Source organism: Helianthus annuus, chromosome 16 (genome assembly GCF_002127325.2).
Source record: "Helianthus annuus cultivar XRQ/B chromosome 16, HanXRQr2.0-SUNRISE, whole genome shotgun sequence".
In the NCBI taxonomy this organism is placed as follows: Eukaryota; Viridiplantae; Streptophyta; class Magnoliopsida; order Asterales; family Asteraceae; genus Helianthus; species Helianthus annuus.
This window is the reverse complement of record NC_035448.2, coordinates 175,841,997-175,901,723: the sequence shown is the minus strand read 5'-3', so window position 1 is coordinate 175,901,723 and position 59,727 is coordinate 175,841,997. Positions and strand designations below refer to the sequence as shown.

Below are 59,727 nucleotides of genomic sequence, written 5' to 3'. Positions count from 1 at the left end.
GAAGTTGTTGTGAGGGTTTGGTGGTGGGTTGGTTAGTGGTTACTCATGGTGGTGGTGGGTAAAGGTTGGGTGGGTAGTGATTTTGTGCAGGAATAGCAAGGGGTGGTGGCGTAAGCAGTGGTAGTGGACGTCTGGTGGCGGTGGAAGTCTTGTGGGGTGGTGGCAGTGAAGGTGGGTGTTGTGGTGGTGTTAAGGATGAGGACATGAGGTGTTTTAGAGAGAGATAAAAAGATGAGAGTAAATTGACAAAATTATCCTCATGTGCAAGTCATATAACTAGATTTAACAAAAAATATAACTGGGATAGGGGAAAAAGACAAAGCGTGCAACAAAAATCCCTATAAAAGACAACCTGTTAAAATTCGTTGAAAATGACACCGCCTGAAAAAAGGTATCAATACAAAGGACAAAACTTGTAATTTTTCATATTTTTTATTTCGGATGTCACAAATAGTTAATCGGAAATTATTTATTTATTACTAAAAAAGTCTTAAAACAAAATAACAAAAAAAAAAAAAAAAAAAAAACAAACAAACAAACAGAGTATAAATGATATGAAAAAAACTCGAAAGCTCCATTATATAAACAAACAATGGATCACATTTCTAACACCAAAAATTGACCCCCCTTCATTTGGAGTCAACGCACATATCTTGATTCAAACTCAATCATCTTGAAGAAGAATTCATTGCTGTTCCCAGGTAATGTATTCGATTCTGTGAGTTCTTCATATGAAAAACCAGTTGAATTCAAATGATTTACAAATAATGTAACTGGGTTTTCAAGAATTCAAACAAAATCATTATGTTCTTCAATAAAACTTACTCAAGAACTTATTCTTTGAATTTTAAACAACACAATTCGTTTACAAAAGTTTTCATTGAAATCCAGACGTACCATATTCATGCATGCATGCATGATAAAATTTTAGGGTTTCTAAAATCAATCTTTATCGTTCTTGATTAAGAATAATCCAGTATTTCTAATTAATCATTCATTTATTAAACAACTTTGCTTCTTGTAGGTTGTGATCTTGACAACAACAAGCACTGAACATGGCGGACATGATATTTTTGAAACTTGAAAATGGAAAGATCATAAAAATCGAAGGTGACAACGCAATACCTTGGTTCGTGACACAAGAATTACGGAAACATGAAGGTTCACAAACTGTTAGAAATGTATACAACAGGATCGGTTTGGTTGAACCAAATCCTCGTGTTAGGGACATGATTATGGCTCGACTGTTTTTTACCCCTAACTGCGTACGATTTTTCACGGGGGTCGAGTTAATGCCTGACCAGATGTTTGCATCGTTTGTTAGATTCCTGAAGGATCATCTCGCTTACTTGTTATTTCCCATGGCACCAGTATTCGATCGTAATGGAGAATCTTCATTCGGATTAGGGTTTGGTGGTGCATTGCTGAGAGCACTGTATCATGTACCAAAGGGACAGTCCACATATTGGAGTAAAGATTTGGGTGATTTTGTTTGATCAAGTATTTTGGGGAAAATATATGTTTTGGAAGTTTGGATCTAAGCATCTAGATATTTCATTCAGGATAAATAGTGAATATAGATAGTTGGAGTGTAAAGTTTTGTTAGATTGTACTGGCTTAATAATAGCATGTTGGAACATCATAACGATGTTAGTTAGATGGATCTAGAGATAATACTTTGGGGAAATATATGTTTTTGGGAAATTAGATGGATCCATTTCAGGTTTAGTAGTTGGAAATACTTTGTTGAAGTGTAAAGTTTTGTTAATAATAATGATTGTATTGAAGAAATGGTCTCATAATATAGTATGTGACTTGGTACATAAAGATGCTTAGGACTCGGTATATTCGGTTATTGTGAACCATAAAGTTATGGGTTAATGAATTCTCACCGGTCAGTTTCGGCCAGTCAGTGGGTCGGTTATCGGTTATAGGTATTAGGTCAGTAACTCCTGGGTTAAACTTAAAAACCATCTCTGCCCAGTACAAAAAAAAAGCCATGTTTTAATCCAATAAATGCAGTTACAACATGAAGAAATTAAGGCCCAATAGTTTGAACTATTGAATAGTCCAAAAATACACCTCTATAAAATATGAGATATGGTTTTACTGCCACGTGTGCCAGGTGATGACGTTGCATGGTTATAATCGGGGATCCATTTTTTAAAAATCATACCAACTATTATCGTAGTCACTCGGACGTTGCGTAAGGACGTGATTGAAATTCTTTACATACCGTACATCATGATAAATTGACAGCTGATTAATACATTCGTAAAATTAAATAAAATGATTTCTAAATATGTTAATGTTACATGCGTCGTGACTCAGATTTGAACATCAAAATAATAAGTGTAAATAAAATAATAAGATAAATAACAAAGGTAATTTTTTTTGGTTGTACTTATAGCAATACTCCTGAAATTAAAATTATTTACGTACTTTAGTACAAATGGACTGGGTTGGACTCAACCTCTAGTCTGGGCTAGATGAAGATCACCCCATTGACAACCTTTAACTTTATAGTTTTGGCATAAATCACCAGGTGATATTTTCAATTGAGTAAATTGCTAAAATTGTCCCTGAGGTTTAGGTCTGTTTATCAGTTTCATTCAAAATGAATTTTTTGTGCCAAACAGCCCTTCACCTTTGGCATTTTTTTACCATTTTCATCCAAACCACTAACTTAGTTTACTTTTTATGTTAAGTTGAAGTATATTTAGATGAAACTGACAAACATAAAACCTCAGGGACGATTTTGGCAATTTACTCAAACTCTTTTTAATTTCTTTTATTTAATTAATTTTGTCACATATATATAAAACAGAATATACATGCAGTTTTTATAAAAAAAATAATATTTTTATCACATAATTTTTATAAATTTTCATTCAAACCACTAACTCAGTTTATTTTTCCAGGTGAAGAATGTTTTAAATTTTATAAATTAAGACAGAAATTAATATCCATTTTTTTATACAGATCAGTTTTATAAAGAGAAAATGATATATAAAATAAATATCAATGTTGTGCAACATATAACAATCGATTACAACTTTTAGTATTTAATCAAGTGTAGAGATAGAAAAAAATTGTAAAACGTTACATATTTTTAAATGTGTTGAGCACCTAAAAAATATGTTGGCAGAAATAAAATATTTATATAATTAAGATTATGAGGGTAACTAACTAATATTGATTCCGAGTGGTTTTAGTAAAGAAACTGTTGGTTAATGGCATTATATTTACTATTTGGTGGGTAATTTTAAGGTTTGGTAATGATACGTTGTTTGATGGGGGGCAGTGGCTTCTATTTTTTTTGTTAGGAGGGAATTTAAAAGAGTAGAAGATAAATTACAAACTTGGTACATATGATAAAATTTGTTTATTTGACATTTTTCTATAAGGTCACTAACATTTTAATTTTATAAAATTTAGAGGTTGGAATTAGATTTTATTTTTATAAAACTGATGTATATAAAAAAATTGGAAATTAAATTTTGTCTTACTTTATAAAATTTAAAAGATCCTTCACCTTAATAGAAAAAATAACTGAGTTAGTGGTTGGATGAAAATTTATAAAAATTATTTGACAAAACTATTAATTGTTTTATAAGAACTGCATGTATATTCTGTTTTATATATCTGTGATAAAGTTAATTAAATAAAAGATATTAAAAAGAATTTAAGTAAATTGCCAAAATCGTCCTTGAGGTTTTATATTTGTCAGTTTCATCCAAGTATCCTTCAATTTAACAGAAAAAGTAAACTAAGTTAGTAGTTTGGATGAAAATGACAAAAAATACCAAAAGTGAAGAGCTATTTGGCACAAAAAAATCATTTTGAATGAAAGTGACAAAGAGACCTAAACCTCAAGGACTATTGTGGCAATTTACTCTTTTCAATTTATCAAGCTTTTCCATTCCCTGTTTATTTTTTATTTCGGGTGCCACAAATGTTTTGTCGGAAATTATTTATTTATAATTAATAAATAATAAGTCTTAAAACAAAATCTTCCTATACTAATAAACGAAAATCTTTTTTGGACACGTGTCACTCTCTGGTGCTTTCTCATATTATTTTCATATTTATCTCTCATATTAAATAATAATAATTTTAAACAAAATATTAGATAATAACAAATATTTAGATAAGGATAAACATTTGTTTTTATTATGATAATAATAATAATTTTAAACAAAAAATTAGATAGGAATATAAACGTTTGTTTTTATTATAATCATAGTAAATAATAATAGTTTTTTAAAACGATTGGAATTATGGTAAATTAGGAATTAAAGGTTCCCGTTTGATATATACTTAACAATTGTATTATTGTTTTCTTTCACTAGAATTAAATAATTATTCTAGGTCGGGCATATGTTTCTATCAAATTGTAAATGTTTTTTACGCATCGCTGGCTATAATGGTAGGTGTACTGTTATAATTGGTTTAAACCCATCACTTATTACACATTACATCAACATGTAGAAAGAACATCATTTTTAAATATAACAATTCTATACTCCATTCAAAGAGAATAGAATTTAATTCTCGATTTTATGGTATAATTCATAAAAATGATGAAACGTATAAAAACTTGGAGATCGATCTCCACCTTTTTATACCGTAAACTCTCTTGAATACAAATTTAAGACGAGAGTTTTATCAATGAAATAAACAAATAAACATGAAGTTGTATAAAACTAACTAAAATAAATGTATCTCATAATTTGAATGTATCATAAAAACGGGATTCAATGTGTTTTTAATCTAAAAATAAATTAAAAAACAAAGTAAAATGTTATAATAAGTAAATAGTACATCAAAGTTAATTTTTATAAGATAAATCTTGACGACTGTATGTGTTAACATATGACATTATATTTTATTTAACACGTGCAATATACGAGTTTTTTTAAAGATATATGTTTTTATTATTTATTATATAGAATTACATTTATGCAACCCGTGTAATACACGGGGTTCTAACCTAGTATTTCAATAAAAAAAACAGAGTATAAATGATATGAAAAACTCCAAAGCTCCATCATATAAACAAACAATGGATCACATTTCTAACACCAAAAATTGACCCCCCTTCATATAGAGTCAACGCACATATCTTGATTCAAACTCAATTACTCAATCATCTTGAAGAAGAATTCATTGCTGTTCCCAGGTAATGCATACGATTCTATCAGTTCTTGATATGAAAAATGTCACACCCCCAAATTACCACCTAGGGTATGTCCCTATTGGAAGTGTAACGATCCAACAAAGAGCCACCAATCATATCAAACACGAGTTATAATGTATTGAAATACCCAATTGAAATAAATGTATCGTTTGAAAAGTTAAACCAAAACCAAAGTATTGAGCGGAAGCATAAATGTATAAGTGCGTAAATGTATCGAAACCAAATCAATGTAATTGTTTATCATGACCACAACCACTCCAGCAGCATCAGACGGCAAGCTCCCAAGTTCCTTCAATAATTACCTACAAGCATGCAACAAGTGTGTCAGACTACGCTGGTGAGTTCAAGGTTTTGTTAACAAGTTATGTTACCATATGTATGTTAATACGATTTAACACTGCGATACAATGTTGCTCATGCTAGATACCCTAGGGAATGTGCCCATATGTATCCGGGGAGTGGGTACCCCTTAACGACCGTTTGCTATGTTGCCTTCGTTAGATACCCTAGGGAGAGTGCCCATATGTATCCGAGGAGTGTGCCTCTAACAACAATAGCCATACCCAGATAATTAGTTCACGCCCGTCCTTACGGCCCGGTGTGAGGTTTCCCACCTAATAGCGCTATCAACCAATTACCCCCATTGCCCTCCAGGCAATAACCAAAACCGATTAAGTTGTTTACCCAATGTTTCCCTTCCAAATGTTTACCAGTTGTCCCAAACCACCGGGACGCATGCTTGAGAAAATGCAATGAACTCACCTTTGGTTTGCTCGGTTAGACTTAGTTACTTGTATTATCGTTGGACACCCCAAACCCTAATATGGTTCCAATAATAATCAGTTTCGTTTACATAGAATTCACGTACATAAAACACATTCATTGTACATATAACGCATGCATGTAATTTGAGTCGTGATAGTTAAGCCTTTCACATAGTGCCGTCAAATACTCACTCAACATGTAGTAACTTAAACATATTTCATGCTTTATGTCCCGCATACTGTCCCCACATAAGTCCATCATATTATTATATATATAGTGTGCGGCCCAGTTATTAATCATCACCCAACTATTAGATCAAATTAACGTGTGTAAATCTAACAGTTATGTGCACCTGCGGCACCGCCCAACACAACAAAGAAAGAAACCCATTTAATTCTACCTAGCCGCCCCATTGGACCTTTGTTTGGTCCATTAATTGCATGACATCTCAATATATAATAAAACAACAGTGGGCGGCAACTTATCAAACAAGTAATTCCTATTATGGAAGACTAATAGTAATTGGACCTTTCACTTTAAAGCACATGGGCTGCCCCTTTTCATTCAGAATATTAACCTATCATGAATATTACCTATTAAACAATTAAATTGTTGACATGTGATTGATAGCATTAATTGTTCAATAAAGGTCCACGTGAACATGTAAGTTTGGTGCATGTGATCAACCTATTTCGGTCCAATAGAAGTGTGTTGGTGCACAACAGTTTCATGTCCCCATTTAAAATAACATAATCATCAACAGGTTTCATGCGGATTCAGTATGTAGATTCATTAACCCTTTTTATAGCATGCAACCTAACACTAATTAACATGTATGATCATAACAAAACCTTCCTCTCATTTACGATTAGACACATAATATATAATTATCAATTAGAAGGTGATATGAGCATGTATTTACTAACCCAGCAAGTTTGATCGACAGACTGATGACTCGAAGGGAGGGTTTTCCCTGTTGCCGTATGTAAGTTTGAGAGAGAGATAGGGTGGAGTTTGTTTTAATTTATCCTTATAACTCTCCTAATCCTATACATATTATAAACAATCAAGTTGGGCGGTTAACATTAAGCTGGAATGGGCTTGAGCCCATTTACTTAAGGGGGTGCATCAATTCACGAAAGAAACAGGCCCAACCTGGCCCAAACATTGCGGATACAACAAGTTAGGTTGGGGTATGTACGCGTGACCCGACGAGATAACCATTTAACACTAAGGACGGCCCAACTAATATACAAACATAATCTGACGCGTTTACGTTAAATAACTAGTCGTAGCAAAAGTGAAGGAGGAATAACGAGGAATCAAAGTTTGCGAGACTAACCTTAAAAGTTCGGGTTGTCACATCATCCCCAACTTGAAGGAAATTTCGTCCCGAAATTGGCAAGTGTCAAGTGTGAGAGAAACGAAGTGAGAAATCAGGATTGTTGCGGGTTCTGCTCAGTTGTGACATCATCCCCAACTTGAAGAGGAATCTCGCCCCGAGATTCACCAGTTTTGCTTGACTCTGCTTTATCTTTGGGAAATAGGTGGGGGTACTTTAGCTTCATCTGATCCTCGCGCTCCCACGTGAACTCTGGTCCGCGTCTTGAGTTCCAACGAACTCGAACGAGAGGCATTGCATCAACCAATAGGCACCGGGTAGTACAAAGGCCAGCGAGAGGTTTACCATAATTAAGGTAACTGTCGTAGAGTCAAAGATGTGACTCTTGTGGTGCAAGGGTAAAAAGAGGTAAGGTGACGACTCAGTACAAGAAATATCCTTTAAACGATAAAATAAGAAACCCATTCAAATTAAACCATATAAGTCACTACATCGAATATTCGCAAAAGTTTTAATCACCATGATTGTTTATACGAAAACAACTGAAAGAAAAATAACTAGATAAACGATTGAAAGACGAGTCAGTCGTCCACGTCACCATCCCCGAGGTCACTACCATCATCATCGTCTCCGTCATTATCCGAGACCTCCTCTGGCTCTTCTTCCTCCTCTTCCGACTCTTCCTCCTCCTCTTCGGGCTCTTCATCAGACTCTTCCGCCTCTGGTTCGGGAGGTGCCGGGACTGGGGCTGGCTCGGGTTCAGGTGCGAAGCGGGCTTCCTCCAACTGATGGACCCTCCAATCCATCATACCTATCCTTTCGGCATGCGAGTTAAGCCTTTCATGATCCACTCGAGCGTCTCTCAGTATCAGACCTTGTACCTCACGCCCTTTTAGGGCTTCTGCCTTCAAGTCAGTAGTTCTCCTATTAAGTTCCTGTATCTGCTTCTCTTGAGCTTCCACTCGCCCTCCTAGGGTATCAACCTTTCTTAGTAATTTCTGATTTTGCTCCATTAAGACTTGGTTTTGTCCTATTAGAATCTGGTTATAATCTCGGAGGGCCTTACTCACAGCCGACTCGGCCTAAGCGCTGAGGGAGTTAACTGGTAGTGCATGCGTAGGTCGGGAGGACGACTCCCCGCCCTGTGTGAGTCTCTTCCTATAAGCAGCACGCGTCTCCATCTGACGCGGGGGTGAGTGAGTAGCAGCGGGTGCCTTCCCTGGCGCCCGGGATTGGTCGAAAGATGCGGACGGTGCAGACATGCCTGTCGAGTTGATGACGTAACGCAAGTTAAACGAAAGAATGCACACTCACAACGTACCAAAAGAGGGTATTAACGCAGAAAGGAAAAAAAATGACAGAAAGAGTAAGCACACAAGGTTTCAATCAACAGTTGCTACGTCCGTTTCCTCGTCCACTCATGGTTCTATAATAGGGGAAGGGAACAAATTTAGGAGTCGAGAACGAGAAAAGTATTCAGGTTTATCACGTTAGGGACGATTAACTACCATGTTCATACACAAACAGGGAAGAACCCCTCTTACATTCGTTAAGCCTCATTGGGATTTGCATGCACCACGCGTTATTATTATGTGTGCACCCATGATAATAAGGCGGTTTGCATGCTCCTCTCAATGCTTCTTAACTTATGTTTGAAGTTTCTCCCACTCCAATCAACACAAAATAAGCACTACCAACAAGATTAGAATTTACTAGATGCAAGTGTTATGTTGCACTATCAATGTGTCATGATGCCTACCATGTCATATCGTGCATGCTATAAATATAGTTACGTTTACTAGGCATATAAAGCATAAGCTAAGGAGGAACGAACCTTGCAGTCTGAAGCTGAGTGTCATGGTCATTGTTTGGATCAATTCGGTTATAGTCTGGTTTTATGAAAACGTTTTAAAACCGAGTTCTCTATAACCAGTGGCTCTGATACCAAACTGTCACACCCCCAAATTACCACCTAGGGTATGTCCCTATTGGAAGTGTAACGATCCAACAAAGAGCCACCAATCATATCAAACACGAGTTATAATGTATTGAAATACCCAATTGAAATAAATGTATCGTTTGAAAAGTTAAACCAAAACCAAAGTATTGAGCGGAAGCATAAATGTATAAGTGCGTAAATGTATCGAAACCAAATCAATGTAATTGTTTATCATGACCACAACCACTCCAGCAGCATCAGACGGCAAGCTCCCAAGTTCCTTCAATAATTACCTACAAGCATGCAACAAGTGTGTCAGACTACGCTGGTGAGTTCAAGGTTTTGTTAACAAGTTATGTTACCATATGTATGTTAATACGATTTAACACTGCGATACAATGTTGCTCATGCTAGATACCCTAGGGAATGTGCCCATATGTATCCGGGGAGTGGGTACCCCTTAACGACCGTTTGCTATGTTGCCTTCGTTAGATACCCTAGGGAGAGTGCCCATATGTATCCGAGGAGTGTGCCTCTAACAACAATAGCCATACCCAGATAATTAGTTCACGCCCGTCCTTACGGCCCGGTGTGAGGTTTCCCACCTAATAACGCTATCAACCAATTACCCCCATTGCCCTCCAGGCAATAACCAAAACCGATTAAGTTGTTTACCCAATGTTTCCCTTCCAAATGTTTACCAGTTGTCCCAAACCACCGGGACGCATGCTTGAGAAAATGCAATGAACTCACCTTTGGTTTGCTCGGTTAGACTTAGTTACTTGTATTATCGTTGGACACCCCAAACCCTAATATGGTTCCAATAATAATCAGTTTCGTTTACATAGAATTCACGTACATAAAACACATTCATTGTACATATAACGCATGCATGTAATTTGAGTCGTGATAGTTAAGCCTTTCACATAGTGCCGTCAAATACTCACTCAACATGTAGTAACTTAAACATATTTCATGCTTTATGTCCCGCATACTGTCCCCACATAAGTCCATCATATTATTATATATATAGTGTGCGGCCCAGTTATTAATCATCACCCAACTATTAGATCAAATTAACGTGTGTAAATCTAACAGTTATGTGCACCTGCGGCACCGCCCAACACAACAAAGAAAGAAACCCATTTAATTCTACCTAGCCGCCCCATTGGACCTTTGTTTGGTCCATTAATTGCATGACATCTCAATATATAATAAAACAACAGTGGGCGGCAACTTATCAAACAAGTAATTCCTATTATGGAAGACTAATAGTAATTGGACCTTTCACTTTAAAGCACATGGGCTGCCCCTTTTCATTCAGAATATTAACCTATCATGAATATTACCTATTAAACAATTAAATTGTTGACATGTGATTGATAGCATTAATTGTTCAATAAAGGTCCACGTGAACATGTAAGTTTGGTGCATGTGATCAACCTATTTCGGTCCAATAGAAGTGTGTTGGTGCACAACAGTTTCATGTCCCCATTTAAAATAACATAATCATCAACAGGTTTCATGCGGATTCAGTATGTAGATTCATTAACCCTTTTTATAGCATGCAACCTAACACTAATTAACATGTATGATCATAACAAAACCTTCCTCTCATTTACGATTAGACACATAATATATAATTATCAATTAGAAGGTGATATGAGCATGTATTTACTAACCCAGCAAGTTTGATCGACAGACTGATGACTCGAAGGGAGGGTTTTCCCTGTTGCCGTATGTAAGTTTGAGAGAGAGATAGGGTGGAGTTTGTTTTAATTTATCCTTATAACTCTCCTAATCCTATACATATTATAAACAATCAAGTTGGGCGGTTAACATTAAGCTGGAATGGGCTTGAGCCCATTTACTTAAGGGGGTGCATCAATTCACGAAAGAAACAGGCCCAACCTGGCCCAAACATTGCGGATACAACAAGTTAGGTTGGGGTATGTACGCGTGACCCGACGAGATAACCATTTAACACTAAGGACGGCCCAACTAATATACAAACATAATCTGACGCGTTTACGTTAAATAACTAGTCGTAGCGAAAGTGAAGGAGGAATAACGAGGAATCAAAGTTTGCGAGACTAACCTTAAAAGTTCGGGTTGTCACAAAAAAACCAGTTGAATTCAAATGATTCACAAAGAATTCAAACAAAATCATTATGGCCACGTGTGCCAGGTGATGACGTTGCATGGTTATAATTGTTAGGGGATGGTGTGGTCTCGGGGATCCATTTTTTAAAAATCATACCAACTATATTATCGTATAGTGACGGAGCTTGATCAAAAGTTTCGAGGGGGCGTAAAGTGATGGGACCGAAATTTTTTTCCTATCGTTATGTTTCGGGCTGGGTCAGGTCGGCTATTCGATTCAAGTCGGGTCAAATAATAATAGTTCCAAATAAAACTAACAAAAAAATCATTCATTCAAAGGACCCGTTCTTGCACATAGAAAAACTAAATATTGTATAACAAACAAAAGACTTGTATATATATAATTATACGAGATAAATGGAACCTGGACGAAGAATTACAACTCAGCCCGACGACCTTTAACGATAACTATAAAAGAATAAAAATAGAATTGTTACCCAAATGTTGGTGGAACCGTGAATCACTGAATTGCAAATGGATAAGGATGGCACCACTTCCCAAATTGTGAAATTGGCCCAAAAGTCTTAAGGGTGTAATGAATGGTTAAACACTTGAGAGTGGCAAACTAAAAAATCAACCAATCAGAGTGCGCCACGTCAATCAGTGAAAAGTGTTTAAACTTTGGTGAAAAGTGTTGGCAATGGTTTAGACATTTGGTGAAGTAGTATACTTTAAAAAAAAGGAAAAAGGTGTGATTGGAATGGATCCCACCCCACACTACCCTCTCTCTCTCTCCTTCCTCCCTTCCCCGCGTCGGCATTGTCTCCCCGCACGATTCATCAAACCGCGTCAGCAAAGGGTTGGCGGCAGTGTTTGCCGCGCGGCAACCACCTTTGCCGCACCCTTTGCCGACTCCACACCGTACACCCTAACGGAGAACTGAAGAAACAGAAGTCAGAACCAAAAGTCTTGCGGTAGGGCGGTAGGATGCAGAAACAAAAAAAGCTACGGCAGCTAGGAAAAAGATAAATAATATTTGATAATTAATAATATGGTATTAAGTTTGTTGTGTGGTGGTAATTTAGGTTAAACAAATAAAATAAGAGTTAAAATATATTTAACAAATTACCCACCATTTAAGAAAAATAATCGGGTGGGGGATCCTATATAAATTCTAAATTTTCGGACGAAAAATCAGACCATATACACACTTCTAGCCGAAACATTGGGGTGGGCGGGTGCACCCCCGGGTAACAATAATGCTTCGCCCCTGTTATCGTAGTCACTCGGACGTTGCATAAGGGGTAGGGGTGGTCATCACTTATCACTAATCACTCACTCACAACTTTCAAATGTCATCAACCATTATTCCATCACTCACACCTTTTTTTAGTGGAAATGTCCATCACTCACCACCACATCCAACAATTTCCCCACAACCAACAATTTCCCTCATCACCCAATACCCTATCACGCATGAAAAATACCACGCGTTATAAAAATGGAGCGTGATAGACGGAGGTGGCGATTGTGTTTTGTTATCTTCCACGCCTGAAAAATTTCCATCATGGAGGAATTGTCCTCCACCTCGGGTCCCCTAAGGACGCGATTGAAATTCTTTACGTACCGTACATCATGATAAATTGATAGCTGATTAATACATTTGTAAAATTAAATAAAATGATTTCTAAATGTGTTAGTGTTACATGCGTTGTAGCTCGGATTTGAACATCAAAATAATAAGTGTAAATAAAACAATAAGATAAATAAAAAGGTAATCTTTTTTGGTTGTACTTATAGCAATACCCCTGAAATTTATATACTATTTATATACTATTATTTTGGAACATTTGTATGCATCTTTGGTTGTAATTTGTGCTTAAGTAGTTGTACCTTAATCAAATAATAGTTTCATTACCTTACCATGTATGCATGTTTGGTTGTAATTTACGCTTAAGTAGTTGCACCTTAATCAAATAAATATACTATTGTTTTGGAACATTTGTATGCATCTTTGGTTGTAATTTGTGGTTAAGTAGTTGTACCTTAATCAAATAATAGCTTCATTACCTTACCATGTATGCATGTTTGGTTGTAATTTATGCTTAAGTAGTTGTACCTTAATAAAATAATAGTTTCATTACCTTACCAAATTCAATCTGTTTTGTATGCATGTATGATTGTAAATTGTGTTTAATTGGTTGTAACCTAATCAAATAATGGTTTCATTATCTTACTATATTCAATCGGTTTGATCCATTCAAAGCTATGTTGTTTTATTTGTAAATTATTATTATTTATAATAATCTAACTAATTTAGCCAAAATCTTGTATAAATATAATTTGCAACATATTAATGCAATGGTTGTTGTAATGTATGCATTCTGGTTTGTATAGTGGATTATATATATTATATATAGATTACGATGAACCTGTCAAATGGGAAAAAATAGACGCGGGTTCATCGAAACACACGAGTCCTAGATTAACTTAGTTATTTTATTCTATATTTTACGTTTTGGTTTAATTTCTTCGCATTAACACGCCGCAACTTCAGTGTCGGTTGTCGCTGGCGGTAGTGTGACATTAGTGCTCGCCCCCACCGCAACGCGGGATGGTTAATACTAGTTAAAATTATTTACGACTGGGTTGGACTCAACCTCTAGTCTGGGCTAGATAAAGATCACCCCATTGACAACCTTTAACTTTCTAGTTTTGGCATAAATCACCAGGTGATATTTTCAATTTAGCAAGCTTTTCCATTCCCTGTTTATTTTTTATTTCGGGTGCCACAAATGTTTTGTCGGAAATCATTTATTTATAATTAATAAATAATAATTCTTAAAAATCGACCTTTAACAAAATATTTCAATAAAAAAAGAGTATAAATGATATGAAAAACTCCAAAGCTCCATCATATAAACACACGATGGATCACATTTCTAACACCAAAAATTGACCCCCCTTCATATAGAGTCAACGCACATATCTTGATTCAAACTCAATCATCTTGAAGAAGAATTCATTGCTGTTCCCAGGTAATGCATACGATTCTATCAGTTCTTGATATGAAAAACCAGTTGAATTCAAATGATTCACAAAGAATTCAAACAAAATCATTATGTTCTTCAATAAAACTCACTCAAGAACTTCTTCTTTGAATTTTAAACAACACAATTCGTTTCAAAAGATTCATGCACTTCAACTGTAATTCGAGAATATGTAATCTTCTTCTTTGAAATTTAGTCAGAAAGGTCTCAGTTTTGTGTGTGTTCTTTCTTAATAAATGTTCTTTAAACCCTAAATAATTATTTTCCAAAAGTTTTCTAAGAAACCCATACGTCCAATATTCATGCATGCATGATAAAAATTTAGGGTTTTCTAAGAATTCAATTGTTTTGAGTCTGCATGTTCTTGATTTGTACAATATTCATGCATGCATGATCACATTTTAGGGTTTTCTAAGAGTTCAAATGTTTTAGTCTGCATGTTCTTGATTAAATCTTGATGGAAGATTTAAAAATTCAATCTTGTATACTTTCTGTTCTTGATCAAATCAATCTTTATCTTTCTTGATTAAGAACAACCAATCAATTAACTGTCTTCTAATCATTCAGTTATTAAAGAAGTTTGCTTTATCTTGTAGGCTGTGATCTTGAAAGCAACCGAACATGGCGGACGTGATATTTCTGAAGCTTCAAAACGGAAAGATCATAAAAAGCGAAGGTGACAACGCAATATATTGGTTCGTGAAACAAGAAAAGCGGAAATATAAACGTCTGATAAATTTTAAAAACTTCTACTACCGGATCGGTTTTCTCGAACCTGATCTTGGTGTTAGGGACATGATTTTGGCTCGCCTGTTTTTAATGCCTGAGTGTGTACAAGTTTTCGGGTGGGTCGAGTCATTGCCTGACGAGATGTTTGCATCGCTTGTTAGAAACCTGAAAGATCATCTCGACTACTTGTTATTTCCCATGGCACCAGAGTTCGATCGTTGCGCAGAATCTCAATTTGGATTAGGGTTTGGTGGTGCATTGCTGAGAGCAGTGAGTCATGTACAAGTGGGACAGTCCTCATATTGGAGTATATAGGATACTTAAAGATTTTTGGGTAATGTTCTTTGATCAAACATTATATGTTTTAGTAGTTAGATGGATTTAGGGATTTCAGGTTCCGTAGCGGTCGAATATTGTTGGATTGTAAAGTTTTGTTCATAATAATGATTGTATTGAAGAAATGGTCTCATAATAGTGTGTTGTTGTGGTTCATAAAGATGCTTGTTGTTAAACAACTAGGGCTGGGCTGGGTATATTCAGTTATTGTCGAAGATTGAAACATAACCAATAACCAAAGTTATCGGTTAATGAATTCTCACGGGTCAGTTTTGGTCAATCAGTGGGTCAATTATCGGTTATAGGTATTGGGTCAGTCAACTGGTTGGGTTAAACATAAACCTAAGTCTGGGCCATTAAGAAATTAAGGCCCAAAAGTTGGAGTTGGATTGAAGTTTAAACTTTGAACCAATGAAGAGTCCAAAAATACACGTCCATAAAGTATAGTATGGTGACTTTAGTCAATTTTGGATCGGTTATTACAAGACATCATCTAAACATGTTCAAAATAGTCCATAAAAGCAATGGGCTTGTCATAGCCATGCCCATTGGCTGTACTTAAATTTGTATCTGTATCAAAGCACCTAGAAGACATTTTATTAACCAAAATCACCAAAACAATAGTTCTTTAAGATGAAGATTTCGAGCGTATAATGATTATTTCTGCTGAAGGCGATGCACCCTTAGTTGTTCATCGATTAGAATACAATTATTAAGCACTAATCGTACTTTATTAGCATAGGCGATTTAGCCATGATCAGCTTCAAAATATCAAATATCCATCTCGTTAGGTACGTTATTAAAAAGCTGTCATCTTCAACACCACAAGACCGAACCATAACCAGTAACCAAATTGATCAGTTAACGAATTCTCAAATATCCTGTACTCTAAATCTGAAGCCACATATACGCATATGAAGTTGGAACAATTAAGACGAAGCAAATGTAGATTCTAAAACCATATCTAGGAATCAATACGCCGAAACATATTACAACAATATGCCGAAACAAATTTACAAATCAAAAAACAAAAGACGAAGATCTTACTGCTCAAACCCTATTACCAGAAGGAAAGAATTAAAAGTTAAGACTTAACCATGAGTGTTAAAAGCTTCCCAAGCTAAATTCTGTGGGGCCGGGTTCGTAAGGTCACGTGCCTGTAGAGCCGCTGTCCTAAGCGTCTTCAAGGTCGTTACATTCGCATCATAAAACGACAAACTCACATAAGGTAAGTTATATTTCTTGCAGAGTTCTCTACATATAGGAGAAATCGACCTCAAGTGACACCGTGGCAACCTAGGAAACAAATGGTGCTCAAGTTGAAACTGTAAACCTCCGAAAAACCAATCCATCCAAGAAGAACACGCGATATCGATGGTCCCACGCGTTTGTTTCTCGAACCAATTGTCTCCTTTTGGCGGGCCCACGTAAACATCCCCAGAAAAATGGTTCAGTGTAAACTGAATATGTTGTATACCCGTTACACAGAAGCTAACCAACACAAACGCCACGCGTTCGGGCCAGTTCGGTAAGCGAGAAACAAGTAACGGAAACCACGTCCAGAAGATTAGGGTTCCGAGTATGTTTAAACCTCTGTCGGGAATCTTTCGTTTTGAAATCAGCAACAGGATTGTTTGTAAATAGAGGTTGACCCGGGCCACACACATGATCGGGTAATATAAGTAATGCTGGTAGCTCACGAAGAACCGGGCTAACGGGTCAAAGGTCAACTGTCTCCCATAGAAAACAGAAGTTATTGAGTTAAAAAGCTTGGAAGAAACGGCTAACATCGGTAAATGCTGAAGATCAGGATCATAATCAAGACTGTTACAAGCGATGTGATGTGCGTTATGCGTCCATTTCCACCACGCGATGCTTATTCCGGTTATACAATTCCCGATAAATATTCCGGCAAACTTGTTCCACCCGCGGGTCGCCATCATTTGGTAATGACCCGCGTCATGACCCAAATAGGCAATTTGCATCCATGCTAATCCCAATATCGCCCCCGAAAGCATATGAATCCAGAAGCTTCCGGAATATAACACGCCATACACACAAGCGGAAAGCAGTAGCGACACGAAACAAAGTGAGTAAATTACACCGTGACCTTTCTTCTCAAACATACCCGCTTTTGCAAACTCTGAAGCGAGTTTCCGGTAGTCTCTAGAAATGTCAGAAACCTGGTAATCTTTTAAGTGATACCCGGTGAATAGTTTGTCTAGATGCTTCCACGCAGTACCGGGATGAAATGCGATAAATGCGTCAGTTACATCCTGGCCCGCGAGATTAATCAACGGGGCATCGCCACCCGGATGCTCTTTAGCCCATTCTGTAACGTTGTAAACTTTGCCCAAAATTGAGATCCAAAGGTCATTAGGGTTGTTATGCTTCTTTAACTCTTTTGATGTTATGTATTTTTTTCCATCAGCAATTGAATTCAACACTGAAAAAAAATGAAAAAAAAAATTATGTAAAAAAACAAATCTTTAAAGTTAAAATCACACTAAAAGGCTAAAATGTCCTCATTGGTCTGCACATGACTCCTCTGATGTCCATAAGTCATAACAAACTTTCTTTAACTAAAGTATATATAAGTCAAGAAAAGAGGTATGTCTAATGGGCCCATTACACTTATGTAAAGCTAACACAAAAAATAATTTTTATTTGCTTAAAATAATGAAGAAAACAAAAGGGCATCTAATTTCAAAAAATATCCTAAAAATATGCTTTAGATATTTTTGCAGGCATGGAAGTCATTAGCAAGACAAGATCAATTACTAAACAAATAATGCAACAAGAAAAATCAAAGCTTTGAAAAATAACTCTTTCAGACCAAGTATTCTAGGCCCTAAATCTATTTATTCATGGTCATAAAGACGCTTATTAGGGTTCATTAAATAACTCTCAAAATCTATTTGAAAAAAAATATATATATACATCAGAGAAATTTATAACCAGTCAATCAATCTAGGTGCATGATGGTATTAAAGGCACACAAACACCATACCCCACTAAAATTTGCGAAGTGGTCATTCACATGATATGATGAGATTTGAAAATTTAAACACCACCACCAATTTATTATATAAACATCAGATGCAAATGTTTGACTAATTCAAATTAGAGGTCTTAATCTGAACCATTCAGAAATCTGCTTATGAAACAAACAGTCTGAACCATTAAGTGCTAAACCAGTAAGAGGTCTGAACCATTAAGAGCCTCATTAAGAGGTAAACAAACAGCCCTCGCTAATTAAAATTTACATAGTTTTTTTAACAACAATTCATAGAAAATCCAGAATACATACACCTAAACCTGCATACCGCATGATTTGAACTCTCAACTTTTTGGTCGTGAACTTGTGAGGTAGACCACTTAACCTCCACACACACTCTACAATCAAATTACCTAATTTTTTAAACAAATAATTTAATTATAATCTACTCCTGAATCTACACTTTTGACCATCGGACTCAAATTGCATAATTGACATTTTGATTTAAAACTTAAAAAATAAAAAATAAAAAATAAAAAATAAAAAACTTTTTATTCTTTTTCACAGTAAAACAAGAGATGAGATCCAGATTCGTGATGAAAATAATATTTAAGGAACACAGAATTTGCAGCCAGATCCCAGACAAACCAACAAGGATGGTACATAAACAGAGGAGCTTGATTAAGATTCTTCTAATATATATGTTTTGTGGATGAATACACCACCGACATTGGCAAAATTAACAAAGGGATCTAGCTTATCTGAATGAAAGATGTATATATGTTAGGTAAAAACACGAATCTACCTTCTATGGATGGAGAAACCATCGACGATGAGTTCACCGGAGGATATGTAAAAGTCCGGCGAGGGGGAATCGATCGGAGAGTGTTGATGTGGTGTTAATAAAGTGGCGAATGAATACTATATATATAATAGTTAGAAGTGTGTGAGGGAGAAGAGATCAACGGTGGACATCGAACGGTCCGCGCAAGCGCGTAATGTAGCGGATAACTCCTCCTCTGCAATTGCCTCTATTGTATGTAACCGCCCCACGCATATATAAACAGCACATTGGTTTAAACTATTAAGATTTTTTTTTTCTTTTAAATTTGTATCACTGGATATTAATTAACAGGGTTATTGAGTTTTATCACTCCCAACAATTGGTTATTGGCCGTTGTCACCCCTAGGAGTGTGTATGGGTTAGTTTGGGTCTGTTTTGACCAAAAATCATAACCGTAATGTCGGTTATTGGATAACCATAACCATAACTGATCGGTTATGGTGGTTATGGTTATTCGGTTTTGATGGTTATAGCGGGTCGGTTATGGGTGGTTAACAGTGTATCTAGCTTAGCTAAAAATAGCTTAATTTTTTAACATGAAATAAATTGTTATTGCATATTTGTATACTAGATTAGTGCCCCGTGTGTTACACGGGTTGAACAATTTAAACTATATAATAAATCCTATGTATTCTAATACATGAATTAAATATATGTAAAATTACTTTTATAATTTATAACCCGATTAGATGGTTATAAATTAATATTGATCATAATTTTATCACAATTAAATATAGTCATATATTTTTTTAATGTTTTTCAGTTTTTTAATGTTTTTCAGTGATGGATTATCGTATAGCACAAATATTTATTATGATTATCACAATTAACCAAGATTATTTATAATTATCGTACTAAATAAGTCCTAAATCTTTTATAGTTGATTAATACCATATGTCCTCTAAGAGTTTACTTTATTATATAGTAAAGATAAAGATTTTAGTTGTTATTTGTATAGATATAAATAATAATTATCTATAATAATTAGGTTGAAGAGATTAAACTAAATAATATTTCATAGGATATTATCTATAATTAACTAGAAGATATTAAAATAAATGATAATTATCCATAGAGTATATGGCCTAATATTATGACAAGTGTCCCAAACATGATTTCTTTTATTATATAGTATAGATATTAGTATATTGCATAGTATTAAAAAAATACATATAATCTATAATATTAATACAATTATTATCGAATATTCAAATAAAGTGATATGATACATTTCATAAATTCAAATAAACATTCAACCAAAACCACAAAATGATATGAAAAACCAATAAGTACTAAAAATCTTCAGTTAAAAACATCAAATGTTAGAAATATGATGAAAAGTCCTAAATCATTTGACGCTCGTCACACCTAACTTAACACTTAGTGTGTTCTATCACCACGTCTTTAACTGATCACTAATTTTTAATTCTGTTATTATACTTTTGGGGGGTGTCATAGGGATCTTAGGACACCCCCAAAAGTATAGTAACAGGATCAAAAGTTAGTGATTAGTTAACGTGATTGAACACACTAAGTGTTAAGTTGGGTTGGCGGGCGTCAAAGTGATAGTTGAGGGTGTCAGGCGCCAATAGCCAATATTTAGGGGTGATAAAATCTAATAACCCTAATTAATATATTGTTAATAACATTTTAAGTAAACTTCTGTTTTTCTCCATGTGGGTTTGGTTGTTTTAATGGTTTTACCCAAATCCTTAAAAAATAGTCATTTTCCTCTAATTGTTTACTATGTTTTTTAGGGGTGAGCAAAAGGAAAAACCTAACCCTACCCGACCATTACCCGGCCCGAGAACCGATTCACTACCCTAAATATAGGGTCGGTTCCGGTCCATAGGTCCAAGTCGGGTTTCACCATGAAAAGAACCGACCCGACCCGACCCTATTTTATATGAAAAATTGGAACCAATCTAAATACCTAGGTACTTGGGTTCAGTTCGGTTCGGGTCGGGTTGGGTATATTTTCGGTTCGGTTCTCGGTTATTTTCGGTCCGGACCTAAACTTGCTCACCCCTAGTTTTTTTTCCTATTTACTCCATGGCCTTAACTCCATCCAAATGTTTGTTATCTTAAAGGACATTTTGGCAATTTTAAGATAAAAGTAAGGGCATTTTGTTAACTTACTTGTAAAGATATTTCTATAATATATACATGCATTACTGATTTGGTGGATTATCTATAACAGTTAAATAGGTTAAAGATAATGATTAGATACATATAGTTTGATTTATTTGTTTAAATGGTTTGAATTATGTGTTTGTTAGATAGGTTTGAGTTGGGTTAGGATTAAAATGTGTCTAGTATAAATAGATGGCTAGGCTTATTGTATTTGTTTGCTATTATTGATAAATAATAAAAGCGTAGAACGAGTTGTTCATACTGTATTTATGTGTTTGAACAAGGGTCTGATTTTCCAACTAGGATTTATAACATAAAAATGATACACACATTTATATACTATTAATTTAAAATAATATTATGCATCAATGTTTGTACTTTGTGATTATATGGTGTTTTTTTGCAATGGTTGGTTGCACCTATTGTTTTAGCCTTTTAGGGTGGCATATATGTATTGTAACTTATGTTTTATGAGTTTTTCAAAAATGTTTGGTTGTAGGTCCATAGAACATTGTATTTTATTATTATCTTTATTTTTATTATTATTATTATTTTTTTGAACGGCCAACAAACTCAATCCCGAGCACTGTTGGGGCACCCACTGGACAAACGGAGTACTCAGAGAGTAACCCGAGTCCACCACCAATTACGGGGAAAACCCGGTAACCCACCCGCCCGTAGGTACGACGGTGAAATTACCGGTAAAACCCGTTTAGCTCAAGGATCCAACCCAGGTTTCCCTGGGTCTCCTATCATTGCCCACCAGTGCCTCACTCTGCACCAAGTGGGAGTCGAACATGCATCTCTCAAGAGAAATGCAAGCTCTCCACCACTTGATCTAGAGATCATTAGTAAAAGTTGGGTTGAGGGTGTCGAACTCCTGGCCTCCTATTTAGCCTAAGGAGGCTTAGGCAACCACCAGATCAAACTCTCATTTTTTTTTATTATTATTTATTTTATGATTTCTTTGTTTTAGTATTCTTACTTATTTAAATCATGTATTTATTTTTATAATACACATTAATGATTTCTTTGTTTTAGTATTCTTACTTATTTAAATCATGTATTTATTTTTGTAATACATATTAATTTATTTTATTTAAATTTTATTCGTGTCCATACACGACGTAAGGTGCGTATGTGGTTCAATGTAGGGATGGCAATAGGTCGGGTTTGGGACGGGTTTAGGTAATCCAAAACCCAAACCCGGTTAGATAAACTTGTCCCAAACCCGTCCCAAAACCCGTCGGGTTTATAGCGGGTAAATACCCATCGGGTATCGGGTATACCTGCGGGTTTCGGGTAAACCCATTAATTTAAAAAGATTACTCGTTGGGTATACTCATCTCAAAACCCATTGGGTATTTATCGGGTAACTACTAACCGGTTACATTTTGTATTGTCATTATAAAAATATATATCAAATAACTACAATGCATACGGAATAGAATACTAAATACGTATATGTGTAAAAAATAGATGTATCATATATCTACATATTTAATAATATAAAAAAAAATTATATCGGGTATACAATCGGGTAAACGGGTACACTTTATCGGGTAATTGGGTCGGGTAAACGGGTATATCATTAAATCCCATACCCGTCCCAAACCCGCGGAAGTTTGGCCCTCGCAAGTGGGGCCAAAACAATCTCCTGTGTGAATTTGAAGCTGCCAGCCGCGGACTTCGGTCTGTAGACGGATCGATGATCGTGCTTTACAGCGCGATCATATGTGGTGCGGGGTTACGTCGGGGCATAGTAGTCGTAGTCCCCAGACTGGCTGTATGCCGTCTATGAGTCCCGGCGGCACGCGTAGTCGTCCGGGTCAGCTCTATCGTATGCGCCGTCGTTGGTATGCGGCCCAAGGCGCTTAATACTCCTGACCCGCGGCAAGTAGCTGATTCTCGCTTATATTCTTTAGGTGGGCCCAGGCGCTCATGCGCTATAGCTCTGGCCCGGGATCTATAACTGGAATCCCCTTCATCAAGCGTACGGCCACTGCATAGGAGGGTCCGTGCGGTCCACGCCTATCCCAGGATGCGGGAGGTGTTGGCGCTCGCTACTCGTATTGTAGAGTACGAGGTGCGGGTGTAAATGGGCCTGGTGTGGGCCCTTCTGGTGGTTGTGTGCTTGTGCAGGCCTGGGCGTAGGTCTCGTTTAACAAAGCCTGTTGTTGCACGTACTAAGAGTGAACGTCAGTTCCTGGTGGCAGTATTGACGCGAACTGGGAAAAGTCCGGCACATATGTGGAGGGATTGCCCCCATGTGTAGATGTGCCGACGTGGCTTATTGGTCGGCTTGGGTGAGTGTTCCCCGTTTTCCCTACATTTGTGGGGGCAAAGGTTTCCCCCGTGGTATGAATCTGATGATCCGACATAAACTTAAGAAAGAAAAATTGAAAAAGGTGCTAAGAGTAGCAGTGGGTGCCAATGATGAAACAGTGGTTAACCGTGAGGGTTAAGTCACTGGTCTCGTCAAGTAGGTTTAATCTCTTCTTTCCGAGATCGCTGGCCGGACCGTCCTCAAATCTGTCTCCTACACAAGCAAACACACCGTGACTCGTACAAGGAGGATGGGGTGGGGGTGCTCCTTGTTACCACTCTCCGACGTGAGAATCGGTATTTGCTTGAGAGCAAAGTGTGTGATTGAGTAGTAAGTGAGAGAGAGCAGATTCCGTTACCTCAAACTTGGTCCGGGATGGGTATTTATAGCCGAATAGTGAAGGAGGGTAATTGAGTGGCTAGACTGACAACGCATAGCCTTTTTGCAGGTGTGTCAGAAACGCAGGTCACAGAAATGTTGGATGCTTCCTGAGGTGATGCCACGTCTTGCTGTAGCTGTCAGTCCGTCTGCCAGCTTTGTATGCATGTGGGCTGGGCAGCTGACCGCCGTCAGTGCCCGGACAAACCATTTGCTTGTTTTATCACTGAAGTCAAAGTGGCAGTGCCACTTGTGGGACGACAGGATGCGGTTTTGGGCCGCGTTTCTATGTGCGGTAACCACAGTGGTTACCACATCCCTTGTGGTGACGAAAACCCATTTTCATACACAAGGTTAGTCTTCTCCTTCTCCGATTTGGATGGCAAGCTGGGTATGCGCGTGCCCGCATTACCATAGCTGAATCCTTGTTTGTAGGGGCAACGAATCGGGTTATGGTCACTCATGCCGAGGCATGGTGCGAGATTTGGGACCATACCCCTTCACCGGTGTTAGCTGACAATATCATGGAACACGTAAAATCTGAATCAATTACAAAAATCGTCCTTTATGTATGTCATTTATTGCAAACTGTGTCCTTTGTCTTCAATAATTACAGAAAACATACTCGATGTTTGCAACTCTTGGAAGTTATGTCCTTTAACCCTAATTCAATTAATTTTTTGTGGTTAAATCTGACCAATTGAACCCCACATGAAGGTATTTTGGTCATTTTACTCTCATGTGAGGTCTATTTGTTCAGATTTAACAAGAAAAATACCTTCATGTGAGGTTCATTTGTTCAGATTTAACTACAAAAATTAACTGAATTAGGGCTAAAGGACATAACTTGCAAGGGTTTGCAAACATCGAGTAGGTTTTCTGTAATTATTAAAGACAAATGACACAGTTTGCAATAAGTGACATACATAAAGGACGATTTTTGTAATTTACTCATAAAATCTCCTACTTGTCTTTGGATTAAGAATTGCTCCCTTTTAAAAAGCTTATATCGGATAGAATGGTGTAATTTTAGTTTCTAATGTTGTTTGTTGTTCTTTGCCTCTAGCTCCTTGCTTGAAGGCTTCTAATGAAATTTGTTGTTCGAAAAAATAATAAACTCTTATACAAAATAAAGTTGGTTTTTTAAAGATATTAGGGTTGTGTTCCTCATTCAACATGTTCTGAAGATAAACGGGTTGAAGCTTAATATGTTTCTCATAAGTCTTTTTTTTTTTCCTTTTCTGAACGGGGATATGGAATTATTCTGAAAACATTAAAAAACGCTTCAAACTCACAAAAATGATGTGTTTTATATCTATATTAACTTTGATTTTGTTCATAATTAGTTAACCCTTTTGTTTTAAACAAAAATAAAGGCAAAATTACAAAATTTTGCATTTATTTCTTTTGTGTGTGAGTTATCTTTCGTTGAAACTTCCTTTAGCTTAGCTTGCAGTACAAAAGGGCAAGACCACGTCTCCAAGTCAAGCAACGGATCTGTTGATGAATATTAGGCGTAGGCACGTAGACGCTCGAAATCAAATTCCTTATTTTTGTGGGGACTGCTTTGCAAATACATATGACTAAAAATAAGTTGGGTGGATATTGAATTTGAATTTGTTTTCTTGACTCATTTAGTAATTGGACCCCATAAATGAAAGCATGTATATCTTTCTGAACGGTAGAGATCGATATAGAACCTAGCAAGAAGCTGAACACGAATGTTACAAATGCATGTATATGGTCCCGTACACGAATATTACAAATGCATAATATTAGCCATGGATTTGCGGTGATCCTATATTGGCTTTGTTGTGGTCTTAGTGATGCTACAAGAGAGATTTGTCGAAAAGTCAGTGGGAGAGAAACCAATAGCGATAAAAATGAGGTACAAAAAAGAAAATATGTTATATACTATGATAAAGATATATAATTTAAAAGTTGACACATATTGATGCAGATCCAGTCTATGGTCAACTAATAGTTCAAAAGACAAGTTTAATAGTATAATATTACGTACAACACAACATGCAGTTAAATAACACGTTTTCACGTAGCTTGGCTTTATAAATAGTAGCCGTTTTCTTAATTACCATTCACATCAAATAATAAACAAAACATACAATAACAAATGATATCAAATTTTAAATTTTTTTTATACAATTTCTTATAATCAGTATTTTTACTAAAACGTTTACGAAAAGCTATGTCATAAACTAGTTCAAGATATCATATAAATATCACATTCCACTTTTATGAATCCAAGACAGATAGGTTTTATAAAAGTGTAATATAAAATCATTTTTATAGATACTTAAGTTACCATTAAATAAGAATATAATACAAAATTTTTAATAATTGGGATTAGGTAATTGACTATCTAAATTACAGCAATACATGATCATTGATCACACAGATAGTTTTTAAACAACAAAATATCAAATAAGATTAACTTATTTATATAAATTAACTACAATAAAACAAAATTTTGAAAAAGTGGTGTAGAATTTTGAAAATTTCACTATAGAAGTTTCTTAATAGAATGCGTATCCGTTGTCTAGGTTGTAAGAAATTAAAGTACATATGGACTAAGGTAGAAGTTAGTAATAAATAAATAAAATGATCATTTAAAAAAAAACTAATGTATATGTTGTTTTTTATAGTTCAAGACTCAAAAGTCATTCTCATAAGTTAATAGAACAAGAACCATTTATGTAATATACTATTTTATATATTATCTCATAAAATTGTCCATGTTCTGGCACAAGTGGGACGAATATGGCAACCACTTATAATCTAGAAGTTTAATGTGCGACTAAGTCTACTTAAAAAATGGTCTCAAATGGTGTCCTCCCCCATAAATATCTCCACTGATTTCTCCATATTATATTTAGACCCCTTTGATATTTTTGTTCATTCCTTCTTTTGACTTTTATTATAACGAAACAAGACAAATGTCAAGATATGCGAGTCTTTAATCCATAAGTTATGAAAGTAATAACATATATGTTGAAAACTTCCACAACTTGTATATTTATTGGTAAATTGGAATTTGATCCAACTAGTCCGTGAATAAGATGAGCATATCATGAAACTATTGCATTCACACATTTTGATGATTTTAGTGTACAACGGCAAAGGTAATATGGAGCCAGATTTTGTTGTGGGTAAAAGAAACAACAAACCAACAATGGGGCACGGTTAGGAGCTGTTTGTTTACCTTTTAAATGAGACTCTTAATGGTTCAGACATCTTACTGGCTCAGCACTTAATGGTTCAGACTGTTTGTTTCACGAGCAGATGTCTGAACGGTTCAGACATTTGCCTCTGAATGATTAAGATTTATACATAGTCTGAATGGTTAAGACCTCCAATCTGAATTGGTCAGACATTTGCTTCTGAACGGTTAAACATTATACAGGCTCTTAATGGTTCAGACCTCTTACTGGTTCAGCACTTAATGGTTCAGACCTCTTACTGGTTCAACACTTAACCAGTCAGATGTTGCCAAACAGCCCCTTACACAGCATAGAGCGGATGGAAGGAAGGACTAATCGGGAGAAACTCATACACACGGTATTTTCACAAACCTTATGGAGTATCTGGAATGGGTTAAACAGAAAGGTCTTTAACGGAAAAGAAAGCAGCCCGTTCAAAGTCGTCGAAGAGATAAAATTAAAGAAAAAAACATTTGAGTGGGTAATTAACAGATCAAAGCCAACGAGTGGAGAAATTTTAGTTTTAATCTATAAGTTTCATATGTTTTGGGTCATGTTTCCTTTGGTGAATGTAATACGTCTTTTGTAGTACCTTGCTATGTTGGACGGTTTTTGTTGATTAGTAAAAGTGCTCCGTTGCCTATAAAAAAAAATAAATAAATAGACAATACAGTAACAAAACATAAAACATATTATAATTATATGAGAATACCACCTCTGGGGAAGGTTCATTGGGGAACACTAAAAAAGTGAGGAACAGCGGGGAATTGGCTCAAACGAACTCCGATTGGATTCATTCTAGCGGCGTTGGAACCGGCTCGTCGAACCCTAACTAAGATCTCTTAACCCTAAACCCTAAATCCTAACTCCTAAACTCTAAACCCTAAAGCTAAAAAATAAGGCTAAAACCTAAGATAAAACGTAAAATTTAAACTATAAACCCTAAAAGCTAAACCCTAAAGGCTAAACCTAAAGCTAAACCCTATAGCTAAACCCTAAAGCTAAACCCTAAGACTAAACCCTAAAAGCCAAACCCTAATATATTTAGGGTTTAGGGGTTATGATTTAGGGTTTAGGGTTAAGAGATCCTAGTTAGGGTTCGACGAGACGGTTCCAACGCCGCTGGAATGAGTCCAATCAGAGTTCGTTTGAGTCAGTTCCCCACTTTTTTAGTATTCCTCAATGAACCTCATGACACTACCACCCCTAACCTTCTATCATCAAACCCTAAATCATGGTAATCATATCCAAAAACATTGAAATCAACAAATCTCAAACGTCCCTAAATATATATCCATCTACAAAACACCTTGAAATCATTTTGAATATTTGAATTATGTGTGTTTGTGTTTGCGGGTTCATTTGTGTTCAACAACTAGAATTTTTTAGAGATAATGCTTTTAACAGGTTAAAATAACAAAATTACACTTTCTGGTTACCATCACTCTCATTGAGATAAATTACTTGATATATTTACTCAAATACTAAAAAAAAGTTAAAAATGATAGAATAATATGCAAAATTAAAAGAAACAGATATTAGATCACTTATTGCATCACTTGGTGGACATTGGACAAATTGCATCTCCTTTCTTGTGGTTAAAAAACCCTGGAAAATAATGTCATGTGGACCCACCGACATGCTAATATGCGACATGGACCACGTTTGAGCCATCAACTGCACGCCAATAGCTGGACCTTCATAAACGATACTACTTATATTAATATTTAGTTGTTTATTGTAAAAAGAAATGCATGCATATTTTTCTATAAAAAAGAATATTACATAAATAATAAATATAATGCTTGCTAAAATATGTCTTTTTTTGTGATTACTAACCAAATCATTTACCCATCACTTTTGGCTTAGTGGTAGGAGGCTTGGTTTCTTAAGTGGAGACCCAAGATCGATCCCCACTTATGTCACTTTTGATGGATTAAGGCAATAGAGGATTTTAATTCGGCCTTGTTCGAGGTTGTCAGTTTAAATCTTGAGCCCACCCGACCCGAGTTTTCGTCCCACCGTGTGTTGCGCCAAAAAGTTATGCTCTTGTGGTGGCACACCGATTGTCAAGTGGCAGCCAACGGTATGGTTTCCCGAGGGAACGCCCAAGCCGAACTCTGAAGCCAACGTGAGCCCGATTATTACAAAATAGTTTGGCCGGAGTGAGACAACGAGACTCTCCAATTTAAGAAGTGCGGTGGCCAAACACAAGAAAGTCGTCGTTAAAAAAAGTAACAAAATCAATGCTTCTTTAATTACGTATTTTTCTCCCTTTTATATAAAGATATCACTTTGTATTACAAATAAAAACTATAGAATTAAAGATATTAATCAAGTATTCAAAGTATATATTTATCATGTAGGTATAATAACGGGGGACGAGGCGCTCCGTGTTGGCATGGTGACTACGTGTGGATCCCCGTTGTAACACTCCGTATTTTCGAATGTCAAAGTCAAAGTCAAAGTCAAAGTCAAAGTCCAAGTCAACTTTGACTTCTTTGAATGTTAATGTTTCTTTTTGCTTTTTTTGTATTATGTGGAGTAAGTGTTGTCTAAATAAAATGATCGAATGATTACTTACGACTGTGAATAGTAGGAAGTAACAATGCGATAAAGTTAACTAATCAGTAATCAAACCGATCTAACTATCATCGAACTCGAAACTCGAATTACGCGAATTTTGGGTGGTTATACGTGTGTGTGTGCCTTATGTGTTACCTGTGCATGTTTACTTTATGTTTTGTGTGGTGATCAATCGAAGCTCGAATCGAAACTCGAATCGAAACTCGAAAAGCAATCAAACTCAATCGGAACCGACATCGAAACGTGAATTTATAGATGATTGTATGTTAGATATAGTAGTTGGGACTGAAAGTAATTTGAATAGGAAACTCTATCGTATTCGTATCATCGTCCGTCGAAATCGAAATATCAAAAATCGTCGCAAAACACTCAAAAAGGGGTTCCTGATCGAACAGGAATCACTGATCGAACAGGCTAGCCGATCGAACATGCTGTTCGATCGAGCAGCCCAACCGATCGAAGACCCTGGCCGATCGGTTACCACTTTCCTCTTTTGGAGCCAATAAATAGGGCTGTCATTGTCTTCTTTTCCACTTTTGGAAAGCTCTAACCGAACCAGCCCTTGTTCTTCACCTTTTCTCAGATTTCTCTCAACTCCGGTAAGTTTTCACTCTAATTCTTGTACGTTTTTTTATCATTACACGATTCTACACCTTTCTATCTTTCAAAACTTGATTTCTAACCGTGAAATCACCAAGATCTAAGTGTTCTTGGATGATGTCATCATGGTGTTCTTGAAGAACATCATACCTTGGCCTCATTCTGTAACGCCCGGCTCTTTTGTACTTTCCATTTATAGAAAGTTTTGTTCGTATTTCTATTTTTGGAAACTTTGTATTCTTGTAATCGTTCCCTTCTTTGTAATCATGTCAAACCGAGACTTGGATCATTAATGAAGCTTGTATTTTGTTACATTTATGTTATACACATTCTATGTATGCTCGTATGTTCGACTTCGTGTATCAATCGATGTTTAATCGTTATTCTTGGAAACTATGTGCGAAACTTGTAATTAATCTAAACTTATACATGGAACGTATTTTGAACGAGAACGACACTTGATTTGATACTTATACGCTTGATTATACTTGGTTTATACTCCTCATACTTAATCACATCTTAAACTATGCCTTTATGGCAAATATGGCCCTTAAAATACCTTAAACGCATCAAACACACAACTTCAGGGGCCAAATTGTAAAAAAATGAAACTTATCCGGAACCACAAAGGGCTCGCGGCCCGCGTGGACTTAGCCTGATACCTCAGGAGGGCCGCATGGACCTCATGTCTGCAGAATAGTTGGACAGTCGCGACCAGCTTCGTTTTTGGGCGGGATTCTTTGGTTTAAACCGAGTTTTAGCACTAGTTAACCCCCCAAATCAACCCTAATCACTCTCCTATAAGTACCCAAGGTCCTCCAAGCACTTGGACACTTTCATCACACTCAAATCTCTCCAAACACTCTCAAATTCAAGCAAGAATCTGCATTTTCGGACAGATTCATACTCTTGCACTAAACTTGGTATAACTTGCTCATTTCTTAACGAAATTACTTGATTCTTCTTCCTACTTGCTTGGTTAATCATGGAGTTTGATTCCTTGACTTCTCCTTGGAGAAATCAGACCTGGAAATGCTCTGAAATTGACCAAAAACTTTCTGTTTTGTTACATACTTGTTTAAACTTCATCCAACTTGTGTCTAACACATCTCACACCAATGTCCTAATGCTTACAACCCCTCTTATGGTTGGTTAAGCTTAAAAACATGATTGAGACACTTAAATCAGAGGATAAAACCTCATAAACTTTCTGTTTTATTAGGGTATTTAACCCACAAGTCATGTCAAGCTTAGACTTTGATGAATGAGTGATTGTGGAACAACTTGGGTTGTTCCAACATAAAATCCTCACATGATTTGATGATTTATTTTAGTTTAGGTTATTTACATACTTGTATTAACCCTAGTTCGTGACCCTCCTTGGTTGTCTTTACATCAAGTGAAGTGGTGAACATTCAAGGGGTCCCTAAATGGAAGCATGTTCTTCCTACCCCATACATGACATTCATGAATAACTCGAGGTGCCTAAACGAAGATCTTAATCTTCTACCTCCTACTTGAATTATTGAACTTAATAATATGTAATACTTAACTTAAATATATACATACACACATTCGAACCTTTAATATTAAACTTGTGTTTATATGTTAAGGTAGTAGAATGACATCTAAGACTTAACACTCCAAGTATGATTCTAATGGGCTTACTACCCATGAAATACAATATAACCCTAGTGGTTACGTAGTGTCATATAAATGTGTAAGTTAAAGATGATTATTTTGATATCATACTTTATGTTATGTTAAACTCCAAATTTATAATCTTCCGTTGTACGCCAAACTCACACACCTACATTTCCTTGTGTAGAAGGACTAGGTGCTCCAAATTAATCCATCCACCAAACTCGCTCGCGGGATTTCAAGTGGGAAAGCTTGCAACCACCGTGAGTATACTCGATCCCTTTTTCCCTTTTACACTTTGGGATGCAACATGTATTCTATATTCAAACACGTGACACTTGAAACTTATTTGAAACATGCTCTATCCATTTAAACATGAAACATGAAACTTGTGATACTTGAGACTATTTTGTGCTATGTGAACGTTTAATCCATGTGTGTAGTTCCGCCTTAACAGTAGTAGCGCTATAGGGGTAATGCACCTCCCCGTTAGTCTTTGGGGTATTGTTAGGATGAGACATATTACCTCCCGTTAAACTTTGGGAAAGGCACTTAACGCATTGGAAACTTGGGCTATCACTTGGACTGCGTGAACTAGCATGGCTGAAACTATTTTATTATGTTCATGTTGGATTTGAGTCTTTTATTCTATTATGCTATGTAAACAAACTTGTATACTCGCTCATTGCCTTTGCATTGAAACTTTATTTTAATACATGTTGCAGGTTGATTAATGAAGTATGGGTGATTGATGAAACAAGTTTAGGGTGGACTAGATACACACCTAGATTTATCTATCTTTTGTTTGTTATGTTATTTGTTGAAACAATGTTGTTATTTCCTTTTGAATTTGTATGACATTTAGTTTTGAAATGAAATTTGAATTTAATTAAATATTGTCACATAGTGTTATGACGTCTCTAGCAATCTATACACACTTCGTCTCATCCCGATGTTTCCGCCATCGGTTGGGGTGTGACAGATTGGTATCAGAGCCATAACTATAGGGAATTAGGAAAAATTGCCATGCTTTTGCCCTAATCTATAGTTCTAGGAATTTTGCCTCTTATTTGTTGTTTAAAACTTTTGTACTCTACCATGCATGCTTCCTAGCTATACTTCTTGTTGATTAAATTTATGCGCCTTTCCTAAGGCTAACACGAATACACTTATGCTACTTTTATGCTCTTGTAACACCAACGAGAAGAATTTACCAAAATAGGCGTGAAACCCACAATTTGGTAAACGACTCTCATTCTACCTCTAATCTATTTTTGCACGAAATTTCACCATTAAGCTAGGAGTGACATCCACAACTTAATGGTAATTTCCATTTCAACTCTAGTGGACCCTTGTCAAGGTGTCAAAATTTTATTTTGATCGACGAGTACCAACCACATTTAGGGTACGAAATCGTCAAGTTAGGGGTGAAACCCGCATCTCGTCGATTAAGTCCCATTCCTCGATTTTTATTCCCGCCAAAGTCCCGAATGTTTCAATCATTTAGAGATGTGTAGTAACCGGAAGGGTAAGATACCGTTAATCGCTTCTCGACGAGAGTATCTTACTTATAGGCCAAAGCACAATATCTCTAATTCGAAAGAACTTTCGACCCACTTTGGAATAGTCGACGTTTCTCTACCCGAAACAATCCAATGTTTTATTGAGCCTCTCTTTTATATATCTCAATTTATATGTGATTTCATACTTGAACGTTCATTCATTTCCAAATGTCGTTTTAATCATTTCGCACGTTATCGCAATCACAAACAATAATAATCACTCGTGAACAAACTAAATTTACAATGCTTTCGTTTATTCATGTTATGCTATGTGGAATTCATGACTATGCTATATGAAACGTTTAAACTTTTATGCTATGTAAATCAAATTGAACCTTTATGCTATGTGATCAATTTCGTTTTCTTAAACAAACATTATGACCAAGTCTCACCTATTCGTTCTTTTGAATCTTAGATGTCTTCTCGTCACTCCAACGCGTCTAAGAAGTCAAAGTCTCGCTCCACAAAGAAGATGATGGCTTTCATGGCCGATCAATTTGCTCGCGTCGTCCCAAAGGTTATTTCCGAGATTCGAGCCTCTGAAACTCCTCACTCTTCCGTCGACTCTAAGGTTGAAGCACGCAAGCCCGTCTCGTTCAACTTCAAGCACTTTTCATCGTGCAATCCAAAGCCATTCACTGGCAATGATGGGGTGACCGCCATGCTCGAGTGGTTTGACAGCATAGAGGTCACATTCATCAATAGCGAGTGCCCCGATGAGCTCAAGACGCGCAGCGCGACTGGGGTATTCCAAGCCCGAGCTCTCGAGTGGTGGACGAATGAAAGAAACATCCGTTCGAACGAGCTGGCATATGCTTTGACATGGGAAGAGACTAAGGCCCTAATGATGGATGAGTTTTGTCCTCCGCATGAGCAACGAAAGTTGGAGGAAGAATTTTGGGTATTAAAGCAGATTGGTGATGACAACCTAGCCTACACCACCAGTTTCAAACAACTCTGTTTCATTGTCCCTCACCTTGTCTCGACCCTTGATCGCAAGAAAAGCAAGTATATCAATGGTCTACCCCCTAGCATGCGTGATACGATCGAGGCAGCCAAACTCGATAGCATCGAAGACATTTACCGTTTGGCCGCGTCCTTGAACAACAACCGTGTTCGCGATAAGCAAGCCACAAACCTCGTTCCTTCGAAGCCAGCCCATCAAATCACCCAACAATTGAATAACAATAGGGGAAAGAAGCGAAAGCAATCCAATCCCGTTTGTAACGCGATTGTGCCGCCTGTTAACCCGAACCCTGTTGCTCCTGATAGCACCCAAAAGTCGTACACTGGGATTCACCCCAAGTGTGCTACTTGTAACTACCATCATCCCGTCAATGCCAGGTGCCGTCGTTGTGACAATTGCAACCGTTATGGTCATACTATCAATTTTTGTCGCCAACAACAACAACAACAAGCACCACCAGCTCAGCAAGCTCAACAAGCCCTACCTGCTCCTCAAAACGCAAGACCCGCTAGAGCTTGTTTCAAATGTGGGGATGCTAATCATCTTCGTCCTCAATGCCCACAATGGAATCAAGAGCAGCAACAACCTCCTCGTGGACGCGCCTTCAACCTGAACGCAAATCAAGCGCGCAACGACAATGATGTCGTTAACGGTACGTTTCTTGTTAACCATCTTTATGCTTCGATACTATTTGATATTGGTGAGGACAAAAGCTTTGTGTCCTTAGAATTCGAATCATTGTTAAATTGCACACGCTCTAAGCTACCTAAGTCGTTTTCCGTTGAAGTCGCCAATGGCAAGTCTATCTTAGTCGTTTCCATTCTCCTCGATTGTCGTCTTACTCTTAACGAGCATGCTTTCTCTATCGATCTTATACCTATGCAATTGGGTAGCTTCGACGTCATCATAGGCATGGATTGGCTTCAAAAGAATCATGCTGAAATCGCTTGTCACGAGAAATTCGTTCGCTTACCTCTTCCATCCGGAGACGTTTTGCACGTTTATGGAGACCGACCTTCAAAGGGACTAAAGTTGATGTCCTGCACACAAGCGAACAAGTACTTACGCAAACAGTACTTTGCCTTTTTAGCCCACGTTGTGGAAGAAAAGGGCAAGGGAAGAAGTTTAAGTGATGTTCCAGTGGTGCGCGACTTCCCTGACGTCTTTCCTGATGATCTACCCGGTCCTCCTCCTCCTCGATCTGTTGATTTTCGTATTGACCTCGTACCTGGTGCGACTCCTGTTGCCAAGGCTCCTTATCGTCTTGCACCTTCCGAGATGCAAGAATTGTCTTCTCAACTTCAAGAACTCCTTGATAAGGGTTTCATTCGTCCAAGTACCTCTCCTTGGGGTGCTCCTGTGCTTTTCGTTAAAAAGAAAGATGGTTCTTTCCGCATGTGTATCGACTATCGTCAGCTCAACAAACTCACCGTTAAGAATCGTTATCCTCTTCCGCGTATCGACGACCTCTTTGACCAACTTCAAGGCGCTACCTGTTTCTCCAAAATCGATCTTCGTTCTGGTTAGCACCAACTTCGAGTCCTCGAAGACGACGTTCCCAAAACCGCTTTTCGCACACGCTATGGACATTACGAGTTCGTGGTTATGCCTTTTGGCTTGACCAACGCACCCCTGTGTTCATGGATCTCATGAATCGTATTTGTAAGCCTTACTTGGATCGCTTTGTGATCGTCTTCATTGATGATATTCTCATTTATTCTAAATCTCGAGCCGATCATGAGCGTCATCTCCGCCTTATACTTGAACTTTTGCGTGTTGAACGTTTATATGCTAAGTTTTCTAAATGCGAGTTTTGGATCAAAGAAGTTCAATTCCTTGGGCACGTTGTTAGTGAAAAAGGAATCCATGTCGACCCTTCAAAAATCGAAGCCGTGAAGAATTGGACCGCGCCTAAATCTCCTTCTGAAATCCGTTCTTTCTTAGGATTGGCGAGTTATTACCGTCGATTCATCTCGAACTTTTCAAAGATCGCCGTTCCTCTCACATCGTTGACTCAAAAAGAGAAACCTTTTGCTTGGGGTCCTGAGCAAGAGGAATCTTTTCAAACTCTCAAGGACTTACTTTGCAACGCTCCTATCCTCGCACTCCCTGATGGGAATGATGATTTCGTGGTGTATTGTGATGCATCGAATCGTGGTCTCGGTTGTGTGCTCATGCAACGAGACAAAGTCATCGCTTACGCCTCTCGCCAACTCAAAATACATGAGAAAAAATATACTACCCACGACCTCGAGCTTGGCGCAGTTGTTTTTGCGTTAAAGATTTGGCGACACTACCTATATGGTACTAAGTGTGTGGTTTTCACTGACCATAAGAGCCTACAACACATCTTTGACCAAAAAGAACTCAATATGCGACAGCGACGTTGGGTGGAATTGCTCAACGACTACGACTGCGAGATTCGCTACCACCCTGGTAAGGCGAATGTCGTGGCCGATGCACTTAGTCGTAAGGCTCATGTAGATGTCATTCGTTGTTTTCATATCTCGAGCGATCTTCACAATCGCATTCGTGAAGCGCAGTACTCCTCTATCAATGAAGGTTCCATGGCTGTAGAAATACGTGGAGCATCTGAAAGTCAAGTCGTTCCAAAACCTGATGGTCTCCTCTATTGTTGCGATCGCGTTTGGATACCAGATCGTGACAATCTTCGTGACCTTATCATGAATGAAGCACACAAATCTAAGTACTCAATTCATCCTGGCGCCGACAAGATGTACCATAATCTACGTACATCCTATTGGTGGCCCGGTATGAAGAAAGACATTGCTGTGTACGTTTCCAAGTGTCTTACCTGTTCGAAAGTCAAAGCCGAGCACCAACGACCTTCTGGTCTACTCGAACAACCTGAAATCCCCGTATGGAATTGGGATAGCATTGCGATGGACTTCATAACTAAACTCCCGCGTACACCTTCTGGTTACGACAGCATTTGGGTAGTCATTGATCGTTTGACTAAGTCCGCACAATTCATTCCCATTCGCGAAGATTTCAAGGTTGAACGACTTGCTCGTGTCTATACCAATGAAGTCATACGCCATCATGGTGTTCCTCTCGACATCATTTCTGATCGTGATGGTCGATTTACTTCGCGTCTCTGGCAAACTTTTCAGTCCGCTATGGGTACTCATTTGAATCTCAGTACGGCTTTTCATCCTCAAACGGATGGACAGACTGAACGTACTATCCAAACCCTAGAGGACATGCTCCGTTCTTATGTCATCGACTTTGGTGGTAGTTGGGATGTGCATTTACCTTTGATCGATTTCTCGTACAACAATAGCTATCACTCCAGTATTCAAATGGCTCATTTCGAGGCATTGTATGGTCGCAAATGCCGATCTCCCTTAAGCTGGCACGAGATTGGTGACAAACATTTTACTGGCCCTGAGATCATACAAGAAGCAACGGATAAGATTCTTCAAATCCGTGACAATCTACTCAAGGCTCGAAGTCGTCAAAAGAGCTACGCTGACAAGGGACGCAAACCTATGGAATTCAACGTTGGTAACCATGTCCTTCTCAAGGTGTCTCCTTGGAAAGGAGTGGTTCGTTTTGGTAAAAAGGGAAAACTTGCCCCTCGCTATGTTGGTCCTTTCAAGATACTCGAAAGGATTGGTAAGGTGGCTTATCGACTCGATTTACCTCAAGAGCTCAACAACGTTCATCCAACGTTCCACGTCTCTAACCTAAAGAAATGTCTCGCTGATGAAGGACTTCAAGTTCCTCTCGAAGATCTTCAAATCAACGATACTATGCATTTTGTGGAAAAGCCGGTGGAAATCGTAGAGCAAGAAGTCAAGTTATTAAGGCGCAGTAAAATTCCTATCGTCAAGGTTAGATGGGAAGGAAAACGTGGCGCCGAATTTACTTGGGAACTCAAAAAGGATATGAAATCAAAGTATCCTCATCTTTTCCCTACGTCTTCCTAAATTTCGGGATGAAATTTCCTAAAAGAGGGGAGACTGTAACGCCCGGCTCTTTTGTACTTTCCATTTATAGAAAGTTTTGTTCGTATTTCTATTTTTGGAAACTTTGTATTCTTGTAATCGTTCCCTTCTTTGTAATCATTGTCAAACCGAGACTTGGATCATTAATGAAGCTTGTATTTTGTTACATTTATGTTATACACATTCTATGAATGCTCGTATGTTCGACTTCGTGAATCAATCGATGTTTAATCGTTATTCTTGGAAACTATGTGCGAAACTTGTAATTAATCTAAACTTATGCATGGAACGTATTTTGAACGAGAACGACACTTGATTTGATACTTATACGCTTGATTATACTTGGTTTATACTCCTCATACTTAATCACATCTTAAACTATGCCTTTATGGCAAATATGGCCCTTAAAATACCTTAAACGCATCAAACACACAACTCCAGGGGCCAAATTGTAAAAAAATGAAACTTATCCGGAACCACAAAGGGCTCGCGGCCCGCGTGGACTTAGCCTGATACCTCAGGCGGGCCGCATGGACCTCATGTCTGCAGAATAGTTGGACAGTCGCGACCAGCTTCGTTTTTGGGCGGGATTCTTTGGTTTAAACCGAGTTTTAGCACTAGTTAACCCCCCAAATCAACCCTAATCACTCTCCTATAAGTACCCAAGATCCTCCAAGCACTTGGACACTTTCATCACACTCAAATCTCTCTAAACACTCTCAAATTCAAGCAAGAATCTGTATTTTCGGACAGATTCATACTCTTGCACTAAACTTGGTATAACTTGCTCATTTCTTAACGAAATTACTTGATTCTTATTCCTACTTGCTTGGTTAATCATGGAGTTTGATTCCTTGACTTCTCCTTGGAGAAATCAAACCTGGAATTGCTCTGAAATTGACCAAAAACTTTCTGTTTTCTTACATACTTGTTTAAACTTCATCCAACTTGTGTCTAACACATCTCACACCAATGTCCTAATGCTTACAACCCCTCTTATGGTTGGTTAAGCTTAAAAACATGGTTGAGACACTTAAAATCAGAGGAGTAAACCTCATAAACTTTCTGTTTTGTTAGGGTATTTAACCCACAAGTCATGTCAAGCTTAGACTTTGATGAATGAGTGATTGTGGAACAACTTGGGTTGTTCCAACATAAAATCCTCACATGATTTGATGATTTCTTTTAGTTTAGGTTATTTACATACTTGTATTAACCCTAGTTCGTGACCCTCCTTGGTTGTCTTTACATCAAGTGAAGTGGTGAACATTCAAGGGGTCCCTAAATGGAAGCATGTTCTTCCTACCCCATACATGACATTCATGAATAACTCGAGGTGCCTAAACGAAGATCTTAATCTTCTACCTCCTACTTGAATTATTGAACTTAATAATATGTAATACTTAACTTAAATATATACATACACACATTCGAACCTTTAATATTAAGCTTGTGTTTATATGTTAAGGTAGTAGAATGACATCTAAGACTTAACACTCCAAGTATGATTCTAATGGGCTTACTACCCATGAAATACAATATAACCCTAGTGGTTACGTAGTGTCATATAAGTGTGTAAGTTAAAGATGATTATTTTGATATCATACTTTATGTTATGTTAAACTCCAAATTTATAATCTTCCGTTGTACGCCAAACTCACACACCTACGTTTCCTTGTGTAGAAGGACTAGGTGCTCCAACTTAATCCATCCACCAAACTCGCTCGCGGGATTTCAAGTGGGAAAGCTTGCAACCACTGTGAGTATACTCGATCCCTTTTTCCCTTTTACACTTTGGGATGCAACATGTATTCTATATTCAAACACGTGACACTTGAAACTTATTTGAAACATGCTCTATCCATTTAAACATGAAACATGAAACTTGTGATACTTGAGACTATTTTGTGCTATGTGAACGTTTAATCCCTGTGTGTAGTTCCGCCTTAACAGTAGTAGCGCTATAGGGGTAATGCACCTCCCCGTTAGTCTTTGGGGTATTGTTAGAATGAGACATATAACCTCCCGTTAAACTTTGGGAAAGGCACTTAACGCATTGGAAACTTGGGCTATCACTTGGACTGCGTGAACTAGCATGGCTGAAACTATTTTATTATGTTCATGTTAGATTTGAGTCTTTTATTCTATTATGCTATGTAAACAAACTTGTATATTCGCTCATTGCCTTTGCATTGAAACTTTATTTTAATACATGTTGCAGGTTGATTAATGAAGTATGGGTGATTGATGAAACAAGTTTAGGGTGGACTAGATACACACTTAGATTTATCTATCTTTTGTTTGTTATGTTATTTGTTGAAACAATGTTGTTATTTCCTTTTGAATTTGTATGACATTTAGTTTTGAAATGAAATTTGAATTTAATTAAATATTGTCACATAGTGTTATGACGTCTCTAGCAATCTATACACACTTCGTCTCATCCCGATGTTTCCGCCATCGGTTGGGGTGTGACACATTCATCCATGAATAGCTTATATCTAACCGATTTCCACATAGACAAACTAAAATCTATCATAGATCTAGACATTTCCCGATTTCGGGTTAAACGTTAAACTGTCGTTCCGAACAGTTCACCGGCCGGACTTGGGTGATTCCTGTCCGAACCGGTGAAGCAAGTAAGAACCCACGTTCTATGGTTCAACTCGTTGTCAAAATACCTCAAAATCATATCAAAACAACCAAAACAGCCAAGTGGTAGACGAAAGGCCGACCAGGTCAGAATTGCTGGCCGAACGGCTAGGCTGTTCGAACGAACAGCCCAGCCGATCGAACATACCAGCCGATCGACCGGGCCAGCCGATCGGCTAGCACATGGTCCCACACTTTTCAAACTTCATGAAGTATGCTATTGACGGAGTGATGTTCGATCGAATATGCTAATCGATTGGTAAACATTACTCTTCGGATCATGAGATACTATGCTTCAGCACTTAATCGATTTTACGACTTGTTCGTAGTATGGAGTGCCACCCGATCGAGCATGCTGTTCGATCGAGTGACATCCTGCTGAGAACTACTTCTGAAGTTCCTAACCGATCGGTTAAGCCGGCCGATCGAACAGACCGTTCGATCGATCGACCTGAAAGGTAAGAACACTTCAGTGTTCTCAAATACTACAACGAAAACTTCAAAAGTTCAAACCATCATACGCAAACACATCCCTCTCAAAGGAAGAAACAACCCACTTGAACTGTCCAAACCGATCGAGCCTCCCGGCCGATCGAGCAGGCTACCCGAACGGTTAGACCAACCGAACGGATAGGACTGTTCGATCGAACCTACTGTTCGATCGACCAGACCGTTCGACCCAATTACACTTGTTAGCATTTCCGCATTACTCATCGTTATACTATCAAACTATTCAGGCTAACCCTACTCTCAGCGCTCCCTTCAATCCATAATCAATCACTGTGAGTATACTCGATCCCTTTTTGCTTTCAGCACTTTTGGGTGTTACATACGTTATTTATCAAATCACAATCGAACGCACTATTCAAACTATTTAAACGCTAACCGATTGCATGTATTACTTGACTAAATGAATGCTTGTTGTTATGTTTACACGTGGAATGCTGTCTACCTGCCTTAGCAACATAGTACTATAGTTTGGACTCAGCACCCGTTCATACGGGGGTTGTTAAGGACAATTACTTGCATGGATTACGGTGGTAATCATGTATTGTGAACTGTCTCGGACAGTCAACCCGCAGTCGTTGGTATCGATGGACCCATGTCGATAATTAACATGCTTCGTTTCCCTCTGTATACGTGCTGGTTATGCGTAAACTATTCGAACTCTATATGCTATTATCAAACTTGTATGCTCACCTTTACATTTTATATATTGACTTTATTTTAACGTATGTGACAGGTGTTTAGGATGCTTACTTGCTCTTCCTGCTGTGAAATAGAGGCTAGGAAAGAGTCTAGAAACCAAGACAATTTATATTTATTTATGTTAAATCTGAGTTGTCGGAACATAATTACTTGTTTGGATGTTATCTGTAATAATGTATTTGTTTATTCGGGATACGGTATGGGACGTATCTATAACTGGATTATATGAATAGTTGTTGTGGAAACTTCTGAACAATCTGTTTCGCTCAGTGCCATGCCCCGATGATTCCGCCATCGGTTGGGGTGTGACACCCGTGGAACGCCGCCACCGCTCATCCTATCATGCGTGGAACTCATGACGCGTTGTAGCCATGACGTGTTGAAAGTTCACAAATCTCAGACACAACCATCTTCTTCGCTAGTATCTTTGGAGTGATGGAACGAGTGATTGACATTTCCACTAAAATCCATCACTAGTGATGGAATAAAGCACAATGACATGACGGAACTTTATTGAATGTTGTGAGTGATGGAATTATTATTATTATTATATATTAATAAAGGAATTGAAATGAGGATGCGTGTTGGCTACAAAGTCCATTTTTCCTACAAAGTGTACAAAGTCATAAAATACCACAATTTCAGCCATAAAACACACTCAAAACCCACAAATAACAAAGTGGAGATTACTAAAACGCCATATTTGTGGGTTTTGTGTTGTGTTTTGGATGATAAGGCTTTGATTTTCGAATAGCTAACTTTAATGTGTTTTATGTTGATTATCATGTTGTGTTTTATATTCGTAATTCTACGATAGTGTGTTTGAAGTTTTTATGGACTTTTAGGGCTTGGATATTGTGTTTTAGTGATCTCCACTCTGTTATTTGTGGGGTTTGAGTGTGTTTTATGGCTGAAATTGTGATGTTTTATGACTTTGTACACTTTGTAGGAAAAATAGACTTTGTAGCCGAACCCCACCCTTGAAATGAATAGTGATTTTAATATTATAAAGCGATTTTAATATTATAATAATATATAGTTTTTTTAATAGTTTTATTATTTTAATATTATAATAATAGCTATTTTCTTTATTTTTTAACTTTAATCCTTTTTTTAATATCAGGGGTTGGGATAAGCTTGGTGTCAACCGGTATCGAACCAGTACTGGTATCGAAAATACCGGTACGGTCCTGTTCGGTATCAGTACATGAACGTAAAAACCGACACTAATACAGAAAACACTAAAAGTTGGTGCCGAATTGATATTGGAAATCTTTTGGTTCGGGAAATTCAGTGCGGCTACCCGGTAGTCCGGTACCATTTGCTCATCCCTGATCACGGTTACCATACAACAACAGTATCGTACAACTTTTTTGTTGATTTTCTTCAACTTTTAATTTTTTCTTTTTTAGTTTTAGGGTAGGGATGAGCTCAGTGCCAACCGATACAGAATCGATACTGATACCGAAAATACCGGTTACGGTACAGATAAAAACGGCAGTGAACCGGTACCAGGAACGTCAAAATTCGGCACCGAATTGGTGCTTAAGATCTTTCGGTTCAGCAAATTTGGTACCGGTACCTAGAACAATTTTCTCATCTCTGACCACGGGTTTCATACGAACAAAGTCACCATACAACTTTTTTGGTTGATTTGCTTTCGGTTATCTTTTAGTGTTTTTTTCTACATTTTCTTTTTATTCTTGTTAAGTTCTGTTCGCAACATGCTCGTAGTGATTTCAAAACACATGTAAACACAGACTAAATAACAAAAAAATTCGTCGCAACGCGACGAACTTCTTTAAACCTAGTTCCATTAATAGTGGAGCGCCCCCACCCCTAATATTTTTACTGTGTATGACTTTACATGTATTCTTTGAGTTATTTAAATTGCCTCTATAAAATTCTATTCAAGTGCTTCTACTTCAAACATTTACAAGTGCATCTCATTACTACATCTAATAACACATGTTGCGGAAATGGAGAGTTCAAATGAGAACAATTTTTTTGTCAGAGGAAAAAATAAGAAATTTCAACCAATAAGAATGCTTTATTTTACTTCATTTAATATAATTATTTAATGTTAATATAACGGTACATTGGTAAATCTATATACGTCATTAATTTGTAGTCTTCCTCTTTAATAGCTAACTACATTAAATTTTTTGTAACTTATCTTCAAAATATATATTTTTTCAAAAAAATAAAATAAAAAAAAATTTAAAGTGTAGGATAAATTACGAGTTGTGCAGGATAAATTACGAGTTGTGTAGGATAAATTTCAACGTATAGGATGAATTTCGAAATATGTAAGTTAACTTTTGATTTGTGTAGGCAAAAAAAGTTAGTGTGGAGTATACTAGTTTTTATGACTAATTAGTTATTTAAAATAATAATAAATGAGATAAGTGAAAAAACTATTTAATGTTTTACAAAATTACCTTTTGTTCTTTTTCTTCTCAATTAAATTTTTTTCTCAAATAAACTTTCCCCTGTTACGGAAATAGGTGCAACTGATTTTAATGACCATGAGTTTGTTGACTTTAGTATTCCTTAAATCATGTAACAGATTTATAGAGACGTTCTCTTGTCTATGCCACGAAGAAAAGCCATGAGTTATGAACACTATTTTGTTTTTCGACTCTGAAGCGATATGTAAAATGTATATAAATATCATATATAGGGCCGGCAATTTTACACGAATACATGACACGAACCTACACGAAGTTAACATGTATTGTGTATGTCCTTAACAGGTATCGTGTACCAAACAGGTAGACACGATATTACCTGTTAATTTTCGTGTATAAACAGGTTAAATACCTGTTTACCTGTTAATACCCGTTAGTACACGATAAGAAATTAAATTAAATAAAACTCGTCAGTCATATGCTTGTGGGTTCCTTAATTCCTTTCTATTTTCATTTCTCATTCAATTAAAAAAAAAAATAAAACCCTAAACTCCCACTGTAACTCTTAGATAGCATGTCGTGTTCGTGTTTTTGTTCGTGTTAACAGGTACTAACAGGTAATTTTCGTGTATAACAGTCGAATAGTCATGTTAACAGGTATTAACAGGTAATTTTCGTGTATATCGTGTCGTGTTCGTGTTTGAAAAAAAGGACACGATAAGTTATCGTGTCGTGTTCGTGTATCGGATTTCGTGTATCGTGTCTTATCGTGTCGTGTCTTATCGTTTACGGGTATACACGATATGCCAGCCCTAATCATATATCAACTTGCACGAATCATTTTAATGTACGGAAGCTATATAAATCATCCTCCATGTTGATATATATTAAACAGATTTTCGTGAATTTCACTAACTAATGTTAAAAATTATGTGAACTTTTTACAAAATGATTATTTATACCGGAATGGGATCAAGATAAAATGATTTGAAGTGTGAGAACAGTGAAAACGATTTTCAGTCATAGAATCTTTTTGATTTGTGGCTAAAATGATGCAGTGATATTTTTGTAAATAATGGCAACCTTATAACTACTAGGAGGGTTAAAATTGGAAGATTCAAACAAGGGTGCACATGCTAATCACATGTCATTTCCCCAGTCATATTTAAACGCCAATAACTTTTTTATACGTGATTATTTTTTTAAAAAGTCATTTCCCCCCATCATATTTAAACGTCAATAACTTTTTTATACGTGATTATTTTTCTAAAAAAATTACACAATAAAACTCAGCGTTTTTTTTATCTTTCCAACAAGTATACTATTGATATACTTTTCGAAAAAAAATTAACTGGGTTTTATAGCGTTTTTTCTGAACTGTGTGTTTTATAACGTTTTAGACTTGGTATTTTTATGGCGTTTTTCTGAACTAGGTGTTTTTATTGCGTTTTAACTAGGTATTTTCATGGCGTTTTTCTGAACTGAGTGTTTTATGGCGTTTTCAACTGAGTTTTTTCATGACGTTTTTTCCTGAAATGGGTGTTTTATGGCGTTTTTAACTGGGTATTTTCATGGCGTTTTTCTGAATTGGGTGTTTTTATAGCGTTTTATTTGAACACCCAGTTCATGTGAATGGGTTTTTTAACAATATTACCCCTTAGTGGTATTTAGCATCAATGCCACATGTCACCACCAAAATCGTTCTCACCGTTCTCACACTTTTCACCGTTTTCTCTAAATGCTAACCCTATTTATACCCATACAACTAAAGAATAAAACGTTACGGTTCTTTTCTTTCTTTTTGTCGCTATTATCTATCTACTATACTAAAGCAAAATAAAGGTTGACCATTTGACCATGATGTGGCAGGTCTCTTTGGCCAGATAATTCTGACTTTGGGCGCCATTCTTATTTTCTTCCCTATTCCTTCATTTTCTTCAATTTTCTTCAATGCTAATAAATATCACCGCTCTCTCTCTTCAATTATGTTTCTTACCACCGCCTTCTCTTCAATCGATCCTTTTCAAGTTCATCTTCTTCAATCGATTCCTGATACTTTTCTTTGATCCATATCGAAACTTTGTAAGTGTAGATTGTTTATTTCTTAGTTTAATCCTTTTTTTTTGTCTGAATTTTATTTTGGATTCTTCAAAAGTGTTATTCTGTACATCAAACCCTAGATCCGGTTGTCATTATAGATTTGTTCTTTATGATTATTTGCTCTTTGTTTTTGTTATGCATTTTTGTGTTTAATCATATCACTAAATCGGTTTAACTCTTATGTTTTTTGTTACTTTTATTGAATAAATTTCATATTGTTATGTGTATGAAACCCAAATTCCGATTCTAAGTCCAGATCTGTTTATAATGTTTATTAACATTATTATTTTGTAATTAGATTTTATGTTTACTCATATTCCAGAACTGTATGTTATTGTTATTGAACTTGATGTTAGATTTGTTAAAATCCCTAAAATGTTTAGCTGATATCCGAGTTTCATAGTAAAAAATTTGTAGTTTATTCCTATTCCATTTATTTATGTTATTGTCATTGAATTTGGTGCTATATTTATTCAAATCCATATAATGATAATCTGATATCACAGTTCTTTGTCAAAAAACGTTTAATTTTGATTGATTCTGTATTGTATGCACCATAAAGTATTTGAATATATTGTTTTTAGACATAAGATCTGTTTGATTTGTTGTTTTTTTTTTTAATTTTTTCTATTAATTTTATCCTGTATCTGATTTTCTATCAATATCTGATGCTTTATGATGATTAACATTACTGTTGAATTTCAATATAAAATATGATTATTTATTCGCATTCAAACCTGTTTTTGCAGGTTTATATTATGCCTGTCCCTTCTTCATTAAGGTATATGCAGTTTATATTTCGCCTTTAAACCTTTTATGAAGGATAAGAAATCATGTTGAATGAAAAATCAGTGAAAGTTTTTTGCTTGGAACATTGAGGCGTCGTTGATGTTGCCAAGGAGTCTCAGGAAATGTTAAGTTATATAATTTTCTTACACTCCTCGGCAATGTCAACGACTCCTCAAAATAGTTTCTTGGAATCTCTCTTACTGATTGCTTCGTCGACAGGTTGTTTCTTTTTCTCATCACAGATTTCCTGTATATTCCTTAACCGCCCTAACTTCATTATATATGGAAACTTGCCTTTTTGAATGAATAATCTTTAATTTTTTTAGGTAATTTTGGAACCGTTTCCATTTGTACTCCATATATATACAAAATTGTTTTTAGTATAATGTTGCAATCCTTCACTTGAGAAGCGTTTTCTCTTTTTTGTTCATCATCATACCTGCAAATACAAGCATCGGTAAGTATATTGCACCTCTGTTTTAACATTTGTATATTTATTATATATAACCACAAATAGTGTTTTTTGTATTATTTATGTTCTATTTAACTGTGTAACTGATATTTCAAATGGTATTGATATCATTAACCCTAATAACTATTTTGTATTTTGCTAAATACATGTCTTATAAAAATTCTGATTCAACTTTTTGAAACGAAAAGTATGTTATGTATGTTTATGAAATTTATATTTAACTATTTTACTATTTATACAATTTATTTATTTTCTTAGTATGCTTATTTTTATGGTATACAACTCATTCTTCAACTTATTCATTAATCCTTTGTTTGTTACTTATTTTTTTTTTTTGAAGTATATTAGATTTGATGTCTTTTTTTTATTGTAACCTGTTTTTTTGCAGTTTTTTACTATGGGCGAACGTTCATCAAGGTATTATGTGGATAGTTTTTTAATTTTCTAACAATCCCTTTGACGTGTTATATTTTATTAACATTGTATTGTGTAATTCGGTTACAGTGGACCCTGGTTCTGTAGGGTAATGAATCGAGCAGACCAACTTATTCTGGTATAGGAAGATACTTTTACTTTACTTATTTGTGTTATCTTCCTTTTTCATATTTTTAAAAACATATAATTATTATTCTATTTTTTAAATCAATTGAAAGTATTTACAATTCATTTTCCCTTAAATTCTATGATTAGTCCATTCCGGATGATGCGGCTTCCAAACTGTGGGGTGTTGACAAATGCCCTACTAATGTTATGATACACAGTGAAGATGGTCGTGACTTTAATGTTTTCTTAAGCGCGTCTAAAGGGAAGTTTTTTTTCTTTCGTGGTTGGTCCAATGTTGTTGAACACTTGGGACTAACTCAGGGATGTTTGGTAGTATTTAATCCTTTAGATCATGCTACGTTTAAGTTAATGACTTACAAAGATGGTGTTAGTCGTGGGTCTTTCTGGACATATATGCAACCTCCATCATGCAATTTTTATGTAAGTTAAATGTGATTTTCTTTTCCTGATATATTCAAATATTATTTATTTATTTATAGATACTAACCTTTTTACTTTTTTTAACATGCTACAGGTCATTCCTGAATGTATTTTCCCCAAAAGTTACGATTTTTCGTCAAATGATGTAATCTCTACGGTTATGATCGACAACCAAATGTTTAACGTTTCCATTTTAACTAATGACGGCAAAGTCGGTTTTTCCGCTGGTATGGATGTAATTATTAGTATGTTTCAGTTGGAGGTTGGTTGTTATTTCTTATTCACCAAAGGATTTGGACATTTTTTCTATATGAAAGTCTTTGGAAAAACCGGGGTTGAAATCACATATCCTAAATTACATGTTGATGAGGTAATTAAATATATGTACTTAATTCTATGTTTTATACATATCAGCCTGAAATTCATCATTTGTATTTTAATTTGCAGATTGAGGTTGCTCCAATAGATGTTGACAATGAAGTTGAAGAACAAGTACATGGTGGTGTTATTCGGTTTGTTCGTACTGCCGGTGATGATTATTTTGTAAGTTTTCATATCATCTTGAAAACTGATAAAACACATAAGTTTGATGCGAATTTAATTTACTTAATGAATATTAATATTTTTTTTCATTTTTACTTAAATACAGAGAATTCCTAATCCTGTTTCACATATGGCTAAGCTTCATGAAGGGTTAAAAGATTTGACCATAAAATTTTTGCATCTGGACCCGCCACAGCAGATTACTAACGGTACCAGACGTGAAAGAAGACCCAATCGTCGTGGTTATCGTTACGCTTTAACCTCTTGGAAGAAGTTCATGAAAGCTGCTCAAATTAAGGCCCGTGACCAGGTTCACTTTTATTTTGATGAAAATGAGCAGGTGTTGACTATTGAGAGGGTTGTACGTTACGTTAACCGTAGTAATTAGATATATGACAATTATGGCAGGTTTTTTTCGTCCTTCGCAGTTTTTTTGGGTTATAACATTGGTTTTTGACTTTTATTTCAAGATTTTATATATCTTTCGATCTATTTTTTTTTAACCACTGTCAGAAAATAGTTAAGAGTATAATCTATTGTTTTACTAATTTGTATTCCCACTGCAACATCTTATCATAGATAAACGTATGGTATTGTTGATTATTGCTGATTATTGTTTTACAACTGAATATATTTAAAGAACAATATATAAACTAACTCTGCATATATTAAAAAGTATTATGAACTTAGTATTATATCTTTAATATATTACACTATGATGTTACATTATAAACATTTTTTTTTAAACATACCATAATAATTTTTTTATTATATATAATAATTGCCGAAAGTCATGTACGCCATATTAGTTTGCATATTTATAAATGTTTTCATTTTTTTTGAAAATTAATATTAATATTCATTAAGTAAATTAAATTCGCATCAAACTTATGTGTTTTAACAGTTTTCAAGATGATATGAAAACTTACAAAATAAGCATCACCGGCAGTACGAACAAACCGAATAACACCACCATGTAGTATACTTAGTTATTCACATTATATGGATATGTTCATCAATGTTTAATATGTCATAGTTCAATGCTGACTTTAAAACTGCTAAAGTTTTATAATGTTCCTTAATTTCAAATTCAATAAAAGGTTAATAATGAATTTAATATTGACAATGCGTATAATAAGTTAGTTACTTACAATTCTTTTTATAATTTTTAATGACATATTACCATATTTCTGGAAATTTATTTTGATTGACTTTATTTTTAGAAAACACCTCCATATTACATATTTCCATTTTCATCTTATAGTATAATTGATTTTGTTCGATATTGTTTGCATTTATACTACACAATCTTTTCTTAATTTAATTTGTCTACCTATTATAAATATTCTTTAAACATTTCAAATTGTACTCAGTTTTATCTACTCAACATTTTCTACATCATTTTTCATACTCTTTGGTAAGAATACCAATGAGACTTCTAGACTATATTGCTTTATAATTTATTACAATTACAATTACAATGTGTTATTATATAGTGTTTGTTTACTAATCTTTACTTTGAATTTTTTGCAGAAATGGAAGAAGGTGCAATCACATTGTTGAATAATTTGGACCTCAATGTTGATAACTATACCATAAGAATACGCATTGTTCGTTTGTGGACAAGAGCTGATTTCAATAACGCTAGAAAAGTGTATTGTTATGATATGATATTCATGGACAGTGAGGTAAGTGTTCATATACGTATGTTATATTTTAACTTTATATACTGTTAGTTGTCAAATTACTTATTATTTGTCTAAAATAATGTTGTTGTTTGGCAGGGAACAAAAATGCAAGCTTTTGTTTTGGCTAAAAATGCAGCTGGATATCAACATCTTTTGGAAGAAAAGCGTTGTTTGACTATTAGAAATCCTTCATTGGGTGAGAATCGTCAGAAGGTGAAGTACGCTAACGGTGGTTTGAAGATTAACCTTAATAACAACACCGTTGTTGAGGAATGCCACGAGGCTATTGGTTCTGAATGGGGTTTTGATTTTACTCCCTTTGATTCAGTTGTGGAGGATCCAACAGTTGACAACAAGTTTTTTAAAAGTCCAATTGGTATGATATACAATTATAACTATTTAACTAAACACAACACATTTTTTACTTTATTGACACTATTTCATTTTTATAAACAGATGTAATCGGTTTTGTGGTCAAAAGTTTTCCCTTCGAGGTAGACACAGAAACTAATAACGGACAAAACCAGAAGAAAGTCACCTTTATGCTTGAAGACCTGAAGTATTTATTTATTTTTTCCTCTATTTTATTGTTTAATATATTATTTTTCTATATTATGTACTCTGAACTGCTATTTTGATTTTATTCATTTCAATAATGTCCAGCAATAAGCAGATTTTCGTGACGCTTTGGGACGGTTATGCGGATCAAATAATGGAGTATGAGAGCAACAATCGAGGTGAAAAAAATGTCGTCGTAATAATTCAGTTTGGGAAGTACAGATTCTGGGGAGGTATCGTATTACTTCAAATATATTGTGTTTCTTTTTTCTTTATGGTTACATTTTGAATAATTCTTTGCATTATTTAAAATAATTATATATATATGTTCAGGTCATTTGTCTGTTTCAAATTTGTATACTGTCACCCGAGTCTTAATTAACAGTGATATTGATGAGGTTGCTGACTTTAAACAAAGGTTCACTATCCTAATAAGTTATTTTAAATTTCCTATGCATTTATGTGAATCTAAATTTTTAATTTTTATTTTTTTAATAGATTTATCGAGAAACTTTCTCCCGAAATGTCTTCCAGTTATTCTAGCCTAAGTTCTTCTGTTGCGAAGTCTGCCACTGAATAATTTCTTTCTGACCTCACCTTTTTTCCCATTGGGTCGTTAACCTCAATAGATACGGTAACACGGATAACATATACTTTTTATATGTTTTACACTATCAATTTTTTTAATACATTATATATATCTTAAACACAGACTAGGTTTGTTGTCATTGTTGGCACTATCAAGAGTTTTGCATCCAACAATGAGTGGTTTTACAACGCGTGCACAAACTGCAACAAAAAGGTTTCAACCGTTACTGTTGTTAAAGAAAAGCAGGATGGTACTGATGGTTCTGAAGAGGTTACTGTCTTAGAATGCAAGACTGATATTTGTAATACAAGGACCGTTACATCAATTCCACGGTAAATATTAACCATTTTTTCTTTATTTTGTTGTCAAAATAAGTTAATCTCATTTCTATTTTTTTCAGAATTAGGCTTTATATACGTGTCCAAGACTGCACTGGTATTGTGAGTCTGACATTGTTTGAGCGTGAGGTGACAAAGCTTTTGAAGGTTAATGCTAATCAGCTTTTAGACAACAACATTGAAGTATGTAGTAAATAATTCATTTTATCATATATTTTTTTTATTTTCAAAATATTAATTATATTTTATTTTTCAACAGTTAGCAAACGAAGGAAGCTTTCCAAATGAGCTAAATTCATTACTCAATATGAAGTTTGCATTCAAGATTGCTGTTTCTTCTTTTAACATCAGCAAGAAGTCTGATGGATATTCAGTCTCCAAGATGACTGATAACCCGGTTGTTTTGTCCGAGCTGGATAAACATTTTGACACTATTCAGGTATAGTTATTCCAATTCACCCTTATAATATTATTACAATCTTCCATCAATGTTTAATTACTGATTAAAATGATATATTGTTTTAACTTAAAATAATTTACAAAAACAGCCTATTGATGAGGAAGCCGTCAATGTCGAACCATCCGATTCAAATCGTAATGATTATTTGCCTGTTAAGGTTTAGTATCGTTTACCTTATTTATTATTCAACTTTAACTCATTATATGTTAATTGTATTTCCAAACTCATACTTAATTATTATTCATTATATTTAACTAGGATTCTATATCCCAAACGGGAGACGATGTAACCCCTTGCTCAAATGTGTTTAAAGTTGGCTTTACAACATCGTTGGATCGGATGGATGCTGAGTTTGATACGAGCAGCGAGCGTGACTTGAAGCGCAATTTGGAAACCGTGTATGACGTGGATGATGTATCTTCTCAGTCTTCTTCGAAGTCGCGTAAAGATGGTGGTGTGGATGCAGTTCTTCTAATTCCAAAGAAAGAAAAGTAGTCACCTATATTTCGAACATTGTTGGATGAAATCGTCTGTTTTTTTCTTAAGTATTTGGATATTTATGTTTGTTTTGACAATGGTTATAACTGTGTGGTTGATTTTTATGAACATGGTTGTTTTATTTCGAACATTATAGATTTGTTCTTTATGATTATTTGCTTTTTGTTTTTGTTATGCATTTTTGTGTTTAATCATATCACTAAATCGGTTTATCTATTATGTTTTTAGTTACTTTTATTTAATAAACTTCATATTGTTATGTGTATGAAACCATAAGTCCGATTCTAAGTCCAGATCTGTTTATAATGTTTAGTAACATTATTATTTTGTAATTAAATTTTATGTTTACTCATATTTAATACTTACGTATGTATAAATTGGTATTTAGAAAAAATAACATAGTAATAAGATAACAACTTTTAACGTTATTTAAATATTTTAAAAAATAATCCCTTCTTTAAATAATGAATCTTACTTAAAATATAGTACCCAATATGAGAATTCGTTGATTTGGCAAACCTAGATATTTTTTTTATTATATTAAATTTTTATATTATTTTTTATTTTATTTAAATATAACGTAAAATTATATTATTGGTTGATATTTGAATTAAATTTTATTATACATGTAATTTAATGTATTTAAGGAATTTATTTTATAAATTATAAATTTTTTAATATACACTTACCATAAATTATTTTTAATACTTTACTTATTTGTGATATCTTCCTTTTTCATATATTTACAAACATATAATTATTATTCAATTCTATTATGTAATGTAAAAGGTTGTTGTGGTAATTATAGATTAAATCAATTTTATTTTTGTCATAAATCAAACTATAGGGGATCTATATGTAAATTTAAATATGGCGGTTGTAAATAATGAGTTTCTCCTTACCATACTGATGTGCTGAAAATGGGTTAAATAAAACTAACTAAAATACCCTAATTCTAGACTCTCTAAGCTTTAAATTTATAAACTAAGACTCGACCTAAACCCTAAACACACAATCGGCAAGTGAACCGATCGAATGTAGTAAAGCTAAAGTAAGTCCGAGTATCGAACCCACAGGACTCTACTGACTACGCTAAGACTCTATCTAGACTCGGACTGACACGACATACTAAATTGTTTATTAATTTGGGGGGGGGGGTTTCTAAAAATCCTAGATAAAATAATAAAATAATACTAGCAAGCAAAACACGAACACAAGCAAAGGGGTCTGATCAGTGAGAATGAAGACTACCTAGGCTAGACGCAGGCTAAACTCGGAATGGATTCCTAAATGATAATGATGTGGTGTGAAACCGGGATCTTGAAATTCTCACCTCTAGGGAGATCTAAGGACCCCTAATCCCTCTCAAGAGCACACTAAGATTCCCTAGAGGTTGTTAAACTACCGGTTTTCTAGATTTCTTGTCCGTCCTCTAGTTTCTTGAAAGTGCTTATGCAAGACGCTCTACTTTGCCGCGCGAACGTCTAAAGCAACTATGGGTTTAATCTTGGCTTGATAGACAATGGGTGGTTAATTCCTTTTAACTACTCCTAGACCTACCAATATCCTCGAGCCTTTCCGCGACGAGTCTAGCAGCACACTTGATTTTAATTAATTACCGAATATTGTTCCTAAGGTTACTAGTGCACTTTTCACCCTAGAGAATTAATGACCTATTATGTGATATAGACACTCACCTAAGTCAAAAACCCTAATTCAACTCTATTCCGTGATAAAGACCGTCACCAAGAATTGAATGGAACAAATAAACGATAAATAAGAAATCACAAGCACACAAACGCACCAAGACAAACTATCATAGTGTTTACAATGCAAGAAAAATCACAACCACATCAAAAATCATATAAAAATCCAATCTTCATTATGCCATAGTCATCGCCTAGGTAGTTTATGAGTTTTAGCCGGAAAACATAATCAGAAACAAAGTCAAAATCAAAATATCAACTGAATTCATCGTTAACAAAGTCTAAACAAACAAAGAATGCAAGAAATAGGTGTATAAAACCCGAATCTTCACTCCCGAATGCTCAAGAATGCTTTCCCGATGATTCCTAGCTTCCGGTATGCCTCCGACACGTTCACAGCCTTCAATCAGCAGCCAAAACAGCCCCAAAGATGCCCTAGTTCGTCAATAATCGGCTGCTGATGCGAACATGTGTTTTTATAACCGAAAACCCTAACTTGCCATGCAATCCTCGTAAGTCTGCCGACATAACAACTTTAGGCGGCCCGCGTGGAATATTAACTTGATCTTATGCGGGTCGCCTAAGCTTTAAAACTCCTGAATTGTTTTACACGACACTCGCGGCCCGCCTCACATTTCTGTTCAAGTTTACGCGGGGCGCGAGAGAATGAAATAACCCTGATTCTTCATTAAGTCAAGGCGGCCCGCTTGGGAATGCTCGTTTAGTCAACGCGGGTCGCCTGGAAGCTCCAGAAGTGCCAATTTTCTTCGTTTCAGCTCCCGACTTCCTCGGTTTCCGTGCCAGCCTTTCGCCATTCCAGATTCTGCTCGTTTTCACTCCTTTTGGCTGTAAAGACCTGGAAACACAACTTAGATCAATAGTATGTACATTCTAAACTAAATCGACACTAAAACTAACTAACTAACGACTAAAACCGACGCGAATACCGATGTATTTTGCAATACATCAAATATCCCCACACTTATCTTTTTTTCGTCCTCGAAAAAGAATAATGCAAACGGAATCATAGTCAAGATAGTCGATCGGGACAAAAGCTTAGATTATTTTATTAAATCGATACTCGTGTTAGTCGCGATTGCAAGTATAATGATCCTCTTAAACCCAACCCGGTTTCAAACCCTTATCATGCAATTTAGGTTCAAGTTCGGTCAATCCACCTAGGGTCTCACGCTACGAATTGCAAGTCCACCTACTCCCCCCTCAAGCTTATAGGACAAAAGGAACCACCACTGGGTTATTTCCTAACCGCCTTATACCAAGATCAAGAGAGTTTAAAATCAAATCTATTTTTCCATTTTTTTTCATTTTTTTTTCTTTTTTTTTTTTTTTCATTTACGAGCGTAGACGTTGCTTTCCCTAATCCTAGAGGTATTCCGGCTGTAGAGTCGCTATCCCCAACCACAGATTACATAGGCCTCGGTACTTTTTATTTATTTTGCAAGGTCGATTTCACACATTCTAGCGGTATTCCGGCTGTAGAGTCGCTATCCCCAACCACAGATTACATAGAATGGCTACTTTCATTTAGTTTCTAGCTCGCTTATTTATTTATTATTATTATTATTTTTTTCTTTTTCGACGAGATAATGACCAAAAACTCTAACGATCTTAGCTTATAACGGCATCCCTTATACTATTATTGGCGGTTTCAATTTCCCCACTCTCCCTAGATGAGAACCCACTAGTAGACCGACAATTAGGTACAATTAATATCAAAGGAACCCGAAACCGAATCAAGCCTACCCGCGCATCCCAAACTAGACACAAGCACGAATATTTTATCTCATATTATTATTATTTGAACCCGATCAAAAACCCGACTTTTCTATCATTTTCCGTTTTTATTTTGCAAACTTCTTATTTCAAAAGACATTTTTCTATTTTTTAAATTTTTTTTGGATTTTTTTTTTTTTTTTTTTTTTTTATAATCTATGACTCACTAACTACAAGTTCCCATCCCCACACTTGAATGTTGCATTGTCCCTAATGCAAAGATGGAAACCGGACTCCTAAAAACCCAAAACAAAAATATAATAAAATAATATACAAGTATACAAGTGGAACGACTTAGCTGAATCATATGTGAGACTGTCAATATGCCAGTCGATACCACACATGCCCTCCAATCCATAACGCGCTCAGCAAACTGTACTAACTCGGACACGCGAACGGAAGCGGCAAAACAACCTAACAATTCAAACATACCAAACCCAAAATAATATATGCGATCAAAGCATCAACCAACAAGTATCATCCAACCCAAAAACCCAACCAACCAAATATATCGTATTATACAAACCGACTATCGAGGATTAAAACAGCATAAAAATAAAACAAAAGATATAACCGCTGCTATCACTGCTGCTCATCCTCATGCATCTCCACTATCCTGCTCCTCCTCTCCACCAGCGGGACCCCCCTGCTGTGGCTGCAGTGCTGGTGGTAACTGTAACTGAAAGTGGTCATACAAACCCTGAAAACCCAGCTGCATCTCATGTCTCACCTGCTCGACCCGATCATACAAACCCTCTAACGTAAGCGGCTCCGACCGCGGCTGCCTGAATGGATACTCCCTAGCTGGGAGCTGATGTCGCTGAAGTGGCACCTGGTACCGCTCCGGAATCGTAGTGGTCGCTGCCTCCTCGGCAGTCGGATCCGGAGACGGTGGTGCTGGCAAAACCTCTGTCCACGCTAGCGGCTCAATGAATGTGACAATCCCGGCTAGCTGTAGACTCCTCAACTCCACAAGAGATGGAGCGGGGCCCGCAGTCATCCTATCAGCTGGAAACCTAGCAAACACTCCTAAATTGGCGGCCAACAAAGTGATATACGGCCCACCATACAACCTGGCCGTACTACCCCCCTTCTTCGGCCTCGCCAAAGACCACGCCAGAATACTAGCTAAATTGGCTGGCCGCCTCTCAACCATGCACATCAAGCAGAACAAACTGTGCTGGTTCACCTTATCTCCCTCGTGCTTTCCTATCAGCGTAGAACATAGAATCTTATGCACGAACCTATAAACTGGATCCCTAATGTCCGACGCCACCAAATTGCTAGAAAACGGTGAAATAGCAATGGTGTGCCAGAAACGTGCTAAATCATCCTTCACAACACACGCCTCCGCTGGATCCCTCATCACCTGCCTCAGTAAACTCCTAAACTCAGCTGACCCAACCTCCTCAGCTGAATACAACCCTGTCGCCTCTGCAAACTGAATCAGGCTCATATTGTAAACCTGTTTACCTAATGCAAACGACACTACATCTGACTGATCAAACCCCCCTGGGTGCCTATAAATAAACGTGGAGTGAAACTCCATAGTCAGCTCTAGATACTGTGGCCACTCACACTCCACTGCCCACCTAAACTTATCACCTAGCAACTCCTGAACTCTCTCAACCTGCCCTAACCTCCTAAGCAACTCCCAGTCAACCCGCTTACTTTCTAACAACCTCACATTCTTCAACGCCTCAAATTTCATAAACTCGTACGATCCTACCTCAAACCGCAACAACGGACTCTGAACCAACCTATCACTCTGTCCATGTGGGGTCCCAGCATCCCTATACCTAATCTCCCGAAGCACTGGAGTACCCGGCTGCTCTGATGCAGCCGTCTGCGAACGAGTAGTGCGCCTCTTGCGCTTTGTGCCCGACGACGTTCCTTCACCTGACATCCTGTTCACAAAGAATCAAACAAACAACGCAAAACAGGTGAACCGTTAGTAATCACAAACTATTTTTGTTCTTTTTGAATTTTTTTTTTTTTGAAATTTTTTTTTATATATATAATAAAATAATATTATAATAGTGTACAATCGGACGACGGCCGTATAGCATTTCGTTCGCGGCCGTCGTTCGACACAAGTGCATATCACACAACAACTCGAAACTAGGCCAACCTCGCCCGAATGGAGATTGAGTACGGGCGACGCGGCCTAAAATCGAACGGTGCAATAGTACGCGCACGACATGACTTAACAAGACGCAACTACGACTCGAAACAAGTAAAAGACCCT

General features: G+C 36.3%; 3 protein-coding genes and 2 long non-coding RNA genes across 5 annotated transcripts; 4 read left to right on the top strand and 1 right to left on the bottom strand.

The window, feature by feature from the left end:
• Positions 1–542: 542 nt before the first annotated feature.
• On the top strand, positions 543–1,787 carry LOC110916684. The gene is made up of 2 exons (XR_002579923.2): positions 543–701; positions 1,025–1,787. It is a non-coding gene; the product is annotated as an uncharacterized LOC110916684 (long non-coding RNA).
• Positions 1,788–14,272: 12,485 nt separating this feature from the next.
• LOC110917627 lies at positions 14,273–15,610 on the top strand. Its single transcript, XR_002580717.1, has 2 exons — positions 14,273–14,387; positions 14,996–15,610. It is a non-coding gene; the product is annotated as an uncharacterized LOC110917627 (long non-coding RNA).
• A 783-nt stretch (positions 15,611–16,393) lies between these two features.
• Positions 16,394–19,514, bottom strand: LOC110917626 (delta(8)-fatty-acid desaturase-like). Its single transcript, XM_022162121.2, has 2 exons — positions 19,268–19,514; positions 16,394–17,910 (listed from the first exon to the last, which is right to left on the bottom strand). The coding sequence occupies exons 1-2, from the start codon at positions 19,287–19,289 to the stop codon at positions 16,556–16,558; spliced, it is 1,377 nt and encodes a 458-aa protein (XP_022017813.1). The 5' UTR covers positions 19,290–19,514; the 3' UTR covers positions 16,394–16,555.
• Positions 19,515–48,664: 29,150 nt separating this feature from the next.
• On the top strand, positions 48,665–51,741 carry LOC110920051. Its single transcript, XM_035984912.1, has 8 exons — positions 48,665–48,738; positions 48,826–48,874; positions 49,012–49,305; positions 49,400–49,675; positions 49,753–49,848; positions 49,955–50,158; positions 51,382–51,536; positions 51,633–51,741. Exons 1-7 carry the CDS (start codon positions 48,719–48,721, stop codon positions 51,409–51,411), a joined length of 969 nt encoding a protein of 322 aa, XP_035840805.1. The 5' UTR covers positions 48,665–48,718; the 3' UTR covers positions 51,412–51,536; positions 51,633–51,741.
• On the top strand, positions 51,525–54,109 carry LOC110920050. Its single transcript, XM_035985669.1, has 11 exons — positions 51,525–51,536; positions 51,633–51,912; positions 51,993–52,095; positions 52,200–52,327; positions 52,428–52,512; positions 52,593–52,650; positions 52,807–53,015; positions 53,084–53,204; positions 53,281–53,460; positions 53,570–53,638; positions 53,740–54,109. Exons 1-11 carry the CDS (start codon positions 51,525–51,527, stop codon positions 53,974–53,976), a joined length of 1,482 nt encoding a protein of 493 aa, XP_035841562.1. The 3' UTR covers positions 53,977–54,109.
• The last annotated feature ends 5,618 nt before the right edge of the window (positions 54,110–59,727 follow it).

Excerpts from the sequence above, each read along its gene's own strand:
- LOC110917626 (XM_022162121.2), bottom strand. The coding sequence starts at position 19,289 with ATGGTTTCTCCATCCATAGAAG. Across the intron at positions 17,911-19,267 it reads GGTTTCTCCATCCATAGAAG|TGTTGAATTCAATTGCTGAT; the intron begins GTAGATTCGTGT and ends ATTTTTTTTCAG.
- LOC110920050 (XM_035985669.1), top strand. Across the intron at positions 52,513-52,592 it reads GTTGCTGACTTTAAACAAAG|ATTTATCGAGAAACTTTCTC; the intron begins GTTCACTATCCT and ends TTTTTTTAATAG. Across the intron at positions 53,016-53,083 it reads ACCGTTACATCAATTCCACG|AATTAGGCTTTATATACGTG; the intron begins GTAAATATTAAC and ends TATTTTTTTCAG.
- LOC110920051 (XM_035984912.1), top strand. The coding sequence starts at position 48,719 with ATGGGCGAACGTTCATCAAG. Across the intron at positions 48,875-49,011 it reads GAGCAGACCAACTTATTCTG|TCCATTCCGGATGATGCGGC; the intron begins GTATAGGAAGAT and ends TTCTATGATTAG. Across the intron at positions 50,159-51,381 it reads AAATTAAGGCCCGTGACCAG|AAATGGAAGAAGGTGCAATC; the intron begins GTTCACTTTTAT and ends AATTTTTTGCAG.